At 38.7% G+C, this 72,089-nt stretch overlaps 2 protein-coding genes across 2 annotated transcripts; both read left to right on the plus strand.

The window, feature by feature from the left end:
• The first annotated feature begins 18,508 nt into the window (after nucleotides 1-18,508).
• Nucleotides 18,509-28,728, plus strand: LOC109212954 (exocyst complex component EXO70A1-like). Its single transcript, XM_019376689.1, has 12 exons — nucleotides 18,509-18,937; nucleotides 19,702-19,797; nucleotides 21,237-21,442; nucleotides 22,271-22,519; nucleotides 23,707-23,845; nucleotides 23,913-24,125; nucleotides 24,938-25,143; nucleotides 26,506-26,703; nucleotides 26,786-26,885; nucleotides 27,610-27,719; nucleotides 27,803-27,949; nucleotides 28,202-28,728. The coding sequence occupies exons 1-12, from the start codon at nucleotides 18,749-18,751 to the stop codon at nucleotides 28,317-28,319; spliced, it is 1,971 nt and encodes a 656-aa protein (XP_019232234.1). The 5' UTR covers nucleotides 18,509-18,748; the 3' UTR covers nucleotides 28,320-28,728.
• Nucleotides 28,729-59,354: 30,626 nt separating this feature from the next.
• LOC109212956 lies at nucleotides 59,355-64,197 on the plus strand. Its single transcript, XM_019376693.1, has 7 exons — nucleotides 59,355-59,591; nucleotides 59,686-59,797; nucleotides 60,813-60,896; nucleotides 62,196-62,235; nucleotides 62,895-62,963; nucleotides 63,259-63,368; nucleotides 63,883-64,197. The coding sequence occupies exons 1-7, from the start codon at nucleotides 59,387-59,389 to the stop codon at nucleotides 64,016-64,018; spliced, it is 756 nt and encodes a 251-aa protein (XP_019232238.1). The 5' UTR covers nucleotides 59,355-59,386; the 3' UTR covers nucleotides 64,019-64,197.
• The last annotated feature ends 7,892 nt before the right edge of the window (nucleotides 64,198-72,089 follow it).

Consider the following 72,089-nt stretch of genomic DNA (forward strand, 5'->3'; position numbering starts at 1 on the left):
GAAGTACTTTGATTCCGAGCATTATCCCTTTTACATGAGGGTTTCTATAAGTGTTTGCACAAGTTTACTTTTTGCGTCTTTTAGTATACGTCTTCGGGTGCATTCTTTCACGAAGGCATTTTGATTTCAGGCATAAATTCTTCCGAAACCAACCCTTTAACGTGAGGGTTTTTATAAGAGAGGGCCCTCTTATGTTTACGGTGCTTTTGAAGAGGACATCTCATGTTCATTATGGCACTAGCATTTGAAGCAATTGTTTAACTTTCAAATGACAAAGTTAGTTTATCGTTCAGGCAAGAAACAAGATAAACACAAAAGGATTTCATTTTATTTAATTCCTTCTATTTTCACAAGTACAAAAGTATTTGTTATGCTGAAAAAAGAAATTGCCATTGCTTGTGGCTATCTTGTACAACTTGTTTCTACGGGGCTGGCTGTACAGTCTCCGGTCCTGATGACACGTTTGTATTTTCGGATTTTTGTTCCCGGTCGATGTGGCAGTTATTGATGCCATATCCTCATATTATTCCCCTAGTGTTCGAATACAAAGAATGCGAATTGGAACACTGGAGATTCTACCAATGAATTGCTAGATAATCCTTCGCTTGGTAATACATCTTACTTTCCCTCAGGAATCTATGCTATCGAGCAACATATTATCTAACAATCCTCTAGTGATTTATGCTCCTGAACAGTCGGGTAATCTTTTCTCAATAGCAAACTTAACTTTCCAGTAGGAATTTGCTATAGAGCCAAAAATTATCTAACCATCGCTGGGTAGAAATTTGCTGATTTGCCTTGATATTTAAGGTCTTATTGTTGTTGTCTTCATAGTATGCTTTCTATCGCTGCCCCATTAAAAACCTTGCCAGAAAAACCCAATTGGGACAAAAACTGAACGAAGGAAAAAATAGTGCAGCACTTCTTTCAGATTGGATATTGTTCATTAGCAATAATATCTTTTGAGGTGAGCCACATTTCAATTGTTGTGTAATTTATCTCCATTTTGGTTCTCCAACTCGTATGTGTGATCCCTACTGTGTTACAACACAGAATCAGAAAGACTGTTAGAAGAAAAAACTGGGAAAACAGTAAAGTATAAAAGATATTCCGAGTCCACAATTTGCTTGTGCGTCCTTAAGGAATTTTAATCCCCTCACACGTTGCCAAGGTAATGGATTAAATCCTCCCAGAATGAAACGGAATAAACCTTCCTGCAACAGTGGCAATACAAACTGCAGGATACCAACGAACTCAAAGAACGGAGCAAAATCACACTTACGAATTTAGAAGAGATTCTGCGAAATAGAATGCAGGATTTTCAGAAGGAAGGAAGTTCTGTAATTTTTTAGTTTTTCGAAAATGCAGCCATGCGTCAGAATTTATAGGCAATTATCGGAAAAGGTGTGATGTCTGTTCAGGAAAAGTGTCTGTTCATAAGGGAAAAATTAACGTTCAGCGTTTTTGGATTTCAGATTTCAGTTAATTTCGTTAATTAACTGACTGGCTTTTAATTAATTATTAAATAATTAATTAAATAAATTTTGTCCAAAAAATAATCTTATCGATCGATCATTTGACAAATCCAAATCCAAATCCAAATTCAAATCCAAATCCAAAGCCGAAGCCGAGCCGAGCGAGCGACGACGACGGCGCGAGGGTTCATTCTCTTCAACTCCCAACTCCAATGAGGGACAAAGTTCAAGACAAAAGCTCACTTCATTCAAATTTTCATTTCCCTCCATTTTATTTCCCACCATTTCCATTTCACACTGTTAGACTTCTAAAGCCCAATGCTTAAAGTCTTTAAAGCCTAATGCTTAAAGTCCAACAATCCCCCACATGAATGGGAATGGCTGTAACAAGAATGATCATAGATGAAAGCTGTGTGATTTGCAAGTAAGGATTAATTGCATCTAGATAAGTAGGTTTCCCTTTGAACTTTCCGTAGTGAACATATGTAGGATATACTCGGTCAATCGGTAGATTTGATATCTTTGAACCGTCGAACTTTAGTGTATACCTAGACAACCATATGTCACACAACCAACCCTTAACCATCTTTTGGTTCTCATTGTTATGTTCGTTTCAGCCATGAACACCACCTGGTTTCATAAGCGCGTAGAGAATTGGCCTTACAGAATTCTCATTGAAGCGGCTTCCACTTCACACTTACATAGGTGATTCCTAAATGTGTAATCCTTTAGATTGACACTATTTGATAAATACCACATCAAACTTAGGTAATCATTAAAGAACGTGTAAAGTTCTATCCTTGTTACTGAACATTGTCTTCATCACGAGAATGGACCAAAGATTTTACTTTGACAATGTTGAACCGGTCAATCACAACTTTGTTTGAGCTCCTTGAACCTAGATCTCGGAATATCCAAAATTCTAGGTAGAGTTACCGCCATGTTGACTTGTCCTCGACCATAGTCCCATTCCCTTAGATGATTTCTCAACTCCCTCTCTAGTTAAGCCTTTTGTAAGCGGATCCGCCACATTATCCTTTGATCTTACATAATCAATAGTGATAATTCTACTAGAAAGTAGTTGTCTAACGGTGTTATGTCTTCGTCCTATATGACGAGACTTTCCGTTATACATAACGCTCCCTGCCCGTCCTATTGCAGCCTCACTATCGCAATGTATGCAAATAGGAGCCAAAGGTTTTGGCCAGAACGGAATGTCTTCTAAGAAATTTCGAAGCCATTCAGCTTCTTCACCGACTTTATCCAAAGCTATAAACTCTGATTCCATTGTAGAGCGAGCAATGCACGTCTGTTTGGAAGACTTCCAAGATACTGCTCCTCCACCAACAGTAAAAACATATCCACTTGTGGACTTTGTTCCTGTTGAGCCGGTTATCCAATTTGCATCACTATATCCTTTGATAACCGCAGGATATTTATGTAGTGCAAAGCGTAGTCTTGGGTATATTCCAAATATCCCAGAACTCGTTTCATTGCCACCCAGTGATGTTTGTTGGGATTACTTGTGAATCGACTAAGTTTACTTATTGCACAAGCTATATCAGGTCGTGTACAGTTCATGATGTACATTAAGCTTCCTAACACACGAGCATACTCCAATTGAGACGTGCTTTCACCTTTATTCTTTATAAGATGATGGTTTAAGTCAATTGGAGTTCTTGCACTTCTAAATTCCAAGTGTTTGAATTTTTCAAGTACCATTTTCACGTAATGTGATTCAGACAAAGCTAGACCATGAGGAGTCCTCTGGATTTTAATTCCTAGAATTACATCGGCAACTCCTAAGTCTTTCATATCAAACTTACTAGCAAGCATACGCTTAGTAGCTTGAATGTCGGCAATGTCTTTGCTCATTATTAGCATATCATCAACATATAAGCAAACAATGACTATATGATTTGGAACGTTCTTAATGTAAACACATTTATCACATTCATTAATCTTAAAGCCATTTGACAACATGGTTTGGTCAAATTTCGCATGCCATTGCTTGGGTGCTTGTTTTAGTCTATAAAGGGACTTAACAAGTCGACACACCTTCTTTTCTTTTCCCAGAACCACAAACCCTTCAGGTTGGTTCATGTAAATTTCTTCCTCTAGATCACCATTTAAGAAGGCTGTTTTTACATCCATTTGATGGATTTGAAGACCATATAAGGCGGCTAACACTATTAGCTATTAGCATCCGAATGGATGTAATTCTTGTTACCGGCGAGTATGTGTCAAAATAGTCAAGACCTTCTCGTTGTCTAAATCCTTTGACAACAAGTCTTGTCTTGTATTTGTCAATAGTACCATCGTCTTTTATTTTCTTCTTGAAAATCCATTTAGAACCCAATGTTTTGTTACCTGGAGGAAGATCAACCAATTCCCAGGTATGGTTGCTCAATATGGATTCTATTTCACTATTGACAGCTTCTTTCCAATATTGTGCTTCTGAGGAAGACATTGCTTCCTTGAAGGTACGAGGCTCATTTTCTTGCAGGAAAGTCAAAAAATCTGGACCGAATGAAGTAGATGTCCGTTGACGTTTACTTCTTCTCGGATTTTCCTCATTAGGCATACCATCTGTTATTTCCTCCCGAGGTTGTTTTGACTTTTGGTAGGTCACTTCACTTTCCTTTTTATACGGATAAATAGTTTCAAAGAATTCAACATTATCTGATTCTATTATCGTATTAATGTGAATCTCGGAATTTTCTAATTTATGTACCAGAAAATGATATGCCTTGCTATTGGTTACATATCCAATAAATACACATCAACCGTTTTTGGACCTATCTTAATCCTTTTAGGTTTAGGAACTTGTACCTTAGCTAAACATCCCTACACTTTGAAGTATTTCAAGCTGGGCTTCCTTCCTTTCCATTTTTCATAAGGAATGGACTGTGTTTTACTATGAGGTACACGGTTGATTATTCGGTTAGCTGTAAGTATAGCTTCCCCCCACAAGTTCTGTGGTAAATCAGAACTTATCAACAACGCATTCATCATCTCTTTCAACGTTCGATTCTTTCTCTCCGCAATTCCATTAGATTGTGGAGAGTAAGGGGCAGTTGTTTGGTGAATAATGCCATTTTCCAAACATATTTCTTCAAAAGGAGATTCATATTCGCCACCCCTATCACTTCTTATCATTTTGATCTTTTTGTTTAGTTGTGTTTCAACTTCACTCTTGTATTGTTTGAAAGCATCAATTGCCTCATCTTTACTATTAAGTAAATAAACATAGCAATATCTCGTGCTATCGTCAATAAAAGTAATAAAATACTTTTTCCACCGCGAGATGGTGTTGACTTCATGTCGCAAATATCTACGTGAATTAAGTCTAAAGGACTTGAATTCCTTTCAACGGACTTATAAGGATGCTTAGCATACTTTGATTCCACACATATTTGACATTTGGAGTTGATGCAATCAAGTTTTGGCAATACTTCTAAATTTATCATTTTTCGCAATATTTTGAAGTTGACGTGACCTAAGCGTGAATGCCATAAAGTGTTTGACTCAAGTAAGTAAGAAGAAGCATTAACTTTATTGATAGGAACTGCTACTACATTTAGCTTAAAAAGGCCCTCATTCAGGTAACCTTTTCCTACATACATATCATTCTTACTTAGTACAACACTATTAGAAACAAAAATACATTTGAATCCATTCTTAACAAGAAGTGAGGTAGACACAAGATTCTTGCGAATTTCTGGAACATGGAGAACTTGGTTTAGAGTCACTAGTTTTTCCAACGTCATCTTCAATGCAATCTTGCCAACTCCTTCAATTTTGACTGTAGACGAATTTCCCATGAAAATTATCTCGTCGGGTCCTGCGGGGGCATAAGAAGAAAATAGCTCCTTGTTAGCACAAACATGGCGGGTGGCTCCAGAATCTATCCACCATTCTTTAGGATTTCCTACCAAGTTGCATTCAGACAACATGGCACACAAGTCCTCCATTTCTTCAGCATTTTCAACCATGTTAGCTTGATTCTTCTTCTTCTTATCATTCTTTGGTGCACGACAATCCACGGCCTTATGCCCAGATTTTCCACAGTTGTGGCAATTACCCTTGAACTTTTTCTTGCTTGGGTAATTCTTTGGTCTAGGAGCCTTCTTTCTCTTCTTATTTTGTGGCGCCTCCTCGACAATGTTAGCCCTTATTATTGTCGAGTTTCCACGTGACTTCTTTTCAGCATTTTTGTTGTCTTCTTCTATCCTCAAACGAACAATCAAGTCTTCAAGTGTCATCTCCTTCCGCTTGTGTTTTAGATAGTTCTTAAAGTCCTTCCACAACGGAGGTAACTTCTCAATGAAAGCGGCGACTTGAAATGCCTCATTTATGACCATACCTTCAATAATAAATTCATAATTAATAACAAGATAAATCTTATTAATAAAATTATTGATTCGGATCATACCTTCAGCAAGAAGGTCATGCACAATGACTTGTAATTCTTGGACTTGAGTTATGACCTATCTAGTGTCAATCATCTTGAAATCCAAAAACCTTGCGGCCACGAACTTCTTAAGACCGGCATCCTAAGTCTTGTACTTCTTCTCAAGCGCATTCCATAACGCTTTTGAAGTTTCCATGACACTATAGACATTGTACAAGCTATCTTCCAAACAACTCAAAATGTAGTTTTTGCACAAGAAATCAGAATGTTTCCATGCTTCAGTTACAACAAATCGTTCGTCATCCGGAGTGCCTTCAGCCAGGACCGGAGGATCCTCCTTGATAAATCGCTGCAAACTCAACGTAGTAAGATAGAAGAGCATCTTTATTTGCCAACGTTTCAATACCGAAAAACTTTCCGGGTTTTTCTGCTGGTGCCATAGCATGAGCAGGAGTTAAACGGCTTGACGAGGCAGCAACACTCGTAACAGTAGCACCCGTTCCCACAACATTTCCATTAGTTTGGTTTTCATTCGTCATTTTTCTGTAGAGTTGGAAACAAAACAGAACTTTGTTAAATCGGTGAAGTTTTGATATCTTCAAAATGAATACCAAACCAAACATACAACACGTAATAATGGTGAAGTTTTTATATACTTCAAACCCGTACGTTTATTATTCCTGTAAAGTTTTGATATACTTTAAACCGGACAGAACAATTATTGGAGTAGAAAGCACGAAGGCTTTAGTCTCCAAACCAGTATACTAAATATAGATAACAGTTTAATATATATTTCAACACAGAAACGTTAGAATAAAATTCCTTAAGCTTGTGATCCCTACTATGTTAAAACACAGAATCAGAAAGACTGTTAGAAGAAAAAACTGGGAAAATAGTAAAGTATAAAAGATATTCCAAGTCCACAATTTGCTTGTGCGTCCTTAAGGATTTTAACCCCCTCACACGTTGCCAAGGTAATGGATTAAATCCTCCCAGGATGAAACGGAATAAACCTTCCTGCAACAGTGGCAATACAAACTGTAGGATACCAACGAACTCAAAGAACGGAGCAAAATCACACTTACGAATTTAGAAGAGATTCTGCGAAATAGAATGCAGGATTTTCAGAAGGAAGAAAGTTCTGTAATTTTTCAGTGTTTCGAAAATGCAGCCATGCCTCAGAATTTATAGGCAATTATCGGAAGAGGTGTGTTGTCTGTTCAGGAAAAGTGTCTGTTCAGAAGGGATTTTAATTAATTATTAAATAATTAATTAAATAAATTTTGTCCAAAAAATAATCTTATCGATCGATCCAAAGCCAAAGCCAAAGCCAAAGCCGAGCCGAGCGAGCGAGCGACGACGGCGCGAGGGTTCATTCTCTTCAACTCCTTTTAAGAGCTCTAAGAAGTGATCCTATATATATACACACAAATGTAGTTGTCCCTCACCAATGAGGGACAAAGTTCAAGACAAAAGCTTACTTCATTTAAATTTTTATTTCCCTCCATTTTATTTCCCACCATTTCCAATTCACACTCTTAGACTTTTAAAGCCTAATGCTTAAAGTCTTTAAAGCCCAATGCTTAAAGTCCAACAGTATGAACCTTTTGCAATGATAGCTGAGATCCGGTAGGGACCTTCCCACGTTGGACCCAGCTTTCCCACATTGAGTTCCCGGGTATTTTGGGTTACTTTCCTTAAGGCTTTGGATCACAGAATTAGGTTTCAAAACATGAGATGACTATCGGGTCATCACAACACGTGATCAGGACTTTCATGTAATTATACATGTTATCCTAAAAGAAACAAACTAAACTACTTAAATAGATCATAAAAGAACGCATGGCAGTAAAATTTATGTTTAGAATAATTTAAGTAGTAGGAGATAAAAAAGTAACTCAATTAGTAACTAATTGAAGCATTTTTCGATATTTGGAGTTTTGATCAACTCCAACTTGACTGATGAGCCATGCAAGTACCCCAAAAAAGGAAAAAAACTCCTTATTCTTTCAATTTGACTTATAAATATATATTGATAATATAATTCCTTTTGTATTATTCGATTTAAATAACTTACAAACAATAGATAACTGCCTATAAATATATGGAGTAATTGATTAATCTAGAAAATAAAGTTGTAACATAGTGTAACAGGTAAAAATACTAAAGGGTTGTTTGGCAGGGTATATAAAAATAGTACTGAATATGGTGTATTAGTAACATTGAGACTGTTATGTTAAAATTAGTTATACTAATTATCCTCGGATTATTTTTAATTGACTGTTTCGTTTGAAATATTAAAGGTTTTGAAAGGACAATTCTGTCTTTGTACATGCTTATCCATATATTAAGGAGTCATTTGGTCGCTCGTTAAAGTGTAAGTTATTCATGTAATAGGACTAACATAACTAGTAATACCATGTTTGGTGTCCTTTAGTCACTTTGTACAAAAGGCATCATATTTATTTTAAACATCAAATGACCAAAAAAACTCTCATATTTATTTTAAATTTCACAGTGCATAATTAAATATAAAGTAAACATTTAACACAAAATAATTTCAACAATACAATCCATAAATTATTAATTCATACATTATTATTGTTCATTACATAACAAACTCTTGTATAACTAAAATTTGCATAACTAATCTCTACATAATCAATCCCTATATTATTAATACTTGCATAACTCTAACCATCAACCAAACAACCGCTAAAAACTATGGTATTGCTAATGTCTTGTTTCCTATGTATAAGAATAGTACTGAGGCCTCATTTGTTTTATTTAAGATTAAGATGTCTGAATCTGAATACACGTCTGAACATCAAGATATGCATTAAGATTAAGACATCTGAATCTGAACACACATCTGAATGTCAAGATGTGTGTTAAGATCTGATTACTAAATGATTAAGACTGTTTGATTTTTAACATCTGAATGTATAAAATTTACGTTTATTTGAAAATTAATAAACATAAAATTTAAATAAAATATTAATTAATTAAATATTCAATCACTAAAATATATAGCTTTTTAAAATATGATAGTTGCTGGTGGTGACGGCTAACGGTAGTGCTTGTGACTACCGACTTAAAGCGGTGGTTGGTGGTAGATTTGGTTGATGGTGGTAGTTTAGGGTAGTAGCTAGTGGTGATTGGTAGTAGTAGCTATTATGATTGATGATAGTGGTGGTGGGTGGTGATAGTTAATAATGGCAGATGGTGGTGGTGGTAGTTGTGATTGAGGAAGATGGTGGTGGGTGGTGGTAGGTTATAATAATAGGCAGTGCCATCTATGGTTGTTGATGGTGATGCAGTGATTAGTTGTGGTAGTTGAGGTGGATGAGTGTTGGCTGTCATTGAGAATGATGGTGGTGGGAGTGGAGGAGGTGGTGGGTGGTGGTAGTCGACAATGGTGGCTGCTATGATTGAGGATGATGGTGGTGGTGGTTGAGTATAGTGGTGGTGGGTGGCATGGCGGTAGTTGATAATGTTAGTAGACTGTATTTGTAAAATAATTCTGGAAATATAAATGAATATAAACAGAAATGAACATAAACAGAAATGACATAAAACCAATTCGAGCCCACTGAATTCGCAGTGTTTCCTTAAGGATTTTAATCCCCTCCTAGTACCCAAGGTTATGGATTATTTCCTCCCAGGATAGAACGAATTACACATTGGTGTAGTGGTACTTCAAACCCCAATGTTTCAGTGAACACAAAGTTCGGTAGCAAATCACACTTACTTTTTACTCTGTTTGATGCTAAAAGTATGCAGAAGAAGGAGAGAAAACTCAGAAAATCGTAGTGAAATTCTGAGCAGAATAGTGTTGTATTTATAGCCAAAGTTGGGCTGAAATCTGAAGAGGTGCAACTCTTCAGAATGGCTGTTTATGCAAAACGCCCACAGCATAAATGCCATTACATAAATGGCCATTTACTCAATAATAAAGAGGGAAAATAAAGAGGAAAAATTGAAGAGGGTAGTTACTTTTCTGTTACCAAAACAGAAAAACGGATTGGATTTAATATTAATATTCTGTTATTGAAACAAATATTTAATAACATTTCTGTTAAAATTTTACTATTAACAAATAAATTTGGTCCAAAAAGTTAATCAATCAATCGATCATTTGACCAAATCCAAATCCAAATTCAAATCCGAATCCGAATCCGAATCCGAAGCCGAAGCCGAAGCCGTAGCCGAAGCCGAAGCCGAGCCGAGCGAGCGAGCGACGACGACGACGACGGCGTGAGGCTTGCCTTCTTCTCAACTCTTTAAGAGCTAGAAGAAGAGAAATTGCTTATATACCTATAAAAAACCTCTTCCTCTTCCAATATGGGACAATGCCCATTTGCCAAGGGGGGAACTTAAAATTTCACTCAAAAATTTTATTTCCCTCCATTTCCCATTCACCCTCTTTTAAGTATTTAATATATATTAATTAAACACATCCAAAACCCAACAATCCCCCACATGAATGGGGAATGGCTATATCACGGAAGTATGCATGAAAAACTGTGTGATTCGCAAGTAAGGATTAATTGCATCTGGATAAGTAGGTTTCCCTTTGAACTTTCCGTAGTGAACTTATGTCGGATATACTCGATCAATCGGTAGATTTGATATCTTTGAACCGTCGAACTTTAGTGTATACCTAGACAACCACAAGTCACACAACCAACCCTTAACCGTCTTTGGTTCTCATTGTTGTGTTCTTTTCAGCCATGAACACCGCCTGGTTTCATAAGTGCGTAGAGAACTGGCCTTACAATGTTCTCCTTGAAGCGGCTAACACTTCACACTTACATAGGTGATTCCTAAACGTGTCATCCCGTAGATACACTATTTGATATACCCCGTATCAAATTTAGAAATTTAAAAAGCCTTAATGCTTTATCCTTGGTACTGAACATTGTCTCATCACGAGAATGGACCAAAAGTTTAGTTGGTAATATTGAACCGTCATAATTGACTTTATTTGATCTCCTTGAACCTAGATCTTGGGATCTCCAGTCTTCTAGGTGGAGTTACCGCCACTATGACTTGTTCTCGGCCACAGTCCCATTCCCCTTGATGACTTCTCAACTACCTCTCTAGTTAGGCCTTTTGTAAGTGGATCCGACATATTATCACTTGACTTTACATAGTCAATCGTGATAATTCCTCTAGAGAGTAATTGTCTAACGGTTTTATGTCTTCGTCATATATGGCGAGACTTACCGTTATACATAACGCTCTCAGCCCTTCCAATTGCCGCTTGACTATCACAATGTGTGCATATTAGTGCCAACGGTTTGGGCCAAAATGAAATATCTTCCAAGAAATTCTGGAGCTATTCAGCTTCTTCACCGGCTTTATCCAAGGCTATGAACTCAGCCTCCATTGTAGAGCGGGCAATACAAGTTTGTTTGGATGACTTCCAAGATACCGCTCCTCCACCAATAGTGAATACATATCCACTTGTGGACTTGGAATCAGTTGATCCGGTGATCCAATTTGCATCACAGTATCCCTCAATGATTGCAGGATATTTATTGTATTGCAAAGCAAAGTCCTGGGTATGTACTAAATACCCCAAAACTCGTTTCATGGCCATCCAATGAGATTGGCCTGGATTGCTCGTATATCGACTCAATTTACTTATAGCACAAGCTATATCTGGTCGTGTACAATTCATGATGTACATTAAGTAACCCAACATACGAGCATAATCCAATTGTGATATGCTCTGGCTTTTGTTCTTTGCTAATGCAAGATTCACATCAATTGGAGTCTTTGCAAATTTTAAAGCCCAAGTGCTTGAATTTTTCAAGTACTGTCTTAATATAATGAGATTGTGACAATGCTAGACCTTGAGAAGTCTTATGGATCTTAATTCCCAGAATTAGATCAGCAACTCCCAAGTCTTTCATATCAAACTTGCTAGTTAGCATACGCTTAGTAGCATTTATGTTGGCAATGTCATTACTCATTATGAGCATATCATCCACATATAAGCAAACAATGACTATGTGATTTGGAACATTTTTAATGTACACACATTTATCACATTCATTTATCTTAAATCCATTTGACAACATTGTTTGGTCAAATTTAGCATGCCATTGTTTGGGTGCTTGTTTTAATCCGTAAAGGGACTTAACAAGTCTACAGACCTTCTTTTCTTTACCTGGAACCACAAACCCTTCAGGTTGTTCCATGTAAATTTCTTCCTCCAACTCTCCATTTAAGAAGGCCGTCTTAACATCCATTTGATGAATTTCAAGACCATAAACTGCAGCTAACGCTACTAACGTTCGTATGGATGTAATTCTTGTAACTGGAGAGTATGTATCAAAATAGTCAAGACCTTCTCGTTGTCTATACCCTTTGACCACAAGTCTTGCCTTATACTTGTCAATAGTGCCATCATCTTTCATTTTCCTCTTAAAGATCCATTTAGAACCCAACGGTTTATTTCCAGGAGGAAGATCAACCAATTCCCATGTATGGTTGTTCAGTATGGATTCTATTTCACTATTGACCGCCTCTTTCCATAACAATGATTCCGAAGAAGACATAGCTTCTTTAAATGTTTGAGGCTCATTTTCCAATAAGAAAGTCACAAAATCTGGTCCAAATGAAGTAGACGTTCTTTGACGTTTACTACGTCTTGGATCCTCTTGGTTAAGTGTACTTTCTTTTGTTTCTTCCCGAGGTCGTTTAGATCCTTCACCAATCGACTCACATTCCTTTTTATACGGATATATATTTTCAAAGAACTCAGCATTATCTGATTCTATAACCGTATTATTATGAATGTCGGGATTTTCTGATTTATGAACCAGAAATCGATATGCTTTACTATTAGTCGCATATCCTATGAAAACACAATCAACGGTTTTCGGTCCTATTTTTACCCTTTTGGGTTTAGGAACTTGCACTTTTGCCAAACACCCCCACACTTTAAAATAATTCAAGTTGGGCTTCCTTCCTTTCCATTTTTCATATGGAATGGATTGTGTTTTGCTATGGGGTACTCGATTTAGTATTCGGCTAGCCGTAAGAATGGCTTCCCCCCACAAGTTCTGTGGCAAACCAGAACTTATCAATAATGCGTTCATCATCTCCTTTAATGAACGATTCTTTCTTTCTGCAATCCCATTGGATTGGGGCGTGTAAGGGGCCGTTGTTTGATGAATAATTCCATATTCTAAACATATTTGTTCAAAAGGAGATTCATATTCACCACCCCTATCACTTCTTATCATTTTGATTTTCTTATTAAGTTGCGTTTCAACTTCATTTTTGTATTGCTTGAATGCGTCTATTGCTTCATCTTTACTATTAAGTAAGTAAACATAGCAATATCGAGTACTATCGTCAATAAAAGTTATGAAATACTTTTTTCCACCGCGAGATGGTATTGACTTCATGTCACAAATATCTGTGTGAATTAAGTCTAAAGGATTTGAATTCCTTTCAACCGACTTATAAGGATGTTTAACATACTTAGATTCCACACATACTTGACATTTTGATTTGTCACATTCAAACTTGGGCAATACTTCCAAATTAATCATTTTCCGTAAGGTTTTATAATTGACATGACCCAAACGTATATGCCATAATTCATTTGACTCAAGTAAGTAAGACGAAGCTGAAATTTTATTATTATTTTCAACAACCATTACATTCAGCTTGAAAAGGCCCTCAGTGAGGTAACCTTTTCCTACAAACATTTCATTCTTACTTATTACAACCTTATCGGAAACAAAAACACATTTAAAACCATTCTTAACAAAACAGAAGTCCAGTAGAGACTAAATCTTCCTAATCTCGGACATGAGGACGTTGTTCAAAGTCACCACTTTGCCGGAAGTCATTTTGAGAAATATCTTCCCACATCCTTCAATCTTCGCCTTTGAAGCATTTCCCATAGAAATCGTCTCATCGGGTCCAACAGGAGCATAAGAAGCAAAAGCTTCTCTAACAGCACAAACATGGCGAGTGGCTCCAGAATCAATCCACCACTGTTTAGGATTGCCCACCAAGTTGCATTCGGAAAGCATGACACATAAATCACCAACATCATCATGCTTTTCAACCATGTTTGCTTGACCCTTCTTCTTGTCTTTCTTCGGAGCACGACACTCCGTAGATTTGTGTCCAGTTTTTCCACAGTTGTAGCAGTTTCCACTGAACCGCTTCTTGCTTGGGTTGTATTTTGGTCCAGAAGCCTTGTTCCTCTTTTTTTTCTCTTCAACAATATTTGCTCCCATTATTGTTGAGTTTCCACGGCCTCTCTTTTCAGCAGCTCTGTTGTCCTCTTCGATTCTCAACCGAACAATGAGATCTTCAAGGGACATCTCCTTGCGTTTGTGTTTCAAGTAGTTTTTGAAGTCCTTCCACAAAGGAGGCAACTTCTCAATCATTGTTGCTACTTGAAATGCTTCATTGATGACAAGACCTTCAATGAAATTTCTATCGGTAAAAATACTAAGATTATTACTTTCAACATCAATATTAATTTGATTTATACCTTCAGCGAGGAGATCGTGAATAATCACTTGCAATTCCTGGACTTGGGTAATAACAGACTTGCTATCTACCATTTTGTAGTCCAAAAACTTTGCAGCAACAAACTTTTTCAACCCGGCATCTTCGGTTTTATATTTCTTTTCAAGCGCAGTCCACAGTTCCTTTGACGTTTCCACGCCACTGTAGACGTTATACAAAGTAGCCTCCAGCCCGCTTAGAATATAATTCTTGCACAAAAAATCTGAATGCTTCCACGCCTCAATCACGAGAAAGCGTTCAGTTTCTGGAGTTTCATCGGACAACACAGGAACATCTTCCTTGATGAACTCCTGGAGACTTAGAGTAGTCAAATAGAAGAACATCTTTTGCTGTCAGCGCTTGAAATCAATCCCGAAGAATTTTTCGGGTTTCTCAGCCGGTGCCAATGCTGCCGGTGTCGTTCGGCTTGTTGAGGCTTTAGCAGTCACCGTTGGAACAGCTTGGTTCTCATTCTCATTAGTCATTTCTGTAAAAGAATGACACAAACGTTAAAATCACGTAGATTTTAATAGAGTACAAAACCACAAAGGTTTTACTCTTCCAGAAACAGTAAGTACAAATACAGAAAATATAATAAATTCCTTAAGCTTGTTAGTAGACTGTATTTGTAAAATAATTCTGGAAATATAAATGAATATAAACAAAAATGAACATAAACAGAAATGACATAAAACCAATTCGAGCCCACTGAATTCACAGAGTTTCCTTAAGGAATTTAATCCCCTCCTAGTACCCAAGGTTATGGATTATTTCCTCCCAGGATAGAACGAATTACACACTGGTGTAGTGGTACTTCAAACCCCAGTATTTCAGCGAACACAAAGTTCGGTAGCAAATCACACTTACTTTTTACTTTGTTTGATGCTAAAAGTATGCAGAAGAAGGAGAGAAAACTCAGAAAATCGTAGTGAAATTCTGAGCAGAATAGTGTAGCCAAAGTTGGGCTGAAATCTGAAAAGGTGCAACTCTTCAGAATGGCTGTTTATGCAAAACGCCCACAACATAAATGTCATTACATAAATGACCATTTATTCAATAATAAAGAGGGAAAATAAAGAGGGAAAATTGAAGAGGGTAGTTACTTTTCTGTTACCAAAACAGAAAAACAGATTGGATTTAATATTAATATTTAATATTAATATTCTGTTATTAAAACAAATATTTAATAACATTTCTGTTAATATTTTATTATTAACAAATAAATTTGGTCCAAAAAGTTAATCAATCAATCGATCATTTGACCAAATCCGAATCCAAATCCGAATCCAAATCCGAAGCCGAAGCCGAAGCCGAAGCCGAAGCCGAAGCCGAAGCCGAGCCGAGCCGAGCGAGCGACGACGACGACGGCGCGAGGCTTGCCTTCTTCTCAACTCTTTAAGAGCTAGAAGAAGAGCAATTGCTTATATACCCATAAAAACCTCTTCCTCTTCCAATATGGGACAATGCCCATTTGCCAAGGGGGTGGGGGGGTGGGAGGGGGGGAGAACTTAAAATTTCATTCAAAAATTTCATTTCCCTCCATTTCCGATTCACCCTCTTTTAAGTATTTAATATATATTAATTAAATACATCCAAAACCCAACAGATAATAATAGGCGATGGAGGCAGTTAACAATGAATATGGATGATTGCATCTTAATGAAATTAAGTCTCTGTTATAGATCTTAATGATTCAGACCTATTCATACCCATTAAGTGATTATAAAGTAAAAAAAACAAACACACTTAACTATTAAGATCTGAATAATGAAGATTCAGACTTTAAAAACAAACGCATTTAATGTTTGAGATCTGAATGATTTAGATTCAGACCTTCATTAAGTGCAAACAAATGAGGCCTGAATATAGTCTTCATTAAGTGCAAACAAATGAGGCCTGAATATAGTGTATTAATTATATATAGGATAAAAAAATACTAAACAAGAAATTAATAATATCAAAATTAAAATATTATTATTTTTCCTAATACATCCTGTCACACCTCCTTTTTACACCCCTACCCCGAAGGATAAATGTATAAGGGAGTTTTTCCATTTAAAGTGACATTATTCGAAATGGGATTATTTATTTATTTTATAGAGTCGCCACTTGGGAAAGGATTGGCTTTTGGTGTCCCAAGTCACCGATTTTAAATCCCAAATCGAGGAAAATTTCGACTTCCCAATTGGAGTCTGCGAACCAGAAATTCTGAATAAGGAATTCTGTTGACCCGAGGGAAGGTGTTAGGCACCCCCGGATCCCGTGGTTCTAGCACGGTCGCTTAAATTATTATAAATGGCTAAACATCTGGTTTTTATACACATTCCCACCTATAATGCAATTTTTTGAGATTATTTACCGCTTTAATTATTTTTACGAAAGTGAACGCCGTTTAAGAGCGTGTTTTTGGATCACGTCACATGAAATGCACACGGATCCTCAACACCTCTTATTCAACGTTTTGGGATTTGGATTTGGGTCACATAAATGTGCACCCGTATTTAAGAAGGTAAGATTATTAAAAAGCGCACCTAAAATGGCTAGCGTCTTATTAACTTTGCGAGGGCCATGAAAATTCGCTAAATGGCACGCCTCGAATTCTAAGGATTTTAAAAGAAATAACTAAATGAGGGCCATGCAATTGTCATTTTATTTGGCACGGCACGCCACAAATTATTTAACGAGAAAAGACAAAAATTAACAGATTTCGCCAATTTTACCAAGAATCAAAACACGATATCAACCACTAATTGATGTACCAAAAAAAAGTTTTAAAAAAAAAATTCTCATGAAGCACACATGATACAAACATACGTTGAACTTCAACAAATTTCAACCAACATCCACATGGTCCATTACTGCTAATCCCTTCATTATTCAAACTAACTTTTGCAATTTCCTTGACTAACAAGAAGGTGAAGTAACAAACAGGAAACCAACTAAGTGACCATGATTTTTACAACAAAATATTTAGCCACCATAACAGATTATAGAACTTTAACTCTCCAAGCAAAAATGATAAAGAAGTTAACAACATGAAACTAAGATGAAGTAACAAACATGAAACCAACTAAGTGAAAATGATTTCTACAACAAAATATTTAGCGACCATAGCAGATTATAGAACTTTAACTATCCAAGCAAAAATGATAAAGAAGATAATAACGGACCTTTGAAGCCTTTCGATATATTAAGATCTTCCAACTGGCTACAAGAAGTACGCGACACTATGGCTAAACACGAACGGACTGTAAGCCGAAGACTAAGGCGGAAATTTTGAACCGGCAACCGGAAACAAACTCGAACCAGCGCTGAAACACTCAAATAGGTTTCATGGCTGCTGTTGCTGTGATAGACGAAGAAGAAGGAGTAGTGGCGATGAAGATCTCTTTGTGTGCGTGATTTTCAGGCGTTTTTGGTGCTGATTTTTGGAAGATTTTCTGCTGGATTTTCTTTGCCTTTTAGATCTGTTTTTGGGCTGATTTCCGTTGGGGAATGGGACTGATTTTGGGGTCAGAAAAAGGTTGGCTATAGCTGATGGGTTTCAAGGTGTTTTGTGGTGAATTTTTGTATAAGAATAGTGAAGGAAATGGTTAGCTCTAAGGTTCTTTCATGGCTGTTCTTGGTTGAGATTTTTATCAGGAAGAAGAGAAAGTTGGAGCCTCCTTTTTCCGTTTCTTTTCGTTAGGAAGAAGAAGATGATACTCCTTTCTCGTGCTCTCCCTTTNTATCAATTTTTATTGAGATTCATTATTCATGGATATGCTTTTTTTATAAAAAGCTTCATCTGTACAATTATAGAAAAACCAAAATTTGAGGAAAAAATACAATTAAGTGTTAATCTAATTCATTTGAATTAAAAATAGTATTTCAAATATTTAAATTATAAAATATTTGTATTATTCTAAAAATATTTAAAAATTATTATTAAATCTATTAAGGTCTTTTATTGATCAAATTCACTTCACTAGTGTACGTATAATTTCTAACACTTGAAAGTACATAAGTGCCATTTTAATTCCTTTCGAGAAAAAAAGATCCACATATAAGTAACATAGATTTCGAAGTTGACCATTTTGACAACACAAAGGAGAAAGGAGCCACCAAGACACACCCTGTCATAGCAAACCACAAGCAATACATTTGTCCACCATTGTCAACTATCATTAACCCTTTATTTCTTCTCCCTATTATTCATTTATTACTTTCATTCCTTTCCTTAACACAACTCCTTTTCATTTCCCCTCAATTTCTTTGCCTATTCTTGCAAAAGTTGAACAAGTCTTCACACCAAAAAGAGAGGAAAAAAAGGATGGGTATGCCAAGAAACACAGGCGGGGGAGGAATAGCAGTAGTGGGTATTGATATGTTAAGTGAAAGAGCAGCAAAGATGAGAGAAGCAGTACATAAGAGTCAGTCCATTACAGATAATATGGTTTCTATTTTGGGTTCTTTTGACCATCGTCTTTCTGCTCTTGAAACTGCTATGCGTCCAACCCAGGTAACCCTTTTTTCCTTAAAGTTTTGTTCTTTGATTTTTATACTTATGTTTTGTATCTTTTTCGTATGTGATCAAGAAATAGTTGCTGGGGTTTTAATCTTTTTGATTGTTTCAAATTGAAGATTTCATGTTCTTGAAATTTGGATCTAGTTTTTGCTACCAAATATATTTGGTGCCAACCACCAACTAGTAACTGTTACTAACAGAGAAAAAGGGAAATAAAAGACATGGAAAATAACTATTCAATTCAAATGTGAAAATAAAGTAGGGTGGGATATGGTTTTTTGGTGTGTGTGTGTGTGTGTGTGGGGGGGGAGGGGGGTGGTGGTGGTGGATATTTGCTTGGGAACTAAAGTGATTTTGGCTTAAAAGGATCTGAATGTGGAAAAGGATGAGATTTTCGGCCGTGTTTCATTTCAAGATTCCATTTTGAGCTAACTGAGCTAGATTGAAATTCTTACAACTGCTCTAATTTTGACTATGTAAAACAAGGTATCATTTTTTTTTTGGTGTTGGTTTTGTTGTTTTTTCCCCTCTTTTGGGGGTGCTTTATTTTGCCGGGAATCAAGTGATTTTTGGTTGAGAGGATCTGAATGTTGAAAAAGATGAGATTTTGGGTTGTGTTTCATTTCAACATTTCCATTTTGAGTCAACTGGGTTGATTGAAATTCTTACAACTGATCTGGTTTTGGTCAAGACATTAACATTTTTGGTCATTTTCAGTTTTGCCATTTATTGATTGGTACTCAATCTGCTCTATGTAGATTAGGACTCATGCTATTCGGAAGGCTCATGTGAACATTGATAAGACTTTGAAGGCCGCCGATGTTATACTCTCCCAATTTGATCTTTCCCGTCAGGTTTGCTTTAACTTCTGATTTTTGTCATTGCTTTGTTGTTAGAGTTCTGTTGAATATTTTGGGATTTCACAATTAATGATTGCCTTGCAGTGTCGAAATTAGTTAATAAAAATAACTAATCTTTCAGATGCTCACCAATTTGATTCCTAACTGAGATTTTATATGGAGATGATATGGGTAGTGCCTAATTTTACAATAAATTTCAAATTTCACCAGCAGGAATTATCCATATGTATCCCAAAACAAAAAAAGAGAGTAGTTTGAGGCTGAGTTTATTTACAGTAGACCCCAATTGACTTTGGCCTTGACTCGTAAAAGATGTTAGCAAAAGAACAGAAAAAGTTTTTAGGATTTTCACTTATAAAAAGTTGCCTTCTGTAGAATATTTTTGCTGGATAAATAGTGGCAGTCCTTTGTTTGATGGAATTTGTCCAAACTCCAAACTTTGTGGTTCACCTCTACTGCCAGTGTAGTAGTATTGCTTTTAATTTTGGGATCTTTGCACAAATAGCCGGCCAGATTCATTGTTTATTTTTATTCGCTGGTATACATAGATTATGCACTGATTATACACAGTTATACACATTACATATGGATTATGTATATAATATATTATACATCCACATGCTATTTTTAGTTTATGGACTTGGGTGAGCGGCTATTTAGATTAGTTCTTCTTTATTTTTTGATGACCAAGAAATCCCCGAGGTACAGTAGTCACATGGTTTGAAATAAAGCATTTAGATGGGCCTAAAATGAGCACTTTCACATTTTCCCCCCTACCAACCAAAAGGGGCACCTCATCACCCACGCCTTCTTGGCGTGCACCTCACTTTAATATTTTTTGGAGGGTTTATTCTCAAGGACTCTTGTATGAGTTAGTCATTAATACTTGTTGCCTGTACTTCTTGGAATAGAAAATATAGTTACTTGCTACATTTGGGTCAAAGGAATTATTGTCACTATAAAAAAGGTAATCATGACTCCAACAGGTGCTATTCAACCCATTGGAATTTCCTTTCGCCGCTAGCATTATAATTTGGGCATTTGAGAACCCCGCCTCATCCTATTTTTTCAACAACGATCCTTTAGCAGTTTTTAGTAATTGCACTCGACATTATGGAATTGGAATCGCTTCGGACAGCAATGAAAGAGGGAATCATGGGTGGTATTGCTACCTTTGACTAGTAAACACTACAGCTTTTTCTAGAGTCAAATGATTTTAACTGGAAATGGTTTCAGAATGGGGGTTTTTCTTTGTGTTAGAGATGTAGGGTAAACACAAATCCTCTCTGGCGGTTAAAAAGGAAAAGGGAAAAAAAGAAAGATCCACCATCGAAATGTGGTTCTCCCTTTCTAGTCTGATACAAAGTTGAGTTACTTTTGAAATATTCTTTTTGAACTTGGAGCTGCTCAACTCATGGTTCCATCATATGTAGGCAGAGGCGAAAATACTTAAAGGCCCACACGAGGACCTAGAAAGTTACCTTGAAGCAATTGAACAACTGAGAAACAACATTCGCTTCTTCAACAACAACAAAAGCTTCAAGAGTAGTGATGGAGTGCTCAATAGTGCAAATAGCTTACTTGCCAAGGCTATTTCAAAGCTTGAAGAGGAGTTTAAGCAGTTGTTGTCATCTTACAGGTTTGTTGGCATTCTTAACATTCAAAGTATAATTATTATTCTTTTTTATAGAAAGTAAACCATTCAGAGTATTATTCTTTCTCATCCAAACAGAAAAAGTATATATTTCATAATTTTATCTCGACACCTTCTCCTTTTCTTCCATTTATTCCTTTTGTTTGTTCTCTCCGTTCGTAATTTCTTTTGTCCTTATGTGTGGGATTATCGTTTTTTCAATATTCAAGTATCAATGTCATAGTGATTATAGTGTACTTCTTACCTTTCAAGTTTCATGTAAAATTGTAGCTGTAACAATTTATGGAAACTAAATATTCAATTACTCTTCAGGTTGACCTTTATGTGGGCTGTTATTGTGGCTTTTACTAACATTTTTGGGTTTGAGACTCGAGCATTTTGTGACTAGTCTTCTCATAAAGATGTTACTGTCTGTTTAACAATCCTATTGTTTGGGCTTATGTTCTCAATCTTCTCTCTGGTCAATGGATCTATATACACTAAATATGTTTTGCCAATGAAGTTCTGCTCTAGTGGTAAAAGTTAAGCCCCAAAGAGCTCGAGGTTATAGGCTTCTCCCTAAAAGTAGGGTAAGTTGTGTTGTGTATCATAGTAAGTTCTAACAGAAGTTTGGATGGCTTTATATTTGTCTTGTCCATGCTGTTATTCATCACTTGCTTTGCAATAGTTTTGCGTTATACTCCTGCTCGCTAAGCAGTGGTGAATGTGGGGGGTTTTATATTTGTCCGTGTGTATGCTGTTATTTATTTCTTGCCATGCTATTGTTTTGCTTTTCAATTGAGCTTTGACTAAATCTGAGTTCTGCTTTTTCAGCAAACCTGTTGAACCAGAACGTCTTTTTGAATGCCTTCCAAATTCAATGCGGCCATCATCTGGATCACCAGGAGAATCTAATGGTAAGAACCATTTGTCAAGTAGTCACGCTGAGCATAATAACGGAACAGATAATACCGTCTATACACCACCAACTCTTATCCCTCCAAGGATCCTGCCGCTACTGCATGATCTAGTCCAACAGATGGTTCAAGCTGTTCATCAACAGCAGCTGGTAAAAATATACAGGTAAATATCTGTTGTTTAACCGTAGAAATTTGAATTATATGTGATCTTGAAGCATCAGAATTTTGTGTTAGATCCACCCATTGCTGTGAAAAAGCTGAATCTTTTCTTTATTAAGCCAGAATAAGGTTACTCGAAAACCTTGGAAAATTTAAAGAAACAAAGAAAAAGAACAAAATAATTGCTTTGGTTGTGATTCTAGAAATTAATGTTATGTTTAAGAGATACAGCGCTACTCATGAACCTAGTTTCAACGTACAAGTTGGCTAAGTTGCTCCGACATGGCAATTTAGGTGCCGCACCCGTGTCGACACGACACTAGTATGGGTGTGGGTATGGGATCCGTACCGGATCTGGTCAAACAATTTTGGGTACTTTGACCACAATGGACGGAAATATTCGACACGAGATACAATTTGATTCCCAAAATCAGAACCAAAACTAGGATAAATTTGAAGAAAATATCATACCTTATCTAAGAAATCAATCCTTTACTTATCTATAACTTGAGAATATCAAGAAATCCACACTTTACAAGTTATACTTAGGTATTCCACAAAATTTATCATAATTTAAAGATATTTTTTATATTTTTAGTCGGATCCTCGCACCCGTCCGTATCCGTACTAGGATCCGTGTCCCCGAATCTTAGAATTTACATCTCGAAGGATCCGACATCTAGATCCGCACCCGTATCGGACACCCGCACCCGTGTCCGAGCAACTTAGCAAGTTGGAACCCCTAGTCAATGAATGACGTGATTCTTTTTTGTGTGTGTGTGTTTTGGTGGGGGGGGGGGGGGGGATGCAGGATTGTAGTCTCTTTAGTGGAGTCATAATGGGATACCGTTGTTGGATTGGTAGAATGAGTTGATGGGAAGCATTTCGGTTCTGCTGATGTTCTTATATTGTGAATTTGTGATTGACCTGAGATTGGAAGATTGAGTTGGAAAAAATAAAGGGTGAGGTGTAAGTATCATTACGGCGAATTCAGTCTTGTCATGGAGTGGACATGGTGCTTCCTTTTGCTATTGCTGTCTGTGTAAAAAGTTTCTTGTGTTTTTGTTGTTTGTAGTATTATGAAGATTCTTATATACATCTCGCATCAATTTTCTGTTAAAGCAAATTCTTCCTTTAGTTCCTCTGCTGCCTTCTTTTCTCATTCTTTCAATTTATAAATTGCTGCCATAGGGATACCCGTTCTCCTGTTCTGGAAGAAAGTCTTCGCAAGTTGGGAGTGGAAAAACTTAGCAAAGATGATGTCCAGAAGATGCAATGGGAAGTTCTGGAATTTAAAATTGGAAACTGGATTCATTTTATGCGGATTGCTGTAAGTTTTCTCTAACAACCTCAGTAAGTTGGGAAAAAATCGGCATTTGACTATCTTATGATAACAGGTCAAATTGTTATTTGCTGCGGAGCGAAAAGTTTGTGATCAAATGTTTGAAGGATTTGAGCACCTCAAAGATCAATGTTTTGCTGAAGTTACTACTGGGAGTGTTGCTGTGCTGCTTAGTTTTGGTGATGCAATTGCCAAAAGCAAAAGATCACCTGAGAAGTTGTTTGTGCTTCTAGATATGTATGAAATAATGCGGGAACTTCATTCAGAGGTATGAACATTAGCAACAGGCTTTGATTTATTAGATTGTGGCAAAGTGGAAAAGGTCAAGAGTAAAATATAGTCTAAAATTTTCATTAAACCTTTGTTGCTGAAGTCCTCAATCAAGAATCAATGTCTTTAATGTGGTGACAATTGACATTGGTTTACTTGCTACCTTGTATAGTTTAAGCAAGTTGTTAATAGATATTTGCTACAGATAATGCTCTTTAATTGAGGGTGTTAATATATTACTTGACTCACATGATTGATAATTAAGCCAAAACATGCACCTGGTTCTTTGATAAAGTAGTAACGGGCTTCTATACGGTTGTTCCATCTTACCTTATACTTGTAGGCTTAAAAGCTGCCTACCATCCGGAAGATATAATAATCTCAAGTTATGCTAGTCTGTTGCTGAAAGACTACTGACTATTTAATGGATATGGCCCCAAATGAAATTTTGCATGGTCTGAAACCATGGTGATGACATGACTAACAAATGGAATATCAGTACCTACTGGAAAAGTATGGTGTAAGTGAAGTAAGCATACGGAATCTTAGTAGCTCAGTTGGTTGCCTGAATTTTCACCTGGTGGTGAGGGTTCGAGTATATGTATATATATATTTGCGCTGAATATCGTTTGACTTATTTTGGCTTAAACAGGCCTCTCTTAGAGGTCTACTGCATTTCTCTGGTTGCATCCTATGTCTATCTAATGCATCCCACAATGTTTTAGGTGTATTTTTTTCATCTTTGTCAACTTTGTAATCTGTTATCAGCCTTCTGGTTTAATACACATGAATATTGTGGATTTTCTGCAGATTGAATTACTTTTTAGAGGTAAATCTTGCAATGAAATCAGGGAATCTGCCTTTGGTTTGTCAAAGCGACTTGCTCAGACAGCCCAAGAAACCTTTCGTGATTTTGAAGAAGCTGTCGAGAAAGATGCAACCAAAACCGCCGTATCAGATGGAACTGTCCATCCCTTGACGAGCTATGTGATTAATTATGTGAAGTTCCTGTTCGAGTAAGTTGTCTCAACTAAATGATGTTTTTTATATATTCATATAATTAGAAGCTTCTTGATACTACTATACATCTATACCATGTTTCTTCACTAGCTAGTGGAACAACTTGTAGCGTGCTTTACCCAGCTTATCTCTTTAATGTGCCGTAAAATAAGAAGTTTCTGCAACTGGGAGAATTGTGTGAAAGTAGTTCAAACTACCATGTCTTGCCTTCTGGTTGTCTTGATTGTTTTTCGCTCTAAAGGGGTGGATGGACAAGATGCTCGATTTAAAGTTTCATGGATGTTGATGGTTTCACGAATAAATGCATTAGAAAGACAAGTTACAGATCTACTGATCTGGAAGTGAGGTGTATGGATAGCGAGCTTAGGTCCTGAGGCATTTAAAAATTTATAAAACACTCACAAAAGCAGAGCACGAGGGTTGAGTGGAAGAATCTTTTAGCTATGTGAATTTACATGCAAAATTGATCATAAAATATTAAGGAACTCACAAATTGCTGCATCACAAGACTATAAAGCAGTTACTGGAATCAAGCTTTTGGCTTGATGTGAGTTGGCTGGTGCCTCAGAGGTAAGGAGCATGCTATTGAACGTAATGTTGTGAGAAAAGGAAACCAGAGGGTATGGCCTATCGTTCTAAATGCGGTGATGTCGGTGCTATCGAGCAACAATCACTGCTGTATGTTTGCTAGTAAAGAACACATCAAATATAAGATCAAACGAGAGTTTGGTTTTCCTTCTTTGGCTAAAAAAATGCTCTAGGTAGGAAGTTTCCGGCAGTGATTGCAAAAAATAGAAGGAAGAAACCATATAGGGGATGCGGGGTGAGGTAATAAGGGTATAAAAAATAATATACCAAAAGACGATCATAATGTACATATGATTTTCCCAACTGGTTGAGATCTATGTTGCTCGGATTCTCCGAAAATTTTGCCGGGTGCGGGTCGGATCCTCCAAAAGTAGTGTATTTTTGGAGGATCCGCCACGGGTGCGGCATCATTTTGGAGAGTCCGCGCAACATAGGTTGAGATACCAGCAAGAATAGTGTGAAAGGTATCCGCCATTTGTCTAGAGTGCAAGAATCAAATGTTACTCGTGTATTATTTACCCTAGTTTCTGTTGGTAGAATGGCTATTTTTGCTTCTGTTTAGTTTTAGCGGCTACAGTGCTTCGTGCTTTATAACTATCTGACACGAAGGGAGATAAAGGAGCTTTTACTTTGTTAAAATGTTTGTTAGATGTGTAACTGCGGAGATCTTGTCCTCAGCTGTTACACCTCTTCTCTGCTTAAACAATTAAGTATACTTCTGTTTGAAACTAAATATAACCAAACCTGACTGTGTGGTTCTTTCTGTTCAGCTATCAATCGACATTGAAACAACTGTTCCAAGAGTTTGAAAATGGAGATTCAAATTCTCAACTAGCTTCCGTTACAATGCGCATAATGCAAGCTCTTCAAACCAATTTGGATGGGAAATCTAAGCAGTATAAGGATCCAGCTCTTACTAACTTGTTCCTTATGAACAATATTCACTACATGGTCAGATCTGTTCGCAGGTTTGTTACATGCTCGGTGACTGCCTTAGTAGTAGTATATTTGCTTGAAAATTGGCGGTGCTTATAATTTGTTTCCTTCTAGGTCTGAAGCCAAGGATTTATTGGGTGACGATTGGGTTCAAAGACACCGGAGAGTTGTACAGCAACACGCAAATCAATACAAAAGAATTACTTGGGCAAAGGTATTGATTCTCTTGCCTCTCCCTCCCCATTATTTCTTTTCTGAAAGAAAGTAAAAAAGGAAGAAAAAGGAGACACAGAAATAGCAACAAATTTTAAAATATGAGCTTACTCTCTGATCTGCAACATTTATTAATGCTATTCAAAGTTGAAGTTAAGTTAGTGATAATACCATAAGGGGTTAAGTTTGACATGATGATATGTGTGGGCATTATCTTCATTAATTTTCTCTTATTTGCTGCTCCAGTTGTGATGTCTAATTACGGTCACTTGAGTTACTTTATGTTTTTATGAAATTTTCTGTGGTGGTATTTGCTATTTGTTCTTTCTTTTTCTTTCATGTTTCCGAAAATATGTCTCCTACAAAGGGAACACTACTAAATATTATAAGTAATGCCTCTCAAATAGATAGAAGCATATTGGTGAAACACCAAAACACTAGAACACTAAATCTTTGGCACTTTCATATGTGGTATAAATTATCTCTACATCAATGAGTAAACTATGTGATTGTTAGAAAAGTTGCACAATAAACTACCTATTGCTTTTCTTTTATACATCCAACATCATCATCATCATCATTCTTTTGGTATTTTCGTGCAATTATCCTGGTTATTTTGATTTGTTGTTCTCCTTCCGGGATTCTAGGATCGAGTGAACTTATCCGAAAAGATAGGTTTTGCATTAGCTAATCATAGTCAATAACTTGTTTTTATTTTGAAGTAGATTCTGCAATGCCTCTCGATTCAAGGGCTAACATCATCTGGGGGCAGTAACTCTATGGGTGTAGACGGACAAAATAACAGTGGAGTTTCAAGAGCGCTTGTAAAAGAAAGGTCCATTTCTTTAACCAAGTTAACTTCATGTTCAGATAAATATCTTCATTCTAGTCCGCTAAGCATTTGGTCACTTTTTACAGGTTGAAGACTTTCAATATTCAATTTGAGGAACTTCATCAAAGACAAAGTCAATGGACAGTTCCAGACACCGAGTTACGAGAATCATTGAGGCTTGCAGTTGCTGAAGTCTTACTGCCTGCATACAGATCTTTCATCAAACGATTCGGGTATGATATCTTAACCAATTATGTTTGTGTTTATTTTTGGTATGATGGTTTTCGGAAAACACTTGAATCACTAGAGGATTGTTGATGAATTGATACATTTCGAAATGTGTGATTATTAGCATCCAAAATTAGTTGCCTCAAACTTTATGTTTACTCAGTTTGGCTGGTAAATGATTTTGTATGTGAACCATTACTTTGTCGCAAGTAGCAATTATTCTTATTCTGATGATTGAATGTATTTTTTTGCTATAGGCCAATGGTTGAGAATGGTAAGAATCCCCAAAAGTATATCAGGTACTCGGCTGAAGATCTTGAACGTATGCTTGGTGAATTTTTTGAGGGTAAGACGTTGAATGAGCCAAAACGATGAACCTCAGACTAAAAAAGCTAGCTTCATTCAACACTATCTTATGCTGATCCGCAACGTAGTTGTTACCTGATTGAGTTCTTTCGCCGAGTTGATGGGGGACATCTGGTTCTTTGTTTACTACTTCTGTGGTGTAGTATCTGCAGGTTGCAAGAAAAGTTTCAGGAAATAAAAGTGACAAGAGTATATATGATATGAGAACTGTAAAATGTAGTGTTTTCTTTTAATTTTCTCTAGTGGTACAAGTGTTTAACATGACATGTAACATTTTGTACAGAAAAATTTGTCTTTATTCGTTCATATAGGCTTTTTTGCGTTTTTTTTGATATGTGACAGCTATTCTACGATTGAAGTAATAATGCTAACTGGGTTCTCCATAGCGGCAGAGGCGAATCCAATATTTAAATTTAAACGATTCAACTTTTACGATTTCAGCATTAAATTCATCTAAACTATGGTTCAATCATAAGATTTGTCGAGATTTTAGTAGGTTTTTCAATACTATATATTTATATTTTGTGTTGAAAGTTATGGCCGGTAGGCTACACTCCTTTCCCCCCCTGGATTGCGGCGCAAAATGATCATATTTGTGTAAATTTCCCTTGGAATATTATTACTTGCATTTAAGACTTAAGTCCAATGTTAAACTTAAATCCTTGAAATTTAAACGCCCATCAAACATAACGTAAAAATGTTTCGTTGAAAGATAGAGATCTTTGTCGGGGAACTTGTAATTTCCATTGAAATATGCCCTTGTAGTGTTGTTCTAGGATGCTTTGTTTGGCAATTTGGTTTGGTTGAAATCATAAGTTGCATATGTTTTCTTTTGGAGTAACAAATTGTACATTTATTTCTGTACATTTCACCTAACATATCGTACACTACTGTTTTTTAACAATTTTTTTGGGGTACATTTCACCTAACAAACCTGCACCGGTTGGCTGAGTTAGTTAAGTGAGTGATTTTTCACTTGGGAGATCAGAGATCAATTCCCTCACTAACAGAAGTAGGTTATCCAGTATGCACTCAAAGGTAGCGGCTGCCGAATTTTCCAAAACAAAAAAATTGTATATTACTAAGATAAGCGGGTGTAATTACTAGTATTTCATCTTCGAATAATGAATTGTACAAATATCCAAGTACTAGAAGGTTGACAAGACTTAAACACCAAAGGGTCAAACCACCATTTTTAATAAGATATTTCGAGTAGAAATGTCAACTTTTAGACACAAATCCGATTTAATCAGGACGAAGACAGGCAAATCTACGTACTCCGCACTCCATAAATTAAATGTGAAGTTAGAGAAGCTAAATCCGAAGGGTCTTGGTTTAAAGTACCGAGAGAAAGGGAGACCACTTAATGGATCATAGGCTTAATTAGGGGTGCAACGGTGGTTAAAAGAAAAAAGTTAATCATCCACATTATCCATTAAAAATAGGTTGAATAATAAACTTTTTAAAAACGGGTCAAATATGGATAAGAACCATATTATCCATTTAGAAAATGGATAACCAAAATTTTGCCGCCAAAGGTCTGTCCATATTAGCGACCAAAGTTGGTCGCTAAGGGGAAAAATATTTCATATTTATTTTATAAAAATTACCGACCAAAGTTGGTCGGTAAAGTGGTCAACAGGTTGACCCAGATGGTCAGCATTGTGTAGACGAAGAAAATTTTACATTACCGACCAACTTTGATCGGTAATGTGGGACCCGGCTAAAAAATTTTAATAGTTATATTATTATTTAAAATATTTTATAAAATATAAAGAAATCTTATTTAAAATTACCGACCAAAGTTGGTCGGTTAATACAGGGGAATCATTTACCGACCAACTTTGGTAGCTTTTTTTTTTTAATATCCGGAAAGTCATCGACCAACTTTGGTCGGTTATTTGGTCAACATTTGTCAAAATTTAAATCACTTTTATATTTACTATCTAAATAATATAAATGTAATCCGTTAACACTTTTGTAATACAAGGGATGAATACACTAACATATACTATAACATGCCATATATGTAGTTAAAGTAGTACAACGAAGCGTGTTATATATATATATATATATATATATATAGGTGAAACGTTTTGTTTTTAATATTCAACGAATGCATGAGTAAAGATTATAAGTCGAAATGAATCAATTTACAAACAGAATATATTGTGAATAAATTTATATATACTATTAGGATCTTCCACAAGTCTATCAATTCCCTAAAAAGAACCGACCCTTATCTATATAGCTATAGATATAGATATAGGGGAACGTTTTTATTTTAATAATTCAAAGCGATGCATCTGAGTAAGTTAGTAAGTCCGATGAATAAATTTACAAACAGATATATTTGATGAATAAATTATATATACTAATTAGGATTCTTCACAAGTCTATATAGATAAGGGTCGGGTATCTTTTATGGGATTGGATAGACTTGTGAAGATCCTAATTAGTATATATATTTTATCATCAAATCTGTTTGTAAATCGATTTCATTGAACTTATAACTTACTTAGATGCATCGTGAAATTATTAAAATAAAACTTCTCACCCATATATATATATATATATATATATATATATATATATATATATATATATATAAATTAATTAATTATTCGTACGTACGTAGTAATGTATAAGATTGATCATCAATTACAATATAGTTTATGTGTGTGTGAGAAATTACTCATATACTTAAATATAATTATTTATAATAATTGTAGTTAAATAAAATAAATATTTATAGTTATTAATAACTTTTTTATAGCTTATAATATGTTAAAAAATAAAAACAAAAAAAAAAATTAGTTTTTTTAAGAAAACCGACCAAAGTTGGTCGGTATTTGGTCAAATGGTCAACACTTAATGTACCGACCAAAATAGCGACCAACTTTGGTCGGTAATTCTGAAAATCAGAAACTAAAAATGGGTTTCCCCCTATTTCTCTTATTTTCTTCCCCAAAATTTTCTAACCCCTCCCTATTCCCTGTCACGACCCAAAATCCACTAAGGGTCGTGATGGCGCCGGACACCACTGTCAGGCAAGCCAACCAAAATACTTAATTAAATTCTCGTTTTAATACTCTTAAAATCTATGATTTTCCTTCAAATTTACCAATTAAAAAGATGATCGTCTCAAATCAAATTTAAATAATAAGCAGTTAATACAAAATACTTCATAACCATCCCAGAACCCGGTGTCACAAGTGCATGAGCAATTTTTAAGAAATCGAATAAAGTACAACAGCTGTCTGGAATACAATTCGGACAGAAAATAAATAAAATTATGAGAGAGTCTATACTAGCTGCGGGTCGCCTCGAGGGAATACAGCTCACCTAGTCTCCGTGTCACCCATACTGCAACGCCCAGTAGGCCACTAGAAGTACCTGCACCTCTGCAACAAAATGCACAGCAAGTGTAGCATGAGTAAGAAAATAACGTGTACTCAGTAAGTATCCCGCCTAATCTCGAAGAAGTAGAGACGAGATGGCAACTTCGACACTTACTAATGGTCCAATAATAATATTATTAATGCGATAAATCACAGATTTATTAAGAACAACAGTAAATTCGAATGAGTCACAAACAGGTAAGAATCCCTTTTTGTTGAAAGTCTCCGGATTCATAATCCACTAATTAACAATTTTCTCAAGTCTGGGAGAGCAGATGTCAGTATCAACAAATATCAAGGCAAGCAATACAAGCATGTACAACTCATGCCGAGGTCGTACGGCCCGATCCAACATAATTATAAAATGTGCACTACCGAGGGTCGAACGGCGTGAACCATAGATGCGTCTATTACCCCGTTCGCGAACCATACATGCGATGCGGTCAGTTTTAAATAAACAATCACCCTGCTCGCGAACCTTACATGCGACGCAGGTACACATAGAAATACATGCTCAAACAGCAAATTAAGAATTTATCGGGGAACATTTATCCAAATAAAAACCAATTCTCTTTTATTGATTTAAGAAAATGAAGTTTAACCCTCTTAGAAATTCATTTACCAATTCGATAACATTTAAGAAATTCAACTATCAATAAGATCACAAATATTCCAAGTATAGCATGCTTTTGGGTCCTAGACTACCCGAACTTACACATATTAGTAGCTACGCACGGACTCTCGTCACCTCGTGCGTACGTAGCCCCCACAAATAGGAGCACATAATCAATTATTTCACCTATGGGGACAATTCCCTCTTATAAGGTTAGAAAGGAGACTCACCTCGCTCCGAAGATCCATAACCGGCATCCCACGCCCTTCCGAAGACTCGAATCGATGCTAAATGCTACAAAGATAGCCAATAATTATGCAAATCCATTAATATATGCTCAATTACTCATTACAATCCAATTTATTACAATTCCTAACCCCGATCGAAAAGTTGACAAAAATGCCCTCGGGCCCACGTGCCCGGATTCTGAATTTTTTCGAAGAACAAGTTTACCCATAACCCCACGGACTCAAATATATAATTTACTCTCAATTTCATACCCAAAATCGTGGTCAAATTCCAAGAATATAAATTTCTAGGTCTTCCCACCAAAATCCCAAATTTCTACCAATTTTATGCTCAAATCCGTACGTAATCAATGTATTTAACTCAAGATAGGTGGGGATAGCTTACCTTATCATTGATGATGAAAACCCCCTCTTGAAACCCTCCAAGAATCACCCAAACCAAGAGAAAAATGAGAGAAAATGGCCAAATCCCGACTTTTGAAACACTCACTGCCTCCAGTACTTTCGCACCTGAGGTCTATTGACCACTTCTGCGGTCCCGCAGATGCGGACCATTTGCCGCTTCTGCGATCTTCCCCCAAGCCTTCAACCTCCGCATCTGCACTTCTTCTTACGCAGGTGCGGTCCCGCATCTGTGGCAAAATGACCGCATCTGCGGTCCCAACCCAGCCGTCCATTTCCGCCTCTGCGGCACGAAGGCCGCACCTGCGGCCCAAGTCTCGCAGGTGCGGTTATACCAGCAACCAGCAACTTCAGCCTTTTCCAAAATTCTATTTTTGATCCGTTAACCACTCGGAATACACCCGAGGCCCCCGGGACCCCAACCAATCATACCAACAAGTCCCAAAACACATTACGGACTTGCTCGAGGCCTCAAATCATATCAAACAACACTAAAATCACGAATCGACCCCCAATCCAAGCTTTATGAACTTTAGAATTTCAAACTTCTACTTCCGATGTTTAAACCTATCAAATCACGTCCGGATTGACTTCAAATTTTGCACACAAGTCATATTCGATATTACGGACCTACTCCAACTTTCGGAATCGGATTCCGACCCCGATATAAAAAAGTCCACCTCCGATCAAACTTCTCAAAAACCTTCAAATTTCTATCCTTAGCCAATTGGCTCCAAAATGCTCCATGGACATCCGAATTCACTTCCGATCGCGCTCCCAACTCCAGAATCACCATAAAAAGCTACTCCCAGACTCGGAATCCCAAACGGACATCGATAACACTGAATTGCACTTCAACCCAAACTTATGAAATTTCTTCCAAAATGCTAACTTCCACAATAGGCGCCAAAACGCTCTCGGGTCACCCAAAACCCGATCCGGGCATACGCCCAAGTCCGAAATCATCATACGAACCTACTGGAACCTTCAGATCCCGATTCCGAGGTTGTTTACTCTGAAATCCAATCCTAGTCAATTCTCACAACTTAAAGCTTCCGAAATGAGAATGTCCTCTCCAAGTCAACTCCAAACTTCCCGAAATTTAATTTCGACCATGCGTACAAGTCATAATGCCTGAATTGAAGCTGCTCATGGCCTCAAACTGCTGAACGGAGCGCTAGAGCTCAAAACGACCGCTCGGGTCGTTACATCCTCTCTCACCTAAACATACGTTCGTCCTCGAACGTGCTAGGAACTGTGCTGGGGTTGTCTGGAATCACTATTTAACACCTCGAGCACCTACCCGTGATACCACAACTCAGTTGGGCACCCTGGTTCGGTCAATCTGAAGATATCCTTTTTCACTTAAGCAAATAAGCCTTAGAGCCCAATTCCATCATCCAGAATTCTCTGCCAGGCCTGTTCCAACATACGCTCACCGTATCAATAACTACACGCAACACCAAAACATGACTGCATATCTTAGCTAATTCACACCTTGCACCACTTTTCTCACAGGACCACAATAGAATTCTCTGATTGAATAAATCGAAGTTCCACAAATCTGATGCTCCCATTGCACCTCACGACCAACATAGGTCTCACTCTAACTCTTACAATACCGCAAAGACGGAAGAGGTGTGTAGAAATTCATAACCAACTGCCGAGCCAACAATTTATCAGGCCTATACTCCTGACAAGAACCATGACCTCATTCTGAACCAAATAATGGTATTTGCTCCTTAATATACTTCATGTAATCAGATTGCACTGATCCTAAATCCAATGATCTCGTCTCACCCAGTACGAACCGCTCAGGCAATAAGCCACGCCGGACGTGCTCAAAAGTCTCATATGATGCCATAATGTGCCAATAGGATATGAACCCGAACGTGACAAAAGGAAAATGAACTCTGAAAAGGAAATCCAATTACCCCGCTCGCGAATCATGCATGCGACGCGGTCAATGTAATTAATCAAACACCCCGCTCGCGAATCATATATGGGACGCAGGCACACAACAAATAAGAGCTTTCCTCAGGAAAAATAGGAAACAAATGCATAAAAATAACTATAGGGAACTGTACTCAACATCATACTGTTGTGGCGCGCAGCCCGATCTAAACAACATACCTATGGCGGCGTGCCACCCGGTCCACACATAAAATTCACATATGGAGGTACACTGTCACGACCCTAAACCCAGACCCGGTCGTGATGGCGCCTCTCGTGAAGACAAGGGCAGCCGACACATTTCCAATTCGAAGTTAAACAGCTAAGCAGCAACATAACAGGCTAAAACACGATTTAATAACGCTAAACAGCGGATAATATCATAACAATTCGCGGAATACAACCCAACACAGCCCAAACCAGGGTGTCACTAGTCATGAGCATCTACTAAATCTAAATACAACTGACAAAGTCTGGAATGTACTAAGTATAAACTAATAAAATAAGGAGGGAGTAAAGCAGTGCTGCGAACGCCGGAAGCTACCTTGCTAAACTCCGATAACTCTGCCTCCGATCAGTCAAAACCCGCTACCGGGTGTAGAATACCTGAATCTGCACACATGGTTCAGGGAGTAAAGTGAGTACTCCAACTCAGTGAGTAATAATCATAAATAAAGACTGAGTGATAAGAAATCACGGAAAGTGCATCCACATGCTGTATAGAAGTGGTACAAAACCAGTAAGATAGCAATGAAGCTGTAAAATCCCTTAAAACATCTTAGCTCAGTTTAAAACTCTTTGAAAATGGCTTTTTCAACAGTTACGCAAATGAATGTAGAACAACTAGTACAGATAAGCATAGAAATCCGCCCCTGGGGCACAAATACACAATTAAGCAAGTAAATGACAGGAAAATAAGAAAGATAAGCACATAAGGTTCGCCCCTCGGGCACAATGTCAACAAATCCGCCCCTCGGGCAATATCTCAGAACAGTACCAGCCCCTCGGTCTATATCACACATCACACTGGGTACCCACGCTCACTGGGGGTGTGCAGACTCCTAGAGGGGCCCCATTCAGCCCAAGCGCAATATCAAGCCATCTCGTGGCATCATAAACAAGACCTCTACCTCATATCAATATCAAGCCACCTCGTGACGTACAATCTCAGGCCCTCGGCCTCATAATCAGTATCAGTGTATCACCGCTGCGGCGTGCAACCCGATCCCATAGTATCCTCACAACACAGGCCCTCGGCCTTACTCAGTCAAAAACCACATAAGCCTCTCGAGCAACAATAAAACAGTGTTTCTCAGCCCAAAACATCATTTAAATATCATTTGAGTATTAAAACTGAGTGAACATGGCTGAGTTTTGAAAACAGTGAAAAATAACATGACTGAGTTCAAGTAACAAGTCAAAACAGTGAGGAAATATCAACAAAAACCCCGGAAGGGTTCAAATAGTTGGCACGGAGCCCAAATATGGCATGCAGCCCAAATAACGATGATAACAAATAGATTTCAGTCAAATACGCAGTAAAATCATCAATTGGGATGGACCAAGTCACAGTCCCCAATAGTGCACGACCCCACGCTCGTCATCAAGCGTGTGCCTCACCTCAATATAGCACTACGATGTGCAATCCGGGGTTTCAAACCCTCAGAACATCATTTACAACCATTACTCACCTCGAACCGGCTACATCTCTAGCTCGCGACACCTTTGCCCCTCGAATTGGCCTTTGCGCGCGTCGAATCTAACCAAAATCAGAACGAGGGCATCAAAATATGCTAAGGGAACAAAGCCCAAGTGAAAACAATCAATAACGGGCACTAATCCCGAAATTAGCAAAACCCGAGCCCCAGGCCAACTCCACGAAACTCAGAAATTTTCACATCAATAAATTCCTCGTCTCCCCATGAGTTCATACATATCAAAAATACTAAAATCGGAGTCCAAATGACACCTCAAATCCCCATTTAAAGGCCTCTTAAACTCAAGCCCTAATCCTCCATTTTTGCCCTTTAATTCCTTTAATTTCAGCCCTAAATTCATGAAATACAACCATAGAATTGAGTTTTTAGGTCCAAATTTCCTTACATTAACGAAGTCTCTTGATTTCTCTCTTCGGAATCGCCCAAAAAGCTCCAAGGTCGAAGGCAACAAAGGGAAATAACCCAAAATCGCGAAATGAAATAACATATATGGTCTGCCCAGGCCTTTCCGCATCTGCGGTCCAAAACCCGCTTCTGCGGTACCGTATATGCGGTCAAATCCCCCGCTTCTGCGGTTCTTCACTTAAAACCCAAAATCGCATCTGCGATTGAACTTCCGCATCTGCGGCTTCGCAGATGCGGCCTTCTTGACCGCTTCTGCGGTATCTGCTCATCTGGCCAATTTTTGCTTCTGCGACAAATCACCCGCATGTGCGGCACCGCATCTACGGTTCCCAATCCGCAGATGCGAAAATACCAGAAGCAGCAATATTAGCTCCTGCAACAAAATTCCAATCTCTCCGAAATCATTCCGAAATCACCCCGAGGACCCCGGGACCTCAACCAAAAGCACAAACATATTCTAATATCTTATTCAAACTTGTACCAACCTTCAAATCATCTCAAACAACATCAAAACACCCAAAACACATTGGATTCAAGCTTAAGTTTCTAAAAATCTTCCGAAATACGCTTTTGATCAAAAACCCAACCAAACCACGTCCGAATGACATGAAATTTTGCACACACATCCCAAATGACATAATGAAGCTACTGCGACTCTCGGAATTTCATTCCGACCTGTATATCAAAATATCACCTATCAACCGGAAGCCGAAATCTTAATTTCGCCAATTCAAGCCTAAACCTTCCACGGACTTCCCAAAATGCATTCCGATCACGCTCTTAAGTCCCAAATCACCTAACGGAGCTAACCAAATCATAAAATTTCCGATTCGAGATCATATACAAACAAGTCAAATCTTGGTCAAACCTTTCAAATTTTAAGCTTCAAACTGAGAACTGTTCTTCCAAATTCATTCCGATTACCCTAGAAACCAAAACCAACGACTACATGAGAATAATACACCACAAGGGGCAAGTCATGCCCAGGAACTGACGAACAAAGTGCAAAAACTCAAAACGACCGGTCGGGTCGTTACATCCTCCCCCACTTAAACATACGTTCGTCCTCGAACGTGCCCAGAGTTGTTCCAAAAGCCAACCAATTGCTGAATATCCTTACCATGCACATACCCCGGGGGTATCCCCCATCACCCTATCTCATATAGGTCTGGTAACACATTGTAACTGAAATTTCACAATCCAATCTAGACCACAAACCTTAGAACCACATTTCTACTTCGGAAATCATCCTCAAGATCAGAATCTCACATCTATTCTCTGAATAAGCCCGAACAAGCCATAATAACCCATACCTGCAACCTCAGGTGCATTTACATGATATGCCACTTAACTCAAGCACTCGTAGCGATAATTTCTAATCACAGCAGCTACACAGAACAACAGAATACCGGTAGAAACCTCTTATCCATTGAAGTCTCATTCCAACACTTTCATATACTGCCAATGATAAATAAAACACACAGTAAGCCATAACCATTTCTTAGATCAACCATTCATGAAGCCTCTTCTCCTTTGGCAAAACCATAGAAAATTCTGAGCCAACCCTCGATATTCATCCTTCCAACATGCTAAAATGGAATCCGCTCGTATACATTAATGATCCCAACGATCTCATCTAATCACACACAACCACTCTGGTGACATGACACCTCAATGCAGACTAAAGTCGTAACTTGCGCAATCCGCGCACCAATAATAGACAATCCGAACATACTCAACTCATGATAATGACCCAAATGAAAGAGCTGTACCTCAAGCTCACCGGTACCACCACAACACAAAGCTGAGAACCCGTCTCACATCGTAGAAATAGAACACACGAATCTAAACCGCAAGGTCATATCTCCACATAACTTCGCTGCAATGCGCGATCCTATCCAAATACTGCTCCACATGAAACACCTCAAGTCACTCTGCTCGAAATTGACGACCACACGCAATTGATGTCTAGAACCAAAGCAAATCATCATGACCACAGTGAAGCAATTACATAACACTACTTAACCCAAAAGGATATAACCAATACGCCATCCGCCGAGCAATATCCAATACTCTTTCCCGCTCGACTTCCACTAAGAAACCCCCAATGGAACTGCACCATCTGTGCCTATACCCAACAAATCATAACGCCTCGCAACACAGAAAAGGTAACTCATAGATCTCCCCAGATTACTAATAAGCTCAATAACAATCGAATCAACACATCCCTCAACAATACAATCCGGAGCCAACCAAGCCGACTCAAGTTAGAACACGCATCCATATTGGCCTGCCAACGAACTCCTTATCAAGGAAATCCTGAAGCTGCTCCTTCAACTCCTTTAACTCTACCGGTGCCATACGATATGGTGCCCAGCATCAAATCAATACCCAAATCAACAACCTTGCCTGGCGGCATGCCCGACCACAAGAAACACATCCGAAAAATCCCTCACCACCGGAACTGAATCAATATGAGGAGCCTCTGCTCTGACATCCATCACGAGAGCCCAAATAAGGAAGCCAATCCTTCCCCGCCATATGTTGGGCTTCGGAATATAAACCACCCTACTAAGGACATAATCCGTCGAACCTCGCCACTCGGTCCGTGGCATACCCGGCATAACCAACATCGCCGCCTTAGAGCAATAGCTCCGAATGATACAACACCGAGACAACCAGTCCATACCCAATATCACCTCCAAAATCTAACGTACCAAGCAGCAAAAGATCCCCACGGGTCTCCAGACCCCGATAGTCACTGAACAGTGCCGATACACACAACCCACAACCACAACATAGCCTGAATATGAGACTCCCAGTCTCCAAAACCATATAGCACATGAATCACATATCCGATTCCAATTCCACCATCCGAATGCATACCACATCTTTAATACTCAATAATTCCACAAGAGATACTCCAATATTCTTCTGTGCCTCCGAGCAAACTCGGATATTAGCAGTCGATCTACAAGAAAGTGCCGCAATACTACCGAAGTACCATCAACTTAATCACATTGCCTTTTTCTGAAACATATACTTTCGTCAAATTACCTCCAACTAGCAATACCATTTCATTAATCATCTGAGGATCATTCCCTTAATCATCTGAAGCTCATTTCTCTAATTACCTGAAACTGCCCGCTGCCTAAGAATTTATGGCCTTCCGTTTAGAACTGAACCGCAACCTTACACACGCAACTCTCAACCTCCACGCATACCGCATATACCAAACCATCCTAAAATAACATGAGAATTTCATATCCTTTCCGAACCACAAGCAACTATGTACTCAACCAACCAAGAACTTTTCCATTGATCCCATTCTAGAAGGAAATCATTCTACATCTCAAGCTCCTCACACCAGCAGAAAATATACATCTCTAACCGCGGTAAAAATCAACGAGAACTCTCCGACTCCCCTTGCACAAAAACCAAGTCTGTCAGGACTGAATCCTACTAACTCAGTCAACCTACGCAGGCCACTAAAAACCCAAGAGCATTACCGCGAAATACCTATAGAACCCATTACCTCGTAAACACCCAAAGAACTAATCATATCCTTACCGTACAGACCTGGCCTACTACCAAGCCATCCCATCTATCCGAGCTCCCTTCTGATTTACCTTCAATTGATACTCCTTCTTGCCATAGCATTACATTTCCTCAACCCAACTCACCACATGAGACCCAAGCATAATACCACACAGCCTAAGGCTCATAACCCGCTGAATACTCTTTTAAATGTTCCCAAAAGCACCACATTCACGATACCTACCCTGAAAGGACTTACTGCGAATCTAAAGCCATTACCTTCACCTTCCCGATACTGATATATAGAATCCCATAATTAATATAGAAAATACCACAAGTCTTGCCATCTTCCACTAAAAACTCAGTTTCTAGCTATACGTACAACTTGCAAATTCCCACTTGTTACATGTAAAACCCAGAACGCATTAGAATCATTCTCTATAGTCATCCACTCTACCCAAACTGCAATTAGCCCGATCAAAAGAACCGAACAACCTGCGCCTCATTAGTACTTCTGACACTGCAGCATATAACCTTACCTTGATGCAACCAAGCCACTCCCTTTCCTATGCACTGAGCATTCTTTATCAACAAAAACTCAAGACATTCCGTGGTTCTCAAACACCTATGGAGCATGATATAACCTTACCTTAGTCAAAAATTCTTCCTTTACACGAGCCATTCTCGGGCTCAATCCCCGCAAACCGTAACTGATTCACCAGCACGCCTCAAACTGGAACCAACATAGCACATAATCGTGCAATTAGCTAATCCATAGCAAACTCCCCCACTTGGCTCGAAGCCATAGATCAAAACACACACAATAACCCATAACGCATATACTTAATTGTTGCCATAATACCACAGTGAGATTAACTCAATCCTTCATAAGCTCGTGGAACACAGACCATCTGGTACTTCATATCTTCTGTAACTCTCGCATTTACTCACGTAACAATTAAACCCACTCTCTTAAGCGACCCGAATTCACATTGCAACACACATAATTCACTTGTAATTGAGATCTTCTAACCGTCAATATAAGGATCACACAACTCCAGAACACTCCGCAGGAGATAACCCACCTGCTTCGCCTTAAACTAGCATATATATATATATATATATATATATATATATATATATATATATATACCTTCCACCGTCATAACCATTTTGCAGTCACTTAGTTCCCCTGAGTCTGAACTCATACCGTAACATAAAATTTACTTCACTACCAACTAGGAAACATGAAAAGATTCTTCACACACCCATAACTCGGGGCTATACATCCAATCACAATGGAAATCAAACACCTAATAGATCACCTATCCTCCAGCAGACCCTTCTTGTCGCTTTCAAATCATATGATCACCTCTCGCAGTCACATCACCCTCATCACGTACTAACCAGTCATTACTTCCCTTAATAGGGGCACCACAACACATATAGATCCAGGAACATGGCTCACGCAAGCAACCGCTCAGGGCTCAAGCTATAGATAACAATCCGGCCTCAAGTCTTTCTAGACTAGCCCAATATCAACACACAGAGATCACATCTCGCCCCTCGATCAGGGAATCACAAGCCATCGATGTACATCTGATGCTGAGTGCTCATGTGCGCATACGAACGCGTGGAAGGAATTTCAAGAGTTACTTTTCAAGCTGAATAAAGAACGCACGATAAGAATTTCAAGAATGTGAAGTTTTTTCCTAAAGGTTCTGCAGCCTCTCAAGGATAAATACAGACGTCTCCGTACCGATCCGCGAGACTCTACTAAACCTGCTCATGAATCGTGAGACCTATGTAACCTGGCTCTGATACCAACTTGTCACGACCCTAAACCCAGACCCGGCGTGATGGCGCCTCTCGTGAAGACAAGGCCAGTCGACACATTTCCAATTCGAAGTTAAATAGCTAAGCAGCAACACAACAGGCTAAAACACGATTTAATAACGCTAAACAACGAATAATATCATAACAATTCGCGAAATACAACCCAACACAGCCCAAACCGGGGTGTCACTAGTCATGAGCATCTACTAAATCTAAATACAACTGACAAAGTCTGGAATGTACTAAGTACAAACTAATAAAATAAGGAGGGAGAAAAGCAGTGCTGCGAACGCCGGAAGCTACCTTGCTAAACTCCGATAACTCTGCCTCCGATCAGTCAAAACCCGCTACCGGGTGTAGAATACCTGAATCTGCACACATGGTGCAGGGAGTAACGTGAGTACTCCAACTCAGTTAGTAATAATCATAAAAAAAGACTGAGTGAAAAGAAATCACGAAAAGTGCATCCACATGCTGTATAGAAGTGGTACAAAACCAGTAAGATAGCAATGAAGCTGTAAAATCCCTTAAAACATATTAGCTCAGTTTAAAACTCTTTGAAAATGGCTTTTTCAACAGTTACGCAAATGAATGCAGAACAACTAGTACAGAGAAGCACAGAAATCCGCCCCTGGGGCACAAATACACAATTAAGCAAGTAAATGATAGGCAAATAAGAAAGATAAGAACATAAGGTTCGCCCCTCGGGCACAATGTCAACAAATCCGCCCATCGGGCTATATCACACATCACACTGGGTACCCGCGCTCACTGGGGGTGTGCAGACTCCTGGAGGGGCCGCTTTCAGCCCAAGCGCAATATCAAGCCATCTCGTGGCATCATAAATAGGTCCTCGACCTCATATCAATATCAAGCCACCTCGTGGCATACAATCTCAGGCCCTTGGCCTCATAATCAGTATCAGTGTATCACCGCTGTGGCTCGTAGCCCGATCCCATAGTATCCTCACAACACAGGTCCTCGGCCTTACTCAGTCAAAAACCACATATGCCTCTCGGGCAACAGTAAAATAGTGTTTCTCAGCCCAAAACATCATTTGAGTATTAAAACTGAGTGAACATGGCTGAGTTTTGAAAACAGTAAAAAATAACATGACTGAGTTCAAGTAACAAGTCAAAACAGTGAAGAAATATCAACAAAAACCCCCGAAGGGTTCAAATAGTTGGCACGAAGCCCAAATATGGCATGCAGCCCAAATAACGATGATAACTAATAGATTTCAGTCAAATACGCAGTAAAATCATCAATCGGGACAGACCAAGCCACAGTCCCCAGTAGTGCACGACCCCACGCTCGTCATCAAGCGTGTGCCTCACCTCAATATAGCACTACGATGTGCAATCCGGGGTTTCAAACCCTCAGAACATCATTTACAATCATTACTCACCTCGAACCGGCTACATCTCTAGCTCGCAATGCCTTTGTCCCTCGAATCGGCCTCCGCGTGCGTCGAATCTAACCAAAATCAGAACGAGGGCATCAAAATATGCTAAGGGAACAAAGCCCAAGCGAAAACAATCAATAACGGGCACTAATCCCGAAATTAGCAAAACCCGAGCCCCAGGCCCACTCCACGAAACTCAGAAATTTTCACATCAATAAATTCCTCGTCTCCCCACGAGTTCATACATATCAAAAATACTAAAATCAGAGTCCAAATGACCCCTCAAATCCCCATTTAAAGGCCTCTTAAACTCAAGCCCTAATCCTCCATTTTTGCCCTTTAATTCCTTTAATTTCAGCCCTAAATTCATGAAATACAACCATAGAATTGAGTTTTTACGTCCAAAATTCCTTACCTTAACGAAGCCTCTTGATTTCTCTCTTCGGAATCGCCCAAAATGCTCCAAGGTCGAAGGCAAGAATGGTGAAATAACCCAAAATCGTGAAATGAAATAACATATACGGTCTGCCCAGGCCTTTCCGCATCTGCGGTCCAAAACTCGCTTCTACGGTACCGCATATGCGGTCAAATCCCCCGCTTCTGAGGTTCTTCACTTAAAACCCAAAATCGCGTCTGCGATTGAACTTCCGCATCTGCGGCTTCGCAGATGCGGCCTTCTTGACCGCTTCTGCGGTATCTGGTCACCTGGCCAATTTTTGCTTCTGCGACAAATCACCCGCATCTGCGGTCCCCAATCCGCAGATGCGAAAATACAGAAGCAACAATATTAGCTGCTGCAAAAAATTCCAATCTCTCCGAAATCATTCCGAAATCACCCCGAGGCCCCCGGGACCTCAACCAAAAGCACAAACATATTCTAATACCTTATTGAAACTTGTACCAACCTTCAAATCATCTCAAACAACATCAAATCACCCAAAACACATCGGATTCAAGCTTAAGTTTCTAAAAATCTTTCGAAATACGCTTTTGATCAAAAACCCAACCAAACCACGCCCGAATGACCTGAAATTTTGCACACACATCCCAAATGACATAATGAAGCTATTGCAACTCTCGGAATTTCATCCCGACCTCTATATCAAAATCTCACCTATCAACCGGAAAACACCGAAATCTTAATTTCGCCAATTCAAGCCTAAACCTTCCACGGACTTCCCAAAATGCATTCCGATCACGCTCCTAATTCCCAAATCACCTAACGGAGCTAACCAAATCATAAAATTTCCGATCCGAGATCATATACAAACAAGTCAAAATCTTGGTCAAACCTTTCAAGTTTCAAGCTTCAAACTGAGAACTGTTCTTCCAAATTCATTCCGATTACCCTGAAAACCAAAACCAACGATTACATGAGAATAATACACCACACGGGGCAAGTCATGCCCGGGAACTGACGAACAAAGTGCAAAAACTCAAAACGATCGGTCGGGTCGTTACATACACTCCGAGCTATATTGCTCATTACAACAAGTTACCGAATATCGATTACAAGCACGCCAAGTGCATAATACCATCCCTAGGGAGACATATAGCGCCATAAGCTACAAAACTCAAGCACAACTGGGGTGCGATATACGATCTGAATCTCCAGAGCCATTTTGCTCATATAACATTATCTCTAGGCGGAACCTCAACACATAAGCAGTTCACTAAGTCGCCTCATAACTACACGGCGTAATATATCATTACATAAAATAACTGACGACGAAATAACACCCTGACTACTCTTCCATAAGGAGCGTATTACTGAAAGGAACGCATCTGGCCTGATATAGAGCCCATATTCACATTTGAATCCATCCACAGACCTCAAGCTGATTCTGATCGCACTGAACTAGGCTAATAACCTTTCAAAGGTCCATAATAACTCCCCTTTTCTCATAACACATAAGAGCAACCATCATAACCGGAGTAATCATCCACAGTCCACAACCCAATAAATCGAGAACCCTCCAGGCATCGATTCTCAAATTAGCGATATCACCACAATCTTCCTACTTGGTTTAACTCTTCAACCAATCAAGTGACTACATGCCACACTTATACAACCTTCCCGTGACAGATAACAGGTCTGTACATCCAGACCACCGACTGCACTAACGCTAAAGAGCGACCAAGAATCCTTAACCAGGATGCAAAGCCTTTTTCACAAAACACCGATCTCAGGTGACGCTGAAGACAATACCAACTTACTTTAAACATCGAAACTACTTTCCTGCTCATCCGAACTCGTGACATCCTTGTTAGCACCGAACTGCAACCTTGATCCTTAATTCAATTTCCATACCCATCACTGCACCCAACATGCCAATACTCGATAGAACACGATTTTCATCATAACTTCGGAACCACCAATAGCTTAACGCTTCATCGTATAAAAACCTTTCACTTAACTCGCTTCAGGAGAACCATAGCAACACACAGGTAAATTCTCATAACCTTAGAATATGCAAATCTCTAAGTAGTGGTCTGAGCCACCATAGCCTTTCCGGGATCCGCCTACACATAACGGGCCATAACAGTGGAATACTTCTGAATAACATCAATTACGGCGGTCGACAAACCTCACACGTGCCGTCACAAATCACTTGCATAACTTGATCACGTTGAAGGAACTGATCACTACCACCAATATGTCAATTCAACTTTGGCTAACCAATCTATCTTCTTCCAAATTATTTCTTGATTGCCTTAGAAATAATAACAACTCCATTCAACACATAGCACACTCCATCCGCACTCATCCCGAGTGACCTTGAATCACGAGACCATGCTGTCTCAAATCCCACGAACCATTCCGTACCTCCCAAATGCTACACTGCAAGTCAAACACCATAGAACATTCTGTGCCTCTTCTCATAAGCTGCTACAAAGCTTGATTCTTAACCGTACCTATAGGTTCGCAATCATTAGGCACCACGCTTTGCCATTTTGAATCCACTAGGACCGTTGTTGAGAGCCACCCGCTCTGACTTGGCTCCGAATATAATCAACTCCATGAATCTTCTAGCACATGAATACCCTCTCGACGAAGCACCCGACAGAATCACTTTCCTTGAAACCCACCTATACAAGGCATAAATCCTGAATTCTTCCCCAAGTCTGAACATGAGCCAATAAGGCCAACCATAGCACACCTTTAACAATTCCTTTGCTCGAATTACTAGTTATGTTCTTTCCGAAGCTGAAATGACCCCTCAATATGCTAATAACCAGAAACCTCGCAAGTAGTTAACCATGCAACCCGATCATAGGGACTCTGCCACTTAGCTTGAAGCCACTGATACACAATCTCTAGAATTCGCCAGTATTCTTTGTCTTATATTGACATAACCTTCCGCCATCAACCGCCAACATTCTCGAAATCTTTATGTAAAAACCCCTTTTTATACTCTGAATCATCAACCACATTCGCACGACTGATCTCCTTGCTGTATAACCAATAGAATTCTCGTAGAAGTTTCGCCAACCATGCAACCGCCGATCTTCTCACTGGAGACAATCCACCTGTGGGATTTACGTGCCGACGTCTTCCAACGCTGCTACACAGGGTGCAATCACCACGACATTAATGACCCATCCTGAGCCCAAGCTCACTCTCTAGCTGCACAAGTCCATTCACCCCTCGTGGACATCAATTAAGTGCGCGGAAACATCCTCCCAATTCAAAGTTAGGTTGTATCCTTCTTCATTTCAAGCAGCTCCTTTCTGTTATATCAAATCTCCTGCCGCATAATAGTCCATACTTCAAATTAATCCGTAGGCCCAAATCACCGATCACTAAAATTCCCAAATCACCCCAAACTCTCCCACTTTGGCGGAACTCACCCCTTTAGTCGACTACTCGACCTTTACTTCTTATACCTGGCCTTCTAGAAATTTTAGCCACCGCCTGACACTCCCTACATGTCCTTCCTCATCCTTTGCTGCTTAGTTGTTGCCTTAAATAAAATCTATCTTCGTGGCACTTGAACCCACAATTGCTGGTAACTTTAAACCTTTCCGAAGATCATCTTTCTCGAACCGTCGAATTAGAAATACTGATTCAATCCTGAACTACCGCATCCCACGATATCTGACAGCCGCATCTTCAATACTATTACACAATATCTTACCCCAAAGGCGAATTATAGAAGATCATAACACCGGCGAACTAAGTACGTGCAATTAGGACAACGACACCTCATCACAGAAGAAAACTCCACCACGCTCGCAAATACCAAGTCTCATTACTCCAACAACCCACATCTGACAATTCTTAGTTCGTTTGCCTTTCCCCTGCCGGGAATAAAATACCGAATATCTAGATCATGCACTGAGTAAACCTCCCTTCAAGTCATTCACTGCCCCGACACGTAGGCAAACGTCCTACCATCATATCAATACTGCAGAACAATCGTTCATAGCATCATGGCAATTTGTGCCTAGCCTTAGAGCTCTCAGAAGTACCGCTACTGAGCTGAAATGACAGAATATCCTTCCACAAGGCGACGATAATAGCTCAGAAAACTATGCAGGGAGAAACACACCGCACTGCATCGGTAGTACCATTACAATTCTTCAATTCTAGATTTTATAACAAGCGGTTCGCGTCGCATAAGATTGAATAGGAAGGAATTAAAAGCATAAGCCTCCAGGGATCAAATCGCACGATGATGAATCAAGAAGGGAAGTACTCCTAACAGTCCTACAACCTCCTGAGGATAAGTACAAACGTCTCCGTACCGATCCGCGAGACTCTACTAGATTTGCTCATGACTCGTGAGACCTACGGGAACCTAGTGCTCTGATACCATGTTGTCACGACCCAAAATCCACTAAGGGTCGTGATGGCGCCGGACACCACTGTCAGGCAAGCCAACCAAAATACTTAATTAAATTCTCGTTTTAATACTCTTGAAATCTATGATTTTCCTTCAAATTTACCAATTAAAAAGATGATCGTCTCAAATCAAATTTAAATAATAAGCAGTTAATACAAAATACATCATAACCATCCCAGAACCCGGTGTCACAAGTGCATGAGCAATTTCTAAGAAATCGAATAAAGTACAACAGCTGTCCGGAATACAATTTGGACAGAAAATAAATAAAATTCTGAGAGAGACTATACTAGCTGCGGGTCGCCTCGAGGAAATACAGCTCACCTAGTCTCCGTGTCACCCATACTGCAACGCCCAGTAGGCCACTAGAAGTACCTGCACCTCTGCAACAAAATGCACAGCAAGTGTAGCATGAGTAAGAAAATAACGTGTACTCAGTAAGTATCCCGCCTAATCTCGAAGAAGTAGAGACGAGATGGCAACTTCGACACTTACTAATGGTCCAATAATAATATTATTAATGCGATAAATCACAGATTTATTAAGAACAACAGTAAATTCGAATGAGTCACAAACAGGTAAGGGTCCCTTTTTGTTGAAAGTCTGCGGGTTCATAATCCACTAATTAACAATTTTCTCAAGTCGGGGAGAGCAGATGTCAGTATCAACAAATATCAAGGCAAGCAATACAAGCATGCGCAACTCATGCCGAGGTCGTAAGGTCCGATCCAACATAATTGTAAAATGTGAACTGCCGAGGGTCGAACGGCGCGAACCATAGATGCATCTATTACCCCGTTCGCGAACCATACATGCGACGCGGTCAATTTTAAATAAACAATCACCCTGCTCACGAACCATACATGCGACGCAGGTACACATAGAAATACATGCTCAAACAGCAAATTATGAATTTATCGGGGAACATTTATCCAAATAAAAACCAATTCTCTTTTATTGATTTAAGAAATGAAGTTTAACCCTCTTAGAAATTCATTTACCAATTCGATAGCATTTAAGAAATTCAACTATCAATAAGATCACAAATATTCCAAGTATAGCATGCTTTTGGGTCCTAGACTACCCGGACTTACACATATTAGTAGCTACGCACGGACTCTCGTCACCTCGTGCGTACGTAGCCCTCACAAATAGGAGCACATAATCAATTATTTCACCTATGGGGACAATTCCCTCATACAAGGTTAGAAAGGAGACTCACCTCGCTCCGAAGATCCATAACCGGCATCCCACGCCCTTCCGAAGACTCGAATCGATGCTAAATGCTCCAAAGCTAGCCAATAATTATGCAAATCCATTAATATATGCTCAATTACTCATTAAAATCCAATTTATAACAATTCCTAACCCCGATCGAAAAGTTGACAAAAACGCCCTCGGGCCCACGTGCCCGGATTCTGAATTTTTTCGAAGAACAAGTTTACCCATAACCCACGGACTAAAATATATAATTTACTCTCAATTTCATACCCAAAATCGTGGTCAAATTCAAAGAATATAAATTACTAGGTCTTCCCACCAAAACCCCAAATTTCTACCAATTTCATGCTCAAATTCGTACATAATCAATATATTTAACTCAAGATAGGTGGGGATAACTTACCTTATCATTGATGATGAAAACCCCCTCTTGAAACCCTCCAAGAATCGCCCAAGCAAGAGAAAAATGAGAGAAAATGGTCAAATCCCGATTTTTAAAACACTCACTGCCTCCAGTCCTTTCGCACTGCGGTCTATTGACCGCTTCTGCGGTCCCGCAGGTGCGGACCATTTGCCGCTTCTGCGGTCTTCCCCCAAGCCTTCAACCTCCGCATCTGCACTTCTCCTTCCGCAGGCGCGGTCCCAAATCTGCGGCAAAATGACCGCATCTGCGGTCCCAGCCCAGTCGTCCATTTCCGCTTCTGCGGCACGAAGGCCGCACCTGCGGCCCAAGTCTCGCAGGTGCGGTTATACCAGCAACCAACAACTTCAGCCTTTTCCAAAATTCTATTTTTGATCCGTTAACCACCCAGAATCCACCCGAGGCCCCCTGGACCCCAACCAATCATACCAACGGGTCCCAAAACACATTACGGACTTGCTCGAGGCCTCAAATCATATCAAACAACGCTAAAACAACGAATCGATCCCCAATCCAAGCTTTATGAACTTTAGAATTTCAAACTTCTACTTCCGATGTTTAAACCTATCAAATCACGTCCGATTGACTTCAAATTTTGCACACAAGTCATATTCGACATTACGGACCTACTCCAACTTTCGGAATCGTATTCCGACCCCGATATCAAAAAGTCCACCTCCGGTCAAACTTCTCAAAAACCTTCAAATTTCAATCCTTAGCCAATTAGCTCCAAAATGTTCCACGGACATCCGAATTCACTTTCGATCGCGCTCCCAACTCCAGAATCACCATACGGAGCTACTCCCAGACTCGGAATCCCAACGGACATCGATAACACCGAATTGCACTTCAACCCAAACTTATGAAATTTCTTCCAAAATGCTAACTTCCACAATAGGCGCCAAAACGCTCCCGGGTCACCCAAAACCCGATCCGGGCGTATATGCTAACTTCCACAATAGGCTCCAAAACGCTCCCGGGTCACCCAAAACCCGATCCGGGCATACGCCCAAGTCCGAAATCATCATACAAACCTACTGGAACATTCAGATCCCTATTCCGAGGTCGTTTACTCTGAAATCCAATCCTAGTCAATTCTCACAACTTAAAGCTTCCGAAATGAGAATTTCCTCTCCAAGTCAACTCCGAACTTCCCGAAATTTAATTTCGACCATGCGTACAAGTCATAATTCCTGAATTTAAGTTGCTCATGGCCTCAAACTGCTGAACGGCGCACTAGAGCTCAAAACGACCGATCGGGTCGTTACATTCCCCTTCTCTATTTCCCCCACACAAATCCCATTCCCCACCCCATGTACCCACCGCCCAATGCTGTCCCCGTCGCCGGAGCTGCCGCTGCCGCTGCCACTGCTTCGCCCCTCTCATAAACCCTAAAAATCAAGGTTTGAATTACAACCCATTTCTTTGTTATTTCTAGTTTTTGTTTCAATTATTTGAACATTGTATTTTATTGTTTCAATTCTTTGAACATTGTATATTATTGATGACTAGGGTTTATGAATTGAAATTTTTGGATATGAGTTGAAGTTTTAGTTTATGAATTGAACTTTTAGTTTATAAATTAAAATTTTAGGATATGAATTGAACTTTTAGGATTTGTAGTTGAACTTTTAGTTTATGAATTATACTTTTAGTTTATAAATTGAAATTTTAGGATATGAATTGAACTTTTAGGATTTGTAGTTGAACTTTTAGTTTATGAATTGGACCTTTTAGATATTAAATTGAATTTTTAGGATTTTTAGTTGAACTTTTAGTTTATGAATTGGACCTTTTGGATATTAAATTGAATTTTTAGGATATGAATTGAACTTTTAGGATATGAATTTGACTTTTAGTTTATAAATTGAACTTTTAGTTTATAAATTGAAATTTGATATGAATTGAACTTTTAGGATATGAATTGAAATTTTTGGATATGAATTGGACTTTTAGTTTATAAATTAATCTTTTAGTTTATAAATTAAAATTTTAGGATATGAATTGAACTTTTAGGATTTGTAGTTGACTTTTTAGTTTATGAATTGGACCTTTTAGATATGAATTGAATCTTTAGGTTATAAATTGAAATATTTGGATATGAATTGAACTTTTAGTTTATGAATTGAACTTTTAGTTTATAAATTGAAATTTAGGATATGAATTGGGCTTTTAATTTATAAATTGAACTTTTAGTTTATAAATTGAAATTTTAGGATATGAATTGAACTTTTAGGATATGAATTGGAACTTTTAGGATATGAGTTAACTAAAAAAAGATTATGATATGAATTAACTAGATTAAATTTGTTCTTGTTTTATTTGTATAGATGGAACATCGTACTTGGATGTACAATAGGAGTTATTCTAATCGGCGGGGATTGCGGGAGGATTTTGTAGAAGGGTTGATGACTCTATTAGACATGCAATGTCACTTCTACCATACCAAAGTAAAGGAGTAATTAAGTGCCCTTGTGTTAGGTGCGACTGTATGAAGTTTGGAAAACCGGAGGAAGTTAAGCATCATCTTTATAAGAAGGGGTTTATAGAGAATTACTTTGTGTGGACTAATCATGGAGAGATCGATGGTAGCCGTGGGATATTTCATAACATGGTTGTTGGTGAAAGTAGTAGGTCGGTGAAGAATACAAATCGTGATTCTAAAATTCATGATATGGTTACGGATGCTTTTGGGATGCACTTCGGGGGTGAGCCCAATGAAAATGTTGAACAAACTCCTAATGATGACGCAAAATATTTTTATGAACAGTTAGAGGAAGCTAGTCGTCCACTACGTAAAGGAAGTCCGCACTCTGAGCTGTCTATTGCAGTTAGATTACTAAGTATCAAATCTGATTGGAATATTTCTCAAGCAGCCATGGACTCTTTCATTGACCTTATGAGTGAACTAGTTGACCCTAATATCAAATTACCTGGTGATTTCTATAAGGCAAAGAGATTGGTTTCTAAGTTAGGACTTTCGTCAATGAGAATTGATTGTTGTGAAGATGGTTGCATGTTATATTATAAAGATGATGCAACTTTAGACAGTTGTAAATTTTTCAAAAAGCCTCGTTTCAAGAGGCCTTCCAGCGGGAAAATGGTCGCTATCAAGGCGATGCATTATTTACCTCTTATACCTAGGTTAAAGATGTTATATGCGTCGATGAGTTCTGCTCCTCATATGAGATGACACTTTGAAAATAGAAGACCACCTGGTGTTATGTGTCATCCTTCAGATGGAGAAGCTTGGAAGCACTTTGATAGGACATATCCAGATTTTGCTAGTGAACCAAGGAACATTCGGTTAGGTCTGTGTGCGGATGGCTTCACGCCTTTTTCTGTATCTGCGACACCATATTCATGTTGGCATGTCTTTCTTACACCTTATAATCTACCACCCGAGTTGTGCATGACTAGTCCATATATATTCTTAAATTGTATTATCCCCGGTCCACGTAATCCGAAAAGTTTGATTGATGTATGTTTGCAACCTTTGATTGATGAGCTAAAACAATTGTGGTATGATGGTGTTGAAACATATGACATATCAACCAAGCAGAATTTCAATTTGCGTGCTAATTTAATGTGGACTATTAACGATTTTCCTGCGTATGGAATGTTGTCTGGGTGGATGACTGCTGGGAAGCTAGCTTGTCCTTACTGCATGGAAAATAGTAAAGCGTTCACTTTGAAACATGACCGAAAGCAATCATGGTTTGATTGTCATCGTCAATTCTTGCCTCATGATCATGAGATTAGAAGGATGAAAAATGCATTCAAAAAGAATAAAATGGAATATGATTCTCCACTTTCGATACTTTCAAGTGAGGAAATTTGGGAGAGGGTCCAGAACTTCAGTAAAGTTACTGAAGCTCCACCTTATAGATTCCCCGGATATGGTGTTGCTCATAATTGGACAAAACAGAGTATATTTTGGGAGTTGCCTTATTGGAAGGATAATCTTCTCCATCACAACCTTGATGTCATGCATATTGAGAAGAATTATTTTGATAATTTGTTCAACACAGTGATGGATGTTAAAGGTAAGACAAAGGATAACCCGAAGGCTAGAATGGACTTACAAGAATATTACCGGCGGCCTGAATTATACTTGCAGACAACAAACAATGGTAATGTGTTTAAGCCCAAAGCAAGTTACACATTCACTTTGGAGGAAAGACGGCAAATTTGTGATTGGGTTACGAAATTGAAGATGCCTGAGGGTTATGCGTCGAATCTTAGAAAAAAAGTAGATATGGAGGTAGAGAAGTTGAGCCATTTGAAAAGTCATGACTGTCATGTTTTCATGGAGACCTTAGTGCCTATTGCATTTTGTGGTTTTCCTGAAAGAATATGGAAACCCATCACAGAGATTAGTTTGTTTTTCAAAGACTTGTGTTCTACCACATTAAGGGAAGAAAACCTACTCCGGATGGATCAGAACATTCGAGTAACTTCTAGTAAGATGGAAAAGATATTTCCATGTGGTTTTTTTGATGTGATGGAACACCTTCCAATCCACCTTATACACGAGGCACGACTTGGAGGGCCTGTTCAATGCAGATGGATGTATCCCTTTGAGAGGTAATATTATAAGTTTGATGTAATTTTCTGTTTTATTTGAATGTTCTTGGCTAACATGACATTATGTAGGACAATTGGCAAATGCAAATAATTTGTTAAGCAGAGGAATAGGATTGAAGGATCTATATGCGAAGTTTATCTTGCAAAGGAAACTGCTCATTTTTGTTCTTATTATTTTGAGAGTAATGTGCCATGTTCTAGGAATAGGCCCAATAGGCACACGGTCGAATGTGTGAATGATCCATTATATCCGCCAATGTCCATATTCAATCAACCAGGCCGATGTTCTAAGGATGTTAGAAAGAGAAGTTTGAGTGATATGGAGTACAAGTCAGCTACACTTCATGTGTTGCTAAATTATCCCGAAGCTGTACCATTTCTCAAGTAAGTATTGATTTATTAGTTATCAAAATATAAAATTTACTGTGATTACATCTTGATGCAACTACTAAAGATATTTGATGTGTCACAGTCATTTCGTGAGTCAATTTAGCCATGATGCTGTATATACGAGATTTGATACGTGGTTCAAACAATTTGTAAGTTTATCCTGATAATGTTCTAACACTATGTACGTAAATAATGTTTGTAAGTTATGCTAACTTATGAATTTTTTTTAACACTATGTAGGTAAATAATTCAAATAATGGTGTAAACCAATTTTTGAAAGATATATCTTGGGGACCTGGGCTTGAGGTCACAACAATGTCTAAGTACGTAGTGAATGGTTATAAGTCCCATCAGAGGATTGCTCTAAAAATAAAAATAGCAACAACAGTGGGGCGTGGGTTCAAGGTGGTGATGGCAACCAAGTTGGACATATTGATTATTATGGTGTGCTCATAGAAATAATAGAACTAGCATATACAGGTTGGCCATTTAAGAAATTGATACTCTTTAGATGCAAGTGATTTGACCCAAATCCAACAAGAGGTACAAGAGTACACAATCAATACAACATATTTGAGGTTAATCACACGAGGGAGTATGATCGCTATGATCCTTTCATAATTGCACATAATGTTAGGCAAGTGTATTATGCTCCTTATCCATTGCGCCGGAATAAGTCTGATTGGTGGGTTGTAATAAAAACTAAGCCTGTAGGTAGGGTGGAAGTGGAGAATGTGTTAGATGTTGCATATCAAAATGATATCTCCAGTGTTCACCAAATAGTGGACGATCAGCTAGAAAATAATTTGGAACATCCTGAACACATATTGGAAGAAGTTGATATAAATGAAGTAACAATTATAGAAAATGAGGACGAGAATCAACTGATGAAGCTCAAACAAGTGAGGACGAAGAATTCTCGGACAAGGAACAATACGTCGATGAGCTTTAAAAAATTGGTTTTTTAAATAACTCTTGTTTTATAGCTAGTTTCTTATATGTTTCAATCTAAATATGTATTATATTATGCAGATGGCAGGCAAGGGTCAAGATAACAATGACCCTACTGGTTCTCGGGGTCGAGTAAAGGCTAGGAAGGAAAAGAGGAGGGTAGTTAATAATACTCCCTCTTTTCCACCCTATACAGAGATGCCTATGTCTTATCCTCCACCCCACGGCTATACTGAGCTGCCACAGCATCACGAGCCCTACACCTTCATGCAGACACCAGGTCTTTCATCATAGGGCCATAGGACTATACGTCCGACATTCAGTCCAACTGCCTCACGACCACGTGGATTGCAGCCATCTGCATCGCATGGATCACAGCCATCTGCATCGCATGGATCGCATCCATCCATGTCACAGCCACATGGATCACAACCACTCGGGTCACAGCCATCAGTATCACAGTCACTTGAGGTCCATCCAGCTATGTCGCAGTTACAGGGATCGTAGCCATCTTCATCAGGGACTCCATCTATTTTAGGCCTTCGCTTGCGAGGTAGTAGCTCTGACCCCCCTACACCGTCCACACATGCCTCTAATATACATGCTTCAGACGATGATGCTGGTGATGACGAGGAGGTGAATTATGATCAATATGGCAGGATCATCATAGTTCCTGAGGGTGATGGGTAAGAGTTATTTGTTATTTTTGTGTTTATTGTTTTGTAAAGCTTTTACTAAGATATTAATGTGTTTTTATTATTAAATTGCAGGTTCATACTGAGTAATAGGACTACAAGGATAATCAGCAAAGCCATCAGAAAGCTTTATGATGGCCCTTATGCGACTTGGACTGATTTACCATTCTCGCCGAAGGAGCAAATTTTCAATAGATTTAAGGTATAAATGTTCTTTTAAGCAGTTTATTTATATTTATGATATTTCTTGTTTAATATTTAACTTTTAAAATACATAGCAAGTGTGTATGGGAACACCACTATAGCGCGGAAGTGGCTGCAAATTTTCATCACAAAGCTCGCAAGCGATTGTCACATACTTTCTCCGAAGCTAGAAAGAAGAACAAGAAGCCTGACTGGTTACTTCAAAATTTATGGGATGATTTGCAAAGGCAATGGCTTACCACAGAGTTCTTAGAGAAGAGCAAAAAGGGAAAGAAAGCTCGCGCATCTGAGAAGGGAGGCTCCTTGCACACTGGAGGTGCGGTCAGCCTAGGGACAATAAAAAGAAGATTGGTACGTAATTGCTTAAATTATTTTAATTTTCAAAGTATATCTATTCAGTTTATTAACTAAATTAATTTTTTTTCAGGAAAAGAAGTTGGGGCGTCCAATGAACCATGATGAGCTATTCAAGGAGACACATATTGTAAAGAAGAAGAAAGAGATAGAACAAGAAAGATGGGTCGAGGACCGGGCCTCGACTGTATATGTAAGCTTTCACTTTTCTTTAAGTAATTTAATTTACTTTTATATAAATTTTGAAATATTAATTCAATTTAAATTTTCGTATAGGGTCGCTACCAAACTAACGTGGAGGAATTCATCCGCACTCAGGCAGCTGGTGAATCGGGCGAGCCAACCCAACCTTCGGACGAGGATGCTGAAAGAATATGGATGGAGTCTGATGGCGGTCCAAAATGGGGGAAGGTATACGGGCTTCCTACTAAAAAGTTCCATCGCTATAAGTATGAAATGCAAGGAATAGGGACTTCCTCGCAAGGCGAGCAACTTAATGGTGAGAGCCTCTCCGCTATGCGGGAGACTGTGACAAAGCTCACATCCGAGCTAGAAGCGGCCAAGGAAAGAGAAAGGGTTAGAGATGCTCAATTCCTTGGCATGCAAGCTCAGATCAGAACTCACCTATCTACTGAAGCTTTTTCGTTGCCCCGGTCTCCTGAGTCATCGCCAGAGGCTCGACTTGAACGTGAGCGTTCCTTCCGTCCTCCCCATGATCGTTCCTCCCGTCCTCCCCGTGGTCGTTCTTCACGTCCTCCACAAGACCCTTCTCGATACCGTCTTTTAGATGAAAGTTCATCAGACGGTGATGATGATGTTGTACAAAACACTCCTTGACTTGTATATACTTTGAACTAGACAAATAGAACCGTTTCTGAACTAGTTGTAATAAGTATTAACTTGGTTTTGGATTTTTTAGTTCTATTGAACTTTAATTTGTTAGTTTTAATGTATTTATTGAATTGTGTTGTTGTTGTTGTTGTTGGCATAAAATGCCTGTTTAGGAATTTTGGTATGCTGGCAGGTGGTGTAGCTGCCAAAACAAGCATTTTATGCCAAAATTAAAACCCAGAAAACCGACCAAAGTTGGTCGGTATTTAATTTAAAAAAAAATTCTTCTGATTAGCGACTAAAGTTGGTCGCTTAATCTTAAAATAAATTAATAAATTAATAATTACCGATCAAAGTTGGTCGGTTAATGAACAAGGATTACCTAGATTTCACATTTACCGACCAACTTTGGTCGCTAATCTTTAAATTTTAATAATTAATAATATAACGTAATTTACATACACCGACCAACTTTGGTCGATAAAATTAAATTATTGAAATATGTTACCGACCAAAGTTAGTCGGTATGTACTTTAAATTACATAGTTGGTCCTTTTACCTTTGCGACCAACTTTGGTCAGTAATTAGCGACCAACTTTGGTCATATACAAAAGCGACCACTAAAATAGCGACCAAGCCTGTTTGGACGGGTTTTGGTCGGTATTTTGCATAAACAGACCAACGTTGGTCGCTTTTTGTGGTCGCTAAAACCCGAATTTCTAGTAGTGCAATGGATAACCAATGAGTCTAACTTTTACATTTATAAAACCTCAAATAGAGGTTAAGAATTCTCCCAAAAGTGATCATATGCAAGAAATCAATATTATCCGCCGGTTAACCCGTTTTTTAATCTATATTAAATATGGTTGGGTCGGATAATTTATCTCTTTTTTTATTGCCCGTTTTTAATCCGAACCATATTCGACCCGACCCGACTGTTTGCGGCTCCCAGGCTTAACTCTGAAATTAAGAGCAGTCAAACACAAACACGAGAAGCAAATGAGACGACTCCACAAATGGACGTTGGAGTTCCACGTAAAGCACTAATAAACCTCTCATGTCCCAAATACGACTTTCAAAGTTCCATCATTTTCTTGCTCTTTTTCCCTTCATCTTCTCTCTGTATTTTTTCTTCTTCATGCTTCGCTCTTTCACGTCACACTCTCTTTCTCGAGCTACACCATATTCCTACTACTTTTCTTTTGCCAACAACAACATTAATATATTCCAACTCCCTATGGAAAATAATAGTAACTCCAAAGGTATATATTACTCTTTTTGTTATATATGGCTGTTAATTAATAATATGTGTGTGTTTCTTATTTTGTGTTGGAACTGTTTTTGCTTATTGCCAAGATATGAAGGATGATCAGCAGAGAGAAGGGTACTACTGTAAGGAAGCGGCCGCCGGTGATTATAATTCCCCAAAGGGTTCTTCTGATTATATACTTCCCCATCTTCTCAATTTGTATGTCTCATTCCATTTCAATTTTTAATTTTGGGTTTTCATTTATGATCATGCTGGACTGAGTTTTCTTAAGTTGTACCATATGGTCTTGTGGTTATACTAAAAAAAGCTTGAAATTGCTCTCCTTATGTTTTACTCTATATTTCCACATCTGTTTTTATTTTTATATTTTGGGTCCTGGGTAAAGCCAATGGCAATGTATTTGGTGATTATCACCTGAACCCCTTTAGGCTTAGAAGAATTCGAGAACTTAACCCCTTCATTGTTTTGTAAATGTTGGGATTAAGTTTTAGTCATGTTAGCACGTTTACTTTAGGTTCAATGTTTGCTACAAGTCTTTTAGAGCCCGTTTCGCTTGGCTTAAAAAAAGTGGCTTTTTGGGCAGAAATAGCTTTTAATTGCTTTTGGCTTATTTTAAGCACTTTTAAACTTATTTTAATAACTTTATAGCTTTGCTAAACACTGAAAAAAGCTAAAAAGAGCTTAAAAACTTATTTGACCAGCTTAAAAGCCAATCCAAACACTGTCAACGTTTTATATATAAGTTAAGACGTTTGCTAGAATCTTGAGAACTTCTTGCGCTGAGGATCCTCAATTTTATAATATTGGGCCGAGACAGGCTTAAATAGAGTGACATAAATAAGAATTCATATAGCTGACTCCAACTTGTTTGGAATTGAGGCGTAGTTATTATCGTAGTATCAACTGCTCAATTATTCCTTTTTCACTTATTTTATTTCTCTTTTTTTGGGGCTAATGTTGATGATTAAAAAAGAATAAATACAGAGTATAAGAGTTGTTTGTTAGATCCTTTCCTTATAGGAGCACCATTTTGTCTCGTGGCTCGCTGTTCAACTTCAACTATGTTCTGGTTTATCTATTTCATAAGGGGATATATCATTCATACCGTCTTTCATTGAGAGAGTTATTAATTATGTTCTCCTATGCAAGTATTAGTTAATCAATTTTTAATGAATCATTTTAATTAATGAAAATGTTCAATTTCTGGATTCAGATATGCGTCACGTGCCACAAGGCAAGACTTTGAGATATATGCTCCAAATGCAACGTTTGAAGATCCCCTTATGCGTGCACACGGGTATGCTTGACTATCTTAGTTGCCTTGTTTAGTAGTAGAAAAATGTGTCCATTTAGACCAGTGACTTTAATTCATGGTGTATAAGAGCAAGAATTAAACATTGTCAACGTAGTTAAAGTAGCAGAATTTTTCCTTTTATAATCATTTTACGTGGTAAAGAGATAACGGGAGACTATGTATTCTCCTCAAAGTTGCAGCTTGACAAGCAATCTTGGTCATAGTTCAATATTCACACCTAGTGATTAGTAAATTTGTAAATCAAGCATTCATGTTCAATCAATGCATATACTTCATATGAGGAGACTAATAATATACCTATAACAACATTAGGTGACGACTCCTGATCATGTCGACCCGCTAATGCATAAATGTGGTTCTGAGGACCGCTCGAGCTAGATGCTCCACCTATGCCTCTACCACGACCGATTGGTGCCTGTGAACCTTTCCGGGGGGGGGGGGGGGGTTGATGATGATGAGTCAGCTACAGAGCTGAACTATACCTGCACCACCTCTCGTTGGACAATTTCTCAAATGTGGCCTGGATAACCACAAACCACAAGTATAACAAACACCCAACCCAACAAGGCACTACCCGACATGCTGCTTATCATACTGAGCACATCGTGGCAAGGGAGGTCTCATCTTACTTGACTCACCCATATACTGAGAACTAGAGTCCCTGGAACTCTGACTGCGCCCTGAATATGTGGAACGATCAAATCTCCTATCGGCAAACTAAAGGGGTGCACTACCCGATGGCTGGGCCGGATACCTCGGGCATTGCTATCTCTGACCACCTTGAAACTCACTAGAAGGACCTGAAGATCTTGCTCTCTTACTCTGTCCCCTCTCATGCTCAGGATCGGCCCTGTACTTCTGCTTACGCTCCTCCACACCCTGAGCGTATGCCTGAATATGAGAAATATACATACATGGCTGAAGTGAGACCAACATACAAGGAAAGTCATAATCAAAAGTAGATTTATCCTTTGAATAAGTGGGATTTAGTACCTGAATAAGATTGTATCCCGCTTTTTTCCATGTTTAATGATGATATATAGCCTTAAAGAAGTGTTATTTTAGAAGTTAGGTGAAGAAAGGAAACCAATATCAGTTAAACAGATATTGGAGTGATGTCAATTCTAAGTGAAAATTCAGAGTGGTGCTTGCTTTCTGTTTTCTGCCTTTCATGCATCTAGTAACTAGCTTGTTCCTTTTAATTTCATTTCCATCTCTAAACCACTCTTCAAATATCTCTTTATTAGTAAGTCTGATTATGAATTTTACTGTTGGTTGCAGGGTAAAGCAGATAAAGTCGTCATTTTATTCGCTTAACAAGGTCTAACTAATTTCACTTTTTTCTCTCTCTCCTATTTCATATTAACCTCCTGTTTATGCTACATTGATACACTTCTTGGTGGAAAGAAAAACAATAAGGATTACACGAGAACTATTTTAGGAAATCAATTGCCTGATGCAGTTTTAACAATCTGTTTTTGCTTCTAATAGATGGCAATATTGTTCTTGAAACTCATTTCTCAAAGAAAAAAAATACATTATTAATATTTTGAGGATTCTCCCCATATTGAGACATGTGCTTACTCCTGTCTGTGTTGCCATTAATGTGCATTGCATTATCCACATTGCTACAGCATAGTGATAAGTTTACTGTCAAGTGCTGAAAATGTTGTGGAAAACCTTGCAGCACTACTAGTTAAGTTTGTTGGATTCGTCCTACGATAACCTAGTGTCTTGTCCTCCATTTTTTGGTCAATTCCATGTTTTTCCTGAATTTCATCGGTTTCGGTTCCTGAGCCCGTTCTTCTATCTTCTATCCTAGCAAAGGCGAACATCTTCACTGAGTGACTGTAACTACTTTAGTTTTACAGTCAATAGTTCTTTGAATTAACTAATTGATCATCATATTATGAATTCTCTCTGAAGGGCTTGCAATTGTTGTATATGAATAATTCAAACTGATACTTTTGTGCATTTCAGGTCTTCAGTGAATCTAGAATCGTGGAATACAGCATCACAGAGAAAGAAATTTCTCCAGGAAATACTGAGGTTAGATCTCTATTACTACATGGTGTTTCAATCGCTTCAGTTATCTTATTTCCCTGCTGTTGTTATTGTTTGTTGTTACTGCTTCCTTTTTTCACCTTTTCTTAAGCCGATGGTCAATCGGAAACAACCTCTCTGCCTTCACCAGGTAGGGGTAAGGTCTGCGTACACATTGCCCATCCTAGATCCCACTTGTGGGATTACACTGGGTTTGTTGTTGTTGAGTCCTATTGATCCAACTTTCGTCTTTGTTGATTCCTCTGCTTCAGGACTCTGACATTATGGTTGATGGCTTCAGATATTAATTGACAACAAACAATATTACAAATTCTTGGGGAAAGACATTCATATGATATCACTGATCAAGTTGTACACGGAAGGAGGAAAGGTTGTTCGTCATGAAGATTGGTATGTATATATTTCACATCCCTTGTACTTGAACTTCACAAGACTTCTCTGAATTTGCAGTTCAATAAGGATGTTGTTGATCACATTATATTCTTTTGTTTCCTTACCGCGAGAGCATAACATTATTTTCTCAGTATTTAGGGATGTGAACGACAATTTGTAACACTATGTTTTACTTATAAGTGAAGTTCTTTAAGCATGATCAAGTTCCCTGCAATATCCACTTGCTAGATAAACTGAATCCTAAAATAAGATGCATTACTCATACTTGATCAACAATAAGATGCAGGCTCGGCTGATCTCTCTTTTTGTCACATGACATAAATTTTCCAAAACGAGTGAGGCTTGCTAAGTTGTGGCTCCCCCATTGCTGCTTGAACCCTCGACCAATTGGCTAAAGTTAGAGCATTTAACCAACTGAGCAACCCTCACTTGTCCTGCCAAACACATTCTATATAATGTTTGGTTATTGCATAATTTTTTGTTGTTGAATGTTTACGTAAAATGTTTGCAGCTGGGATAAGAAACCTTTACTGAATAGGGACACAGTGAAGGTACCACTCGTTGGGCGTATGTTGGAGACATCTCGCAGAGCTTCAATGTTTTTAACTCATGCTCTAATGGGGTTTGGAAAAGATCCCACCATGTAAATTGCTGTTAACTGTTTTAATGATCTCAATTAGTTTTGCCTAATTATGCAACGTTAGATATATGTTTTCTTGAGAATATGTAAGATAATTATTCATGTTGATCCGTTTGGGCTATGTTGCTATTGGTTGAACCACAATTGTTTGGAACGGAGGTTAAAAGAGTAATTAGCATTTTAGAACTGTTCTTGCTGTTAAACTTTCCCAACAATTCTTATTGAAAGCAGATAAAATTAAACAATAGTAAAAATCAGGGAAAATTACGTGACACATCAAGCATTTACAATGTATTTATCATTCGTAACTATACTTTCAATAAATTTATCATTCGTAGTTATATTTGAATTTTATAGCAAATCCTTGAAATAAGAGATTTATTGTTTCGAACTAAAATAAGAGAGCAATAAGCTCTCGTCCCTCAATTAGTTAGCGCCCGCTTAGTTAGCGGAGGTTTTGAGTTCGACTCTGAACAAGAATATTTTATTTTTCTGTATTTTTGTATTTCGCCTTGGTTGTATTCATTGCGTGGATAAATACAGTCGATACATGTTGTATCCATTGTATACACCCATATATACAATCGATACAAGTTGTATTATTTGTATACACCCTTGTATTTCGCCTTGGTTATACAGTTGATACATATTGTGATGACCTATAACCTGATAGGTCATTTTTAGTTTTAACCTTTATTTATGTGTTCCGAGACCTCGATTAGCTCCGTTTAGCCTTCATCGACTTGCGTGCGCAGTTCATGTCTCTTTCTGGAAAGTTTTTATGAGAGAATTGACGAAAATGTGAAATCGTGCCTTGAAACTTATTCGGGTTGACTACGGTCGTGTAAACGGACCCGGATCAGTATTTTGACGATTCCGACGGGTCCGTATCGTGATTTGGGATTTGGGCGTTTGCCCATAATCGAATTCGCAGTCCCTAGCTTGATCTAACAAAATTTGTTGAAAACTAGAAGTTTAAAGGTTTAAAGAATTCCTAAGTTTAACCGTAGGTTGACTTTATTGCTTCCGAATTCGGATTTCGGTTCCGAAACTTCAAATAGGTTCATTTTAGTATTTATGAATTGTCTGCAAAATTTGGTGTAAAATGGAGTTGATTTGACGTGATTTGGATGTCCGCTTGAAAAATTGAAAGTTCTTAAGTTTCTTTGAAAATTTCAGCCGTTTTGGTGTCTGATTCATAGTTCTAGGTGTTATTTTGGTATTTTGATCGTGCGAGCAAGTTTATATGATGTTATTACACTTGTGTGCATGTTTGGTTTGGAGCCCGGGGGGCTTGGGCGAGTTTCGGACGCGTGATAGAGTGTTGAAAGAGTTAGGACTTGCTGGTTCTGGTGCAGGCCTCAGACCTCGCAATTGCGATGTAATACCCTAAAGTTTTAACTAATATTTGCATTCTCGATTGATCATCTTTATAATGGTTATAGATTTTACTTCGCACTTCCTAAATGTGAATTTGACGATATAGGAAAGTTGCTTACTCTAGATTGTGTTAATATGTACAAAGAAGTTCCATGGTGTTTTTGATTAATTGTTATAAAATGCAATAGATATATATAATATTTTGGGAAGCAAACTTGTTATTAATCTAAAAATATTTAGTAGTTTGAGTAGCCACCTTTTTCATATTTATCCAAAGTTTATATATTACTTTTGTGACATGCTTTTTCATAACCTCATCTCATTTTTTCATTCCTTAATACCAAAGAAAATCCCAAACCTCTCTACTTCTTATCATATGAAATACTACATGAAAACCATCAGAAATTTTTACTAAACCAACCAGCAAAACTAGTTCTTGGTGAAGCACAAGTTGCTCCTCTCTTTTGAGGTAAGTTACTAACCCCGTTTTTACACTAGACAGCTATTATATCTTCATATCTTTTCATATAGAGATGCGTTGTAAGTGATCCAAGCTTTGCTGAAGATCTATAACTCTTATTCAGGTACCAAAACCTGGTTTGTCTTTTATTTACCCGAAAATGGGTGATGAAGTACAGGGCAGGTGCTGCCCAGATTTTCTGTTTTACAAATCCTCCCTGTACTATTGTTAGTAATTTTAGCATAAATTTTTGTATGAAACTGATATTGGGGTGATTCAAGATTTTCCGAGTCCCTAAGACATACGTCTACGACTTTCATGAAGTTTATACAGTCTAGTTTGTCTGTTTAAAGCTTCAAAACTGAGCCACAACACTAGACAATGGTCCTGTCCAGTCTGTTTCAAAAATTTGGGATAATATTCACCAATATCATGTTTAGTTTGACATGTTAAGTCGCTGAACTTACATAGATATTTGATTATGTATTTAAGGTATATATACCTTTGTAAAATCTAAGGGGAAGTTTTGAGGAAGTGGACGAATTTGGTTGGTCTATGACGTAGACGATTCGGACGTCCTCAAGTTGTGGTTGAACTGTTTTGTGGTAAAACACCAAGGTTTGTGTATAAACTTTGTACTGTTTTTACTTACTGGAATGATATAAAATAAATTGAGATTTTGTTTCTCCTTTCTTTAATTTATATCGTTGTATTCGTATTATATCAAGTATTATAAGATATTAGCTAAATCGCCCACTCGTACGGATTGCTTGATCATTTTGCATTCTTGTTGGGGCTTTGTCCTTCTTGTGGCAGTGACTTTGTTGCTCATCTTGGCATGCCTCTTGATTCGGATCTTTTGCCATCTTGACTTTGGATTTGTAGTTCGTCTTAAATTATGGAACTTGTTCGTGTTAAGTACGAACTAGGAAGCTGTTTTTAACATGGTTCTTAATTCTCTTGACTATTGGGTTTTGACCCTACTTGAATTGGGGCTTTGGTCCAACTTGATATCTAATTATTCTTAGTGTGATGGCATGGCGTACATATTCAGCGAAAAATGGATATTTGGGGAACTCTCTTGGATTGATAGTATACGCTTTCTCGACTCTTGAATCTTGAACATTGTTATTGATATTTTGAAAGACTTCAAGGTTTGATACTCGATAATTTTGATATATTTGTTCACTTGTTTTAAATTATAGAAAAGAAATATCTACGAAAGTCTGGACCAAAATACAAATAAAGAAAAGATAAGGAAGGAGAAACAAGGACTAACGCCTGACAACTACCTCGAAATCTCCATCAGTCAGTTATGTGAAATATCAACACCCTCCGTGCTCAGAAATTCTTGGATCAAGTCTCAATAAGGAAAGTAGACATGCTTTCAAACCCGACAAATCGAGTCAAATCGGTTTATACATGCCAAGTTCAAGTAAAAACTGGATAAAAATATCTCTTAGAAGTTTTCAAAACAGTGATATATGGAAACTATGTGCAATAACAATGAAATCATATACAGCCTCTCGGGGCAACAATCACTCAGTCCTCCGATTCACTCCAACCTCACAATCACTCATTCCTCACAGTCACTCATTCCTCACAGTCACTCGGCACTCGCACTCAGTAGGTACCTGCGCTCACTGGGGGTGCATACAGACTCCGGAGGGGCTCCTTCATCCCAAGTGCTATAATAAGCCAATCATGACATAAATCAATAACATCTGCTACGGCGTGCAGCCCACTCCCATCATAAATCAATAATACTTGCTGCGATATGCAACCCGATCCCATCAATATTCTCACAATCAGGCTCTCGGCCTCGCTCAATCATCTATCTCTCTAGTCTCTCGGGCTCACAATGTCATGAAAAATCAGCCCAAAATAATGATATGATGTATCAATAAATAGTAACAGAGACTGAGATATGATATGCATATGAATGCGTACGACTGAGCGTGTAACTGCAATGTAAGCAAATAACTCAATAGCAGAAATGACCTTAGTGTGTCATAACATAATAAGCATGTAGCCTAGACATAGTTTCTAACATGGATCACAGCTCAATAGCTCTAGTAGGTAGAGATTTAATGGTTATAGATAAGGTCAGGTAACTACATAGTGCCGCAGAAATAACAGAGTCACAATTCACACGGTGCACGCCCACAAGCCCGTCACCTAGCATGTGCGTCACCTCAACACCAAACTCATAACATGTATATTCAGGGTTCATACCCTCAACACCAAGTTTAGAAGTGTTACTTACCTCAATCTGAGCAAAACTCTACTCCAATACGCCTTTGCCTCGTAAGTCGGCCTCCAAATGTCCTGAATCTAGCCACAAACAGTACAATACAATCAATACAGGCTAAAGGAATCAATTCCACAAGAAAAATATGAAATTATAAGCAAAAATCCAAAATTGGCCAAAATCTGGCCCCGAGCCCACGTCTCGAAATCCGACAAAAGCCACAAAAACCGAAAGCCCATTAACTTCGAGTCTAACCATACCAAACTTATGAAAATCCGACATCAGTACATCACTCAAACTCCCAAAATCAATTCTCCAAATCCCTAGCCTTAAACCCCCAAATTTCACCTCAAGAACATACCAACTAGGTGGAAAATCAGTGGGAAAACAAAATTATTGAAGAAAAATGGACATAAGGAGCTTACCTCAAGAATCTCTTCAAAAACCCTCTCAAAAACCTCCAAAATCCGAGCTCAAAATGTTAGAAATGGTAAAAATCTCGGAACCTTCGTTTATATAGGTTCTGCCCAGGCTTTCCGCAGCCGCGGCAACTTAGCCGCTTCTGCGGCCAACTCCGCACCTATATCCATTTCCTCTCCTGGGGACTCGCTTCTGCGAGACAAATATCCACTTCTGCGGAGACTAACTACACAGCCAAATCTGCTTCCGCGGTTCTTCTGCCGCATTTGTGGTCACGCAGGTGGGGTAAAACCATCGCACATGAGACCATCTACTACCTCACTTCCTTGGCCGCTTCTGTGGATTCCTTCCCGCTTCTGCTGGCTCGCACCTGCGGTTCCCCATCCACAGGTGCGATTACACCAGCAGGAATCAACTTCAACAATCCTTCAACATCTAACTTTGATCCGTTAGCCACCCGAAATCAATTTGAGGCCCCCGGGACCTCAACCAAACATACCAACAAGTCCTAAAACACGATACGAACTTAGTCGAATCCTCAAATCGCTTCAAACAACATCAAAAACACGGATTGCACACGGATTCAAGCCTAATGAGCTTTGAAATTTCTAAATTTTACAAACGACGTTGAAACCTATCAAATCACGTCCGATTGACCTCGAATTTTGCACACAAGTCTCAAATGACACCATGAACCTACTCTAACTTCCATAAATCCAATCCGACCCCGATATCTAAAAGTCCACTCTCGGTCAAACTTTCCAATATTTCAACTTTCGCCATTTCAAGCCTAATTCTACTATGGACCTCCAAATCACAATCCGGACACGTTCCTAAGTCCAAAATCACCCAACGGAGCAACGGAACCATCAAAATTCAAATCCTAGGTTGTTTACACATAAGTCGACATGCGGATAACTTTTCCAACTTGAGCTTCCAATTTTGAGACTATCACTCTGAAATCTCTCCGGAACCAAACCAACCAACCCGATAAGTCATATAACAGCTGTAGAGTACAAAAGGAGCAGAAAATGGGAAAACATGGCTACAAATCTCTAAATGACCGGCCGCGTCGTTGCATCCTCCCCCTCTAAAACAAACGTTCGTCCTCGAACGGGTCTAGAAACATACCTGGAGTCACAAATAGGTATGGATATCTGCTCCGCATCTCCCGCTCGGTCTCCCAAGTAGCCTCCTCCAAGGGCAGACCTCTCCACTGCACCTTCACTGAAGCTATATCCTTTGACCTCAACTTTCGAAACTGCCGCTCCAAAATGGCCACCGGCTCCACATCATAAGTCAAATCACCATCCAACTGAACCGTGCTAAAATCCCCAACATGAGACGGATCGCCGGCATACTTCCGGACCATAGAAACATGAAATACTGGATGCACACTCGACAAACTAGGTGGCAAGGCAAGATTGTAAGCCACCTCTCCAATCCTCTAAAGTACCTCAAACGGTCCAATAAACCGAGGGCTCAACTTACCCTTCTTTCCAAACCTCATAACACCCTTCATGGGTGAAACCTTCAGCAGAACCTTCTCCCCAACCATGTAAGCAACATCACGGACCATCCTATAGGCATAACTCTTTTGTCTAGACTGTGCCGTGCAAAGCCACTCCCGAATCAATTTAACCTTGTCCAAAGCATCTTGAACCAAGTCAGTTCCCAATAGCCTAGTCTCACCCGACTCAAACCAGCCCACCAGAGATCTACACCATCTCCCATACAAAGCCTCATACGGAGCCATCTGAATACTCGACTGATACCTGTTGTTGTAAGCAAACTCCGCGAGTGGCAGAAAATGGTCCCACGAACCCCCAAAATCAATGACGCACACGCGTAACATATTCTCCAATATCTAAATAGTGCGCTCAGACTGTTCGTCCGTCTGAGGGTGAAATGCTGTACTCAACTCCACCTGAGTGCCCAACTCTAGCTACACAGCTCTCAAAAACTGCAATGTAAACTACGTGCCTCTATCAGAAATAATAGAAATCGGTACACCGTGAAGGCGCACAATCTCTCTGATGTAAATCTCAGCCAACCGCTCTGAAGAATAAGTAGTACCAACTGGAATGAAGTGCACGGACTTGGTCAGGTGATCCACAATCACCCAAATAGCATCGAACTTCCTCGAAGTCCATGGGATCCCAACTACGAAATCCATGGTGATCCGCTTCCACTTTCAATCTGGAATCTCTATTCTCTGAAGCAATCCACCTGGTCTCTGATGCTCATATGTTACCTGCTGAAAGTTAAGACACCAAGCTACGAACCCAACAATATCTTTCTTCATTCTCCTCCACCAATAGTGCTGCCTCAGGTCCTGATACATCTTTGCGGCACTAGGATAAATGGAATACCGCGAACTGTGGGCCTCCTCAAGAATCAACTCCCGTAGCCCATATACATTGGGCACACATAGACGGCCCTGCATTCTCAACACCCCGTCATCTCCAATAGTAACATCTCTGGCATCACCGTGATAAACCTTGTCCTTTAGGAGAAGTAAATGAGGATCATCATACTAGCGCTTGTCACACCTCCTTTTTACCTACACCCCCGGAAAAGGTAGATAAGGGATAAAGAGTTTTTCCAATTAAAGGACAATCGAAACGGGATTATTTGTTTATCAAGAATTCAGAGTCGCCACTTGGGATAGTTAGGGTGTCCTAAGTCACCAGTTCAAATCCCGAGTCGAGGAAAAGATTGAATCTGTATTACAGTCCGTGAACCAGAAATCCGGGTAAGGAATTCTGTTAACCCGGGAGAAGGTGTTAGGCACTCCAGAGTTTCGTGGTTCTAGCACGGTCGCTTTGATCATACTTGGCTTATAAATTATTTAATTACTGGTTTTAGAACCTATGTGCGTTTAGCTCTTTTAATCAAAAATTATCTTGAAACGGGTTACGCGTACGTATACCCATTTATTTGGCGCGTCAAATCGTGTCACGCGAACGTGTCCAAAATTAATAACGCTTTATTATTATTAAGAAATTTTGGCCAAAGTTGCGCGAACGCATACTCTGGTTTTGTTTTTAAAATCGTAATTATGTTACGCGAACGTATACACAATCACAATATTATTTTACACGAGGCTTTTCTACTAACATTTATGAATTGTATCTAAATTATAGAATTAAAGACATACCAACAGAAATTCTATGAATCCATAAAATTGATATACTAAGATAACATCAACATATATTTCACTAGGACAATTAAGATCCATAGCGGAGTTTGAAAACATATAAGGTAGGTGTTAACCAAAAATTTACACGAGGATAATTTACACCTACCTTCTGCAAAATATTGGGCACTCATGAAAAGTGTCATTTAGCTGGCATTTCAACCAAAAGTTCGATTGCTAATCTGCTAACGATTAACAACTATCCCCATGTAAAATGTATAATGACTGTCTTTGACCAACCCAGATGAAAACTAACCAAATTGATTTATTGCTTAAATGGACTAATCGAATCAAAGCTACTAGCAGAAAGAAATGAACCATATCTATCGAAAACAAATGTTTCAGATGCATTGTCTATAGTGAATTGG

The sequence above is a fragment of the Nicotiana attenuata genome, unplaced genomic scaffold (assembly GCF_001879085.1).
Source record: "Nicotiana attenuata strain UT unplaced genomic scaffold, NIATTr2, whole genome shotgun sequence".
NCBI lineage: Eukaryota > Viridiplantae > Streptophyta > Magnoliopsida > Solanales > Solanaceae > Nicotiana > Nicotiana attenuata.

What these genes read in the sequence shown, in the direction of transcription:
- LOC109212954 (XM_019376689.1), top strand. Translation starts at nt 18,749, where the DNA reads ATGGGTATGCCAAGAAACACAGGCGGGGGAGGAATAGCAGTAGTGGGT. An exon ending in AATTTGATCTTTCCCGTCAG is followed by an intron (nt 19,798 to 21,236) that starts GTTTGCTTTAAC and finishes CATCATATGTAG; the next exon opens with GCAGAGGCGAAAATACTTAA. An exon ending in TATGTGAAGTTCCTGTTCGA is followed by an intron (nt 25,144 to 26,505) that starts GTAAGTTGTCTC and finishes CTTTCTGTTCAG; the next exon opens with CTATCAATCGACATTGAAAC.
- LOC109212956 (XM_019376693.1), top strand. Translation starts at nt 59,387, where the DNA reads ATGTCCCAAATACGACTTTCAAAGTTCCATCATTTTCTTGCTCTTTTT. An exon ending in CTTCCCCATCTTCTCAATTT is followed by an intron (nt 59,798 to 60,812) that starts GTATGTCTCATT and finishes TTCTGGATTCAG; the next exon opens with ATATGCGTCACGTGCCACAA. An exon ending in CCCCTTATGCGTGCACACGG is followed by an intron (nt 60,897 to 62,195) that starts GTATGCTTGACT and finishes TGTTGGTTGCAG; the next exon opens with GGTAAAGCAGATAAAGTCGT.